The 70,026-nt window shown below is 46.8% G+C and overlaps 2 protein-coding genes, 1 long non-coding RNA gene and 1 other non-coding gene across 5 annotated transcripts; 1 reads left to right on the forward strand and 3 right to left on the reverse strand.

The window, feature by feature from the left end:
• Nucleotides 1-2,944: 2,944 nt before the first annotated feature.
• Nucleotides 2,945-13,346, reverse strand: LOC118159973. Its single transcript, XR_004747295.1, has 2 exons — nt 13,116-13,346; nt 2,945-3,904 (listed from the first exon to the last, which is right to left on the reverse strand). It is a non-coding gene; the product is annotated as an uncharacterized LOC118159973 (long non-coding RNA).
• Nucleotides 13,347-13,463: 117 nt separating this feature from the next.
• On the forward strand, nt 13,464-30,041 carry MVP (major vault protein). Its single transcript, XM_035314501.1, has 17 exons — nt 13,464-13,672; nt 13,908-14,083; nt 14,637-14,832; nt 15,898-16,021; nt 16,100-16,231; nt 17,190-17,284; nt 18,315-18,551; nt 19,267-19,392; nt 19,866-20,024; nt 20,947-21,197; nt 26,304-26,501; nt 27,047-27,185; nt 27,649-27,860; nt 28,326-28,442; nt 28,739-28,865; nt 29,164-29,352; nt 29,782-30,041. The coding sequence occupies exons 2-17, from the start codon at nt 13,965-13,967 to the stop codon at nt 29,923-29,925; spliced, it is 2,565 nt and encodes an 854-aa protein (XP_035170392.1). The 5' UTR covers nt 13,464-13,672; nt 13,908-13,964; the 3' UTR covers nt 29,926-30,041.
• A 15,192-nt stretch (nt 30,042-45,233) lies between these two features.
• On the reverse strand, nt 45,234-45,318 carry LOC118159984. Its single transcript, XR_004747299.1, has one exon. It is a non-coding gene; the product is annotated as a small nucleolar RNA SNORD45 (small nucleolar RNA).
• Nucleotides 45,319-47,019: 1,701 nt separating this feature from the next.
• ACADM (acyl-CoA dehydrogenase medium chain) lies at nt 47,020-62,442 on the reverse strand. Of its 2 annotated transcripts, none has more exons than XM_035314508.1 (12): nt 62,385-62,442; nt 58,929-59,028; nt 58,582-58,679; nt 58,404-58,473; nt 56,824-56,924; nt 56,659-56,739; nt 54,613-54,743; nt 53,318-53,426; nt 52,342-52,482; nt 52,169-52,264; nt 51,216-51,464; nt 47,020-48,360 (listed from the first exon to the last, which is right to left on the reverse strand). In XM_035314508.1, the coding sequence occupies exons 1-12, from the start codon at nt 62,406-62,408 to the stop codon at nt 48,289-48,291; spliced, it is 1,272 nt and encodes a 423-aa protein (XP_035170399.1). In that variant the 5' UTR covers nt 62,409-62,442; the 3' UTR covers nt 47,020-48,288. The 2 variants fall into 2 exon arrangements, with proteins under 2 accessions (XP_035170399.1, XP_035170398.1); XM_035314507.1 differs by lacking the exon at nt 47,020-48,360 and adding an exon at nt 48,395-49,114.
• Nucleotides 62,443-70,026: the final 7,584 nt, after the last annotated feature.

Consider the following 70,026-nt stretch of genomic DNA (forward strand, 5'->3'; position numbering starts at 1 on the left):
TCTGATGCTCATGATGAGCTTGTGCTTCTGTGCGTGGTCCACTTAGAATCAAGGAACTGTAGCATATCCCAGGTTGAAAGGGCTCCACAAGGATCACCAAATGCAACTCTTGACTCCACACAGGACCACCCAAAAATCAAACCATATGTGCGTATTGTCCAAATCCTTCTTGAACTCCGGCAGGCTTGGTGCCATGACCGCTTCCCCTGGGGAGCCTGTTCCAGTGCCTGACCACCCTCTCCATGAAGAATCTTTTCCTAATACCCAACCTGAACCTGCCCTGACAGCTCCATGCCTTGTCACTGTCACCAGAGAGAAGAGATGAGTGCCTGCCCCCCACTACGCCCTGTGAGGAAGCTGTAGACAAAACCAAATGAGCTCAGCCACTCCTCCTATGTCTTCCCATCTAGACCCTTCACCATCTTTGTTGCTTTCCTTTGGACACATTGTGAGAGGTGTTGCAATGACATCAGCCAGCTGTACCAGAGTACCCTGGGATGAATCCCATCAGGCCCCATAGACTTTTGTGCATCCAGCTGGAGCAACAAATCCCACACAAGTTGAGGGCTGGGTGGGAGTTTCTTGCTCCCAATATCACGGTCCTTCAATACAGGGCTCCAGGTGTCCCAAGGCCCGTATTCGGTGTTGAAAACAGAGGCAAATAAGCCATTAAATGTCTGCTTTGTCTGTGACCCTATTTGTGAGGTGACTCATCTCATCAAGTAATAGACCAATGTTACCTCTAGTCCTCCTTTTGGTGATGACATACTTTAAAAAGCCCTTTCTGTTGCCCCCCACAATACTCACCAGCTTCAACTCTGAGTTTTGACCGCACAACTTTTCTCCTTCCAATGGCACACAGCATTTCTGTAGTCCTCCCTTGTCACCTAAACTTGCTTCCACTGTCCATATACTTCCCTTTTCCACCTAAGCTATAGAAGAAGATCCCTGCTCAGCCAAGCCAGCATTCTGCCCTGCTTAACATCCCACACTTTGGAATCACCTGCTCCTGTGCTCTTAAGAGATGGCTCTTAAAAAGTGACCATCACTGATGGACCCCAACACCTTCAGAATCAGATTCCCAGGGGACTTTATGAGGTGGTTAATAGCCTGAAGTCTGTTCTCCTCATATCCAAGGATGAAGTTTTGAGGGGAGTTTTTCTGCTATCACCAAAGATTTTAAACTCAACTACTTCATGGTCACTTTGGCCAAGACAGCCACCAATTGCTACTTTACACAAGAGATCCTCTCTGTTTACAAACAATAAATCGAGGAGGCAACTTTCCCCTTAGTACCTGTAGCAAGAAGTTATCCTCAGTGCGCATTAGGAATTCCCTGGACCTGTTTGGATTGACAGTTGGTATTCCCAGTTAATGTCTGTGAAGTTGAAGTCACCCATAAGGACCAGGTTAGCTGATCTAGAGACATCCCTTGATAATCTGTGTGGCCTTCAGGTTTCCAGTCTTCATACCTATTGTGTAAGGGCACGTGGGAAGGCGAGGTAGGGAGGGAGGGGATTTGCTTGCTGCCCTGACCAGAAAATTTCTTCCATTCCCCCTTATTCCTAAGTCAACCCCTTATGCCCATTAGTGAGAGGGTAGGGAATCTTTAGAATCATGTGTCATGACTGGCCGATGCCTTTGTCCCAAGGATGGTAGAGTACAATTCCACCAGTCAATCTCCTCCTCAGACTCCCTGATACTCCTCAACCAACCTAGTTGCTAGCATATGCCACTGTTCATTGTGGGGGCCCTTGGGTGCCTCCCTAATAACCCTGAATGTGGTTCTGCACCCCAACCTGCCGGCTACCCTCAGCAGTTGTGGGTCCCATCAGAGCTCATCATGGACTTAAGTATGTCCTGTTTGCTCAAGCAGTCTCTCACCTGATGATCCTCAACCAAGGTTAAATCTTTTTATTACGTAAGTCTTTTATTTTATTGCATAAGTGTTTGGGGGAAATTTGTGTGCTGTCTTTGGAAAGGAAAAAGATTTTCAGAGTCGGGATGGGATGCTGTTACAGGGACACAAATGCCTTCTTGTCACAAACACTGTGCCAGCACAGGCACCTCCACCTGCAGCTCCCTCCCTGCTCCACGCTGTCCGTGGTGCCCAAGCGGGCTGAAGCCAGCCTTGCCCCACTCCTCCTCTTTGTGTCTCCTTGCTGCTCTGCACAACTTCAGGGTTGCTATCCTGGCAGGTCTGGAGGTGCTGGCCTGTGTGGAGACTGGGAGGTCCCAGAGCTGCAAGGAGGCTCTCCTGTGGCTGGAGATCATCCTGCTTGCGCTGGGTGGCCCAGGGGAACAGCAGCTCTTTGCTGTGGGTGGGAGACAAGTGCTAGGGCTGGTCTGGGGCTGCCCAGTGAGCTGGCAGTAGCACAGAAGGGATGGCTTTTGTGAAGGTCTCTGGCTGCTGGAGCAGCAGAGATGGAGCAGAAGGCTGCACTAGACCCAGGCCCAGGTCTGCAGGCTGCTTCCAGCCCTGTTGGTAACAAGCAAAATGCGTGTGCAGGGAGTGGAGGCAGGGACTGGCTATGCTGGAAGAAGTACAGATTTGACACCTGAGTGCTCTCCCACCTGCTGCTCCATCAGCGCCATCAGCGGGCTTAACCCTGGAAGCAGTGAAGCCTCAGCAAGATGGGGCAGTGGGGAGAAAACATAAGATTGAAGAAAACCTGTGTGTTTGAGATAGGAGCAGTTTAATGGTGACCATGAAGATGGAGGTGAGACCTGCTGTGTGAGGTCTCGTAAGGGAGCTACAGAGCTATGTAGCCACCCACTGCCTCTACAAAGCCTTTTGTATAAAGACAAAGTACTGTTTGTCTGCAGGAGATGCAGAGATATTTTATACCTCTCTCTAGTAGAGAGAGGCATAAATTCTATTGCAGAAGATATTTTTGAAAGCCTTTTCATTTGTACTTCCTGAAAATACAGACCTATTCTTGTCATTACCCCCTTCCATGTAGTCCTTGATCTGAAAACTTGGAAGGGTTGATTTGGATTTGGAGAGAATCCTCACCTTCGGACCTAGTGCTTAGGGACATGGTTTAGTGGGTGATGTTAGTAGTAGGGTAATGGTTGGACCAGATGATATTGAAGGTCTCTTCCAACCTTAATGATTCTATGATTCTACAATAAAGAAGCAAGCATAGGGTTCTGCATTTGCTGCATGTCTGCGGGTCTTGGGCCTTTGTGAATTAATCTTGATTTACATAGGGGTTAAGCTGCAATGCTACTTTTGCACAGGGCGTATGTGTGAGATGGCCATGGTCTGTTGCTTCTCCCTTGACCAGTTTGACTATCTGCACTGTGCAGGCTGGCAGGGAGAGATGCCATGCAGGTGAGCAGCAGTAGCAAGAGAGCCCTGTACAGACGTGAGCTCATCCTGCTCACTTGCTCATCCTGCGCACATGCACATGGTATTTTTTCAGGCAGACAACTCTGGTGCCAAGGTAGGTGGGATCTGTTCATTTCTTCACAATATGATCATATGAGTGCCCAGGGTGAGCTGGAGGAGATCCACACACAGGCGCAGCATATGACTGGAGCCCTAAGACAGGGCAAAAGATGGCTCATGCTGCAGAAGGCTTTTCAGGATTCAGGTATTGGAAAAACCATAATCTTTGTAAAAACACAGTTCTGTTTCTGTATCCCCTCTTCCCTGTGGGGTACAATTTTTTCATTGTAATGAGCCTTTCTTGTGTTACTGGATGACTGTCATAGAACAGTTTTCTTCCCTTGGAAAGCCAAGACTTACCTATGGATGGAGAGCTGTCAGCCCAGGAAGAGTGGTCCACATACAGCTATAGGAATATATGGAAACCATCTTAGAAAATCACACGTGTGCTCAGCATTGTCCAGAAATGTATCATGAGTTAGAGCTGAAAAGAAGCAGGCAGTGTCCTTCCTAGTGGAGAAAAAAGCAGCAGGGTTGTTTAATTTTACCATTAGTATGCTATTCAAAGTAATACTTTTGTTTGTTTGTTTGTTTGCTTTGATTTGATTTGATTTGATTTGCAGCCCTGATGAGAAGGACCTGGGGGTGCTGGTTGACAAGAAGCTCAACATGAGCCAGCAATGTGTGCTTGCAGCCCCAAAAGCCAACCGTACCCTGGGCTGCATCAAAAGAAGTCTCACCAGTAGAGCGAAGGAGGTGATTCCCCCCCTCTGCTCTGCCCTCATGAGACCCCACCTGGAGCCCTGTGTTCAGCTTTGGGGCCCCCTGCAGAAGAAAGACATGGACCTATTAGAACAAGTCCAGAGGGGGGCCATGAAGATGTTCAAGGCGCTAGAGCACCTCTTCCTGAGAAGATAGGCTGAGGGAGTTGGTGAGGTTGGCCAGAGAAGTCATAGATGCCCTCTCCCTGGGAGCATTCGAGGCCAGGTTAGATGGAGCTTTGAGCAACCTGATATACTGGGAGGTGTCCCTGCCCATGGCAAGGGGTTGGAATTAGATGATCTTTAAGGTCTCTTTCAACCCAAGCCATTTTATGATTCTATTTGCTTTTCTGTGTTTTGGTTTGTGTTTGTTTGGTTTAGTTTCCTTTAAAGGATACTTAGCATTCTGAACATTTCTTGCAGTGTCCAATTACAGAGAATATCTCCCACCTTCTGTACAGCCCAATGTACCCAGTGTCAATGGAACATGTGGCAATGGCACTCGTGGAAGAACTGCTAAGGTTGCAGGTCCCCTCAGCTGCTGTGCTGGGACATGAAAGAGATACAGCTGGAACTGGGATAGCTGTGTGAAGCTAATGCAGGAGGATATGGATGCTGAAACAGAGTCAGATGGTCTGGACAATTAGAATGGTCTTGTCTGCTACCCCCTCCAAGCAAATATGATCTCACAAGTGCCAAATACGGGAGTAGATTCATGCCTCTTGACTTTCCAGCCATGTTCTTGCCAATGCAGCCCAGGGTGCGGCTGCTGTTCCTTGCTGCCACAAACACATTGCATGCTCCTACTCAATTTGAGATCTCCCAGGTCCCCACCTGCAAAGTTACTCTTTAGTCAGTTGGCCCCCAGCTTGTTCTGTTGCAAGGAATTACTCCATGTCTTATGGTCATATTGTCATTCCATGAGGCATTTTCAGTGGACAAAGGGTCTTTGTCTTGCACCTGCCATCAGTGTTCCCTCAAGCGCTTGGGAGTATCCAAGAGATTTAGTTCAGCAAGAACCTATATTTTCCCTTCTGTAGCTCTTTTCCTGCTAAAACCCAGCTCACCTCTCTCCTTACCTTCATGTTCTCCCTTCTGTTGAGTTTCACTTATACCTGCCCCTCGGCCCAGTCCTCTCCTGAGTGTCTTAGGGCACAGGGTGCAGGTCTCTCTTTTTCCTTCTGGGGCTCTGCTTTGCCTTGTACTTTCCTCCCTGCAATTGTAAACCTCATGTGTCCCATCCACCACCATTTATTTTGATTTTCATGCAGTTAACAAAATGTTCTACTTTCCTGTTGATTTGTGAAGGCTCCTTTCTTTTGATCTCACTGTTAAGCTGTATGGAGGGTTTTTTCCCGCTCCATAGATTGTCACTTTCTAAGGGGAGCTCTCCTTCTCTGTCAGGTGGGAGGTACAAAATCACTCTTTAAATACTCAGTTAGCTGTAGATTGTAGTGGCATGTACTACCATTCAGTAATCAGAGCAAAGCTTAAAGGAGGGTTTGTGCCGGGAAAGAACCTACCAAGGGGTGACTGACCCATATGTATAATCTGTGAGTATTAAAGGCCAGAAAACCTGTTCCTGAACAGCTGCAGGCAGCATTGCAGGGTCCTGAAGATGAAGGGAAAAGTTCAAATGGATGAAGGCTTGTGAGGTGGTCCATGGTCACAGGTAGCTGCTAGGCACCAGAATCCACATGGAGCCTGGCTGTTCCACCAGTGGAAATCCTCCTGCAAGAGCTGGAGGGGCTGATGGGCTGGGTGCTGCACCCAGCTCAAGGCAGGCTGAGCCAGTGGCCGTGCCATCGATAACTGGGGACATCTGGATGCCCTCTACCTGCATAGCGATGGGCCTTGCGCCAGGGCAGAACATTCCCATGGCCGCCCATTGTCTGGGCCTGGGCCTGGCCTTAGCATGTTCCATCTCCATGGCCCCAGCTGGTCCAGTGCTAGATGGACTGTGTGGTGTCCTGGCAGGCTGGGGTTAGTGCATGTCAAGGGCAATGTCAGGTGCATCTGTCCTGGTGGCTGTGCTGACTCCACAGTTCTTCTGCATGTGTCTCCCCCACAGGTCATTGGAGTGCAAGCTCACCAGCACATGCTGTGGGGAGCTGGCCACTGTGCTCCGCATCAACCAGTCTCTTGATTTTTTTCTGCCTCTGGCAGTCACATCAGGCCAGACTGCCACAAAGACTCCCTCAGAAGATTCCCCGGGGAATCTTCTGCACTCCCTCAGCAGATTCCCCAGGGAAGACTCTGGCCAAGAGCTCATCTCACAACTCCACCTCAGCCCACAGGTAGGCTTCACCACAGACCTCCAAGGAGCTGGAGCTGCTGTGGGCTCAGGGACTGCCCGGCAGCAGGACGTTTTAGCATCTGCACAGCATCAGTGGTGTCAGCTGGGACATGAGGGTGCGGAATGCAGAGCTCCCAGCTTGTTCCCAATCCGCTCATTCACAGCCACGTGGGCTGGAGCATAAGGTCAGATCCAAAGCTACAAGGGTTAAACAGGGAGGTTTGCTTGGCTGCACCTAAGGGTGAGTCTTGCCAGAGCAGTCAGCAATAAAGAATAAATGGGCTTGATCAGCAGTCAATCTCAGTCATTTGTGGCTCAGCTGGGCATTCTGCTGTGCTGGGACTGGAATTAGAATGATGGGTGTGGGATGGGAATGTGTAATTGTGTAATTCTCCTTCAAATGTGTTAATACAACTATCAACAGAGAGATAGGAAGAGCTATGTGTTCTTGATGCTGTTGCACCAGGTAGGATTTCAAAGGATATGGCTCTTTGGAACTTTTTTTTTTTTTTTTTTTTTTTCTTCTAGGAGAAGCCATACTTGCCCACAACTCAAGAACCCACTGTTAACAGCATTTTAAAAATTATTATTATTATTGATCTCTGGCAGTACTGCTCAAAATTGTCTGTTGGGAGCTGCTTTTTTGTTAACGTGTAAATCTAAAAAGGCTTTGTAAGAATCAGTGTAAGCTTTTATATAATTATGGGGTCTGCACTTAGGTGTTGAGAGTCAGAGAAGTAGAGGGAGAGGAGAAAGGAAGGGAAGCCAACAGACCAACAGTGGGGACCAGACTCCACTCGCCACAAAACTTAGGGCATAGTTCTCCCCACTTTAGTCATATTAGAAAGTTTGCTATCTCATTTTCCTTCTTTTTTCCTAACGCTCTCAGAGACTTCTGTCTTCAGTTAGTCATCTGTGCCATAAGTTCCTCTGTAACCGGACCATAACTGGAAAAATCTTCCAGGTGCTGGCCGACCCCAGAGGAATTCCTGAAGATATAGTCTGACGAATTTCTGAATATCATGATTTGTGTGTGTTTCATTGCACACTCGGGACTTTGTGCATTTTTTATCCTTGACATTATAGAACCCAAATTTGAAGGCACCATTTGACATTATAGGACCCAAATGTGTAGGCACCATTTGAACTAATTTCTCCAAATCAGTTTCATTTTTGCACTTTCTCTGTGCAGTGGTTCTTTGTCATGCATGACAGGCCTACGTGTAATAGTCTGATGGAGAATGCAGGCAAGATACAGGTGATACATTTGTATTTTTTTCTGTACATCTCTCACCTGCCTTCAGTGTAGGAGTGCTGGAGTCAAAATTCTCTCTTCTGTGAATTTTCCCATTACTGCTTGCTTGACACAATAGGTTGGTTTTTTGTTTGGGGGGGGGGGGTGAGCTTATCCAGGTTTGGCAAGATTGCTGAACACATCTAAATAAATATTTATGTGCCAGGAAAAGCGACAATTACTGTGCCTGTTTTGTGTTTTTGAGTATTTGCCTTAACCCTTCATCATCTAGTGAGACTCATCCCAAACTGCACTGGGTGGCATCTGGAAACAGATTATTCCAGGGCAGAGGTCTGAGTCATTCATAGCTCCTAGATTGATGGTGGTAAATCAGTAGTGTGGAATACTCCTGCCCCTACATAGTAAAGGAACTGCACTATAGGTAGAACATTGGACTGAAGGCAGTCCTTGCTGCTACACACAGACATTCCTCAATAAATGAAACTTTGTTGATTTAATATTTGGTTGGCTGACTTCAGGAATAGCTCCTGACACACGCTTGGTTGGACTTAAACAGTATTTTGTCTGGGAATATGCCCTAAGGAACAGCCATACCCTAAGTTTATCCTGTTGCCCCAAAACTGAGAGACAAAACCTGCAATAAAAGTGAATGAAGGGCTTGTAAAGATGGAAAATGAGATGACCAGAAGTGCACTTTGCTGTCTGGCTCTCTGGATGCTTAGAAGCAACTGAACTCTGAAGGAAAGCAAATCTGGAATTAGTTCTTACAAAAAGCACACTTAAAACTCCTTATAAGTTAGCCCACAACAAAACTCCTGCTAGAGTTTGTTTGTGCAAAGGCAGTATGGGAAGTGAGAAAGATAAAACAGACCTCACAGCTCACACTAAAGAAATATGTCACTGAGGAAAAGGATGTTACCAAATTCCACAAGTGGGTGATTTAACAGGGGAAAAAGACCTTGGAGGATCTGCCGTTTCAAAGTAGCAGATGCCACCCCTGCAAAAAGTGTGAAGCTTAGGTTAGGCATTGCAAATGGGCAAAATTCAAATCCAGTAAAAAAGAAGCCATGTGCCATGTGGACACTCTAATATACCTTACGTGACTCACACAGAATCTCCTAACCAAAAAAAAAAAAAAAAAAAAAAAAAAAAAAAAAAAAGAGAGAGATAAAGAAGTTACAAAAAGAAATCAATAAACTAGAGGAATAGGAAACTCCTAAATTAACAGGACAAGAGACCATTGTAATCAGAAGAGAGGAAGATCTTAGAAGCCCACAAAGCCGGTTTACAAGCTACACAACTAGAGATGGAAGTTGGAAAAGTACAAGATTTAGAAACAGAAGTAAAGACTTTAGAAAATGAGCTAGAGAAGCTAGAACAGCAGCTCAGAGCAATATGAAATAAGTCATGATCAATGGAATAAAGTCATTGTAGGTCCAAGAGAAAAACTTTATTTACATGAAAGGTTAATAGCTGATGTGAAGGCATCACAAAAAAACAGCATAAACAGCAAAAGAAGGCATTGAGTACTTTAGCCTTTTTCTTGTTGTTTGTCAATCATTCCCCAGTCCCATTCAGCCCCACACCAATGTTTTCCCTAGTCTTTCTTTTGCTGTTTATGTACTCGCAGAAGCCTTGCTTTTTGTCCTTCGCTGCTCAAAGCCCTATTTGCCTCAGTCTTTACTGAAGAGACCAGCTTACAGCAACTGTGACAGATTTCTGAAGATTGGAAGTGAGCAAATATCAGTCCTATCTTCAAGATAGGAAAGAAGTCACTGGAATAGGCTGCCCAGGGAAGTGGTTGAGTCACCATCCCTGGAGGTCTTTAAAAGACGTTTAGATGTAGAGCTTAGGGATATGGTTTAGTGGAAGATTTGTTAGCATTAGGTTGGAGGTTGGACTCGGTGATCTTGGAGGTCTCTTCCAACCTAGACTATTCTGTGATTCTGTGAAGAAAGATCCAGGGAAATAACAGGCCTGCCAGCCCCACCTCTATCCACAGAAAGGTGATGGAGAAAACTCTCCTGGAAACCATTTCCAAAGACATGAAGGAGAAGGTGGTTGGGAGTACTCAGCATGCATTCACCGAGGGGAAATCAGGCTTAACCAAACTGGTAGCCCAGTACAATGAGGAGACTAGCTTGGTGCTCAAGGGGAGAGTATTACATGTGTACCTCAATATGTAAGGCTTTTCATACTGTCTCCCATAACATCCTCATAGAGATGCTGACAATGCAGGTTACACAGAAGTGGGAGGAGTGGCGGATGCACCTGAGTGGAACCACAAAGATGATGAAGAGACTGTAGCATCTCTCCAAAGAGGAGATGTTGAGATAGCTGGGACTGTGATAGCCTAGGGGGGATCTTATCAGTGTATATAAATACTTGAGTGGCGGGTGCAAAGAAGATGGAGCAAGGCTCTTTTAAGTTGTTCCTCACTGCCTGGACAAGAGACAATAGGATCAAACTGAATCATAAGAGGTTCCCTCTGAGCCTTGGGAAACACTTTTTCACTATGAGGGTGACTGAGCACTGGCACAGGCTGCCCAGAGAGGTTGTGGAGTCTCCTGCCTTGGAGATATTCAAAAGCTATCTGGATATGGTCCTGGGCAACTGGTTTAGGTGACCCTGTTTGAGCAGGAGGCTTGGACCAGATGAACTTCAAAAGTGCCTTCCATCCTAAACCATTTACTGAATCTGTGTCTCATGTCCAATTTACCCTATTTTCTGTTTCTGAGGCACCCAGGTGACCAGGGTGCTAACATGCATGCCTCCACTTACGTCCAAGGAATCTAGGTGTCCAGGTTTGCCCTCTCCTCCAAGTCACCTCAGCTTCTGTCCAGGGAACCTAAGGCATCTGAGGGATCCAGGCATCCAGCTGCCTCCTGCCCTCTAAACAGACTTGACTTGGATCTGGGGACCTCAGAGTCCAGGGAATCCCTCTCCCCAAAGCTCCTCAGTTCATATCTGGAGGATCCAGGCATCCTAGAGATGCAGGCAGGGCATACCCCTTCCCCCATTACCCCTGGACCCAGGGTGTATGGATACCCTGTAGCCCCTGCACCCAGGGACACAGGAGCAGGCTGATACCACTGGAGACAGGCTGGAGGGACATGAGGGTGATAAGGGTGTCCCCCAGGTGCTGGGCAGGTTGGTATGCAGAGAGGAGAGTGGCAGCAGGTGGCATCTGTGTCACGCTCTTGTCATCTGCTGTCACCCCTTTCACCACTGTGATGCGTCACCCATGCCAGTGATATATCACCTATACTACCTGTGTACCACCCACTCACGTCTACCACTGCAGCCACCTGCATCACCATGAAGCTCAGCATCCTTGTCAGGTCCTCCACCTGCAGAGACAGTGGGTCACCAGAGCATTCAGGAGTGTCCTGGGGACACCTACATGTAGCACTGTGACCCTGGGGGACACTCTGGTAGTGAGAAAGGGGTTACAGGCACAGCAAGGAGGGGGACAGGGTCACAGGGATGACTCATGGCGGGGACATGAGTAAGGCAAGGAACCTTAGGGGCTTGCACTGGGTGACATGGGGAATCTGGAGGGACACCAGGTGATCCAGAGGGTTACAGGAAACCACTGGAGATGGTGTGGGGCACACCAGAGGACCCTAAGCAGGTCAGCATAGACTCACACGGGACAGGGACTCTGGGGATTGGCATGGGGTGAACCAAGGTTCCCCATGCAGTGCTACAGAATATCATGGAACACATCAGGGGATCCTGGGGTGACACAGGGGGGAACCATGGGGTGGCACGGGGTTACCCAGGAGCCCCTGCAGTGGCACGTGGTGTCCTAGGTCACACCAGGGGACTCAGACCTCAGGGCATAACAGAAGGTGATCCTGAGAGAGACAGAGTGTAAGCTTGGTGTCCCAAAGGGTGACACAGGGTAACATGAGTGATGTGAGAAGTAACCAAAGGGTGACAAAGGGCACACTGGAAGGTGGCACAGAAGTTTGGAAGGGGGATGGGACACCAAGTGAGAGGGAGTGAAAGAGGACCACAGGGATGATGTGGGGCAAGTCAGGGTAATACAGGCTTACAGGGGTGATATGGGATCCCAGAGGGTAACACAAAGTGAACTGGGGGACCCCGGGGAAACCAACAGGCCAGCTGTGGCACCCCAGGATGACCCTGGAGGTAGCAGGGTGACACAGCGCACCACAGTTGGTGACACAGGCTGAGCAGGGATGCCCTGCCCACACTCAACACTGCACCCAAGGGTTCCTGCTGCTAAGCGTTCGCAGCACTTGACCCTGGGTCCCTGCCAGCAGATTGGGGTGTAGGGCCACATCCCAGGGAGTGAGCCCTGGGGACACGGCAAGGGGCACTGGGGAGGCACCCAAAGGCCCACACTCCCCTCACCCCAACGCTCCACAGCACCCTATCTTCCTTCTCCTCAGCACCTCCGTGGTCTCTGAGGGTCCTTGCCTGCAGAGAGGCAGGTGAGGTGGGTGCCCAGATGCCATTGTGGGTGAGGGTGCCACCTCCCACCCTGTGCTCCAGGGTGTCCTTATGCCACTGAGAAAGGGACATGTGGTCCTTGGGGAAGGGAGCCAGAACCTGAAGCAGCTTCCTGTGGACACGGGTTGTGGGGTATCTGTGCCTTGGGCACACCCCAACCCTGGGGACACAGCAGGGGCCCCACCATTTATGGTCCCTGTCCCCAACCGCCCTCCTGGGTGCTCCCACACTGTGTCCCTACATTCTTCCCTGTCCCTGCACCTCCACCTGTGCCCCTCCATCCCCACATTCTTGGCTCGTGTCACCCTCCTCTGCCCCCCACTGAAGGCAGGGTTAGAAGAATGGGGGCTTATTTAATCACATTAATGATTTCTAAATAAAACAATTGTTATTATTAAAGCCAGGAATGGAAGAATGGGGGCTTGCTTAATCACATTAAAACAGATGTTGCTGAGTGTCTTTGCTTACTGCTGTGCAAATTAACCAACACAAGGAGTCTTGGGGGCCCTCACAGATGATGTTTCCTGACAAAAATGGGGAACTTGTCTCAAAAACCAGCTGAGACCGACCTTGTGGTTTGGGCAAGAGCCAAGGAGCAGCTGACTCTGTACAAAGGCAGGGGGTCAACTAGTGGTGATGAAGAGGAGTTATCAGCCTTCATCCCCACGACCCTCTGACAACTACCACCAGAAGGCACTGCGCAAGCGCAAACGGGAGGAGTTTATGGAAATTACTTATTGGAGCTAATTTTAATAGAAAGCAGGTACAGGTTATGCATATGTATAAGCATATTGGGAAACTTCATGCATATGTAACTTCACTGCATATAACCAAAGCAAGTTGCCGCGTTAGGGCGGGCATGCTTTCGGGAGCTACCCCGCACGCGCCCGGCACCGAAATAAACCACATGCCTACTTTATAACTCACTTGCTTGGAGCTGTAGAGTTCTTCCACGAATCACCTCACCCGCCCCCACGGCTCTCAGCGCGAGAGGAAGGGCGCAAAGGGAGCGGCGCCTGCGACCGGCAAAATGGCGGCGGCGGTCGCCTAGCGACGGGCTTGAGGCTGCCGGGGCGGCTCCCCGTCCGCGCCCGGTTGCCTCGGGCCGCGGCTGCGCCCGCTGCCGCAGCGAGTCCGGCCGTGCCCCCCCCCGCCCCCCCGCGGCCCCGGGGCGTGCCGCCTGTGTCCGGAGACATGGGGACCCGCCCGGGGCAGATCCGCCTCGGGGAGCGGGGGTTAGGGCGAGCCCTGCCCTGCCTACCCGGTGGGGGGAAAGTACGCCCTGCCTCGGGTCGGTCCTGCCGCGGGCGGGGACAGATCCGGGCCCGTGGGGCGGCCCCGGTGGGCTGGGCCCTGTCTGCCTGCAGGGCTGGGCCAGGGCAAAGGCAAAGAGCTCTTCCGGGTTCTCCCGCTCTGCCGCCCGGTGTTGTGCCCCAGGGGCGATCTCCTGACCCCCGGCGAGGTCATCTCCTGCGCCACCCCAGGTGAGGTCTCCTTCTGCCCCATGACTAGGTCCTCTGCCCATCAGAAAGCTCTCCTGCCCCACGGCGAGGTCTCCCAGCCATTTTGAGGCCTTCAGCTCCCCTGGCAATCTCATCCACCCTGTGGCAACTTCATCTGCCCTCCAGGGACTTCACCTGCCCCGTGGAGAGCTTTTCTAGCCCGTGACAAGGCCTACCACTCCCTCAGTGAGCCACAACAGGCTATTCTGTCCCACAGCAAGCTCACCTGTCCCTGTGGCAAAGGCTTGTGTTGCACACTGAAGTCTCCTACCCGATGGAAGACCCTGTGATCCGCATACCCCCCTACCACTATGTCCACGTGCTGGACCTCAACAGTAATGTCACTCGTGTGGAGGTTGGGCCCCACACCTACATCCGGCAGGACCACGAGAGGTGGGTGCTTTGGGGCAGGGAGACATGGAGACATGGGGCAGGGAGACGTTGGAGAGTCTCCTTCCTACATCTGGCAGGACTGAAAGACGTGGATGCTATGGCAGGGGAGGGCAGCTGTGGGATGGGAGTTCTACGCTGTGATTGGCAGGACTACAATACATTAGTGCTATGCGATGGGCGGATTTATGTAGCTACAGAGTGGGATTTACAGGGCTGTGAGTGATGTTTGAGGGAGCTCTGTGGGGGCTCTTTAGGACTATGGGAGGTGTTGGGGGTCTCTGTAGGACTATGTGGACTCCATGGGCCTTGGAGGAGGGGAGGAAGTTGTTGGAGTTGTACAGGGCTGCAGGAGCTCTGTGGGGCTGCTGTTTTTTTTTTTTTTTGAGGGTTCTGTAGGATTGTAGGACCTCTATAGGACCAAGTTGGTTGCATAAGGCTGTAGAGGGCCATAGGAGGGCTGTGGGGCTAGACTGGGCTGTGGAGGACTTGAGGGGTTCCATAGGGCCCTGGGGGCTCTGTGGAGCTGAGGGGAGCAGTGTGGGGGAACCCACAGGGTGGTGTTTGCGCCCAAACGCATGGTGATGGTGCCCCCCCGCCACTACTGCGTGGTGCTCAACCCTGTGGCCCGGAGCCCTATGGGGGCTGTGCTGGTCGATGGTGCGGGACAGGTCCGTCTACGACATGCTGACCTCGATGTCCGCCTGGCCCAGGAGCCCTTCCCCCTGTACCCTGGCGAGGAGCTCCAGCAGGTACCTGTAACAACCCCCTCCCTGCAGTGACTCCGCAGTCCCCTGTAACCTTCCTGGTAATTATAGACAACCACCCAGCTCTTGTAGCATATGACAGTCTTCTATAACTCAGCCCCACCGTGGCCTCTTATAGCTTCCATAGTTGCAGTTTGTGGTGGTCCCCTATAGCTTCTTCAGCTATTTTAGCTGTTCATGACCCCTGGAACACCTCTAGCTCATCAATGGCTCTCTTATAGTTCCTGTAGCCCACTGTGTTTTTCTGTAATCTTTCCAGCTACCTGCTTGTGTTTTCCTGCAGCTCTTTAGAGGCTCTACAGCACCCCTGTAGCTCCCACAGTTCTTTTGGCACCCCTATACTTCTTCTGCTCCCTCCCACTCTCCCACCCCCCAGTCTCCTGCAACTTCTATAGACTTCACAATCCCTCTCTGTAACACATCTCTGTAACCTTCCATGGCTACCCATAGCCCCTATAGCTCCTCTAATCCCCCTCTTGTTTCTCTCAGCTCCTATCACCCATATAGTTCCCCATACTTTTCCATACCTGCTCTAGCCATCTCATGGCCCAGAGTTTATCCTAGAGACCCCCCTCAGTGTGTCATCCTTGGCCTTGTGCTGAGCCTGTGTACCTCTCCCCAAGGTGTCCCTGCGGTGTTTCCAATCCCTTCAGTGCTTTCTGTCTCCATAGTGTCACTTGTGCCCCTGTAGTGTCCCCACCCCCAGCCTGTCACCCACATCCCCCATGGTGAAAACCTGTGTCCCAGTCCCCAGGATTCCACTCAGGTCCATCACAATGACCCCCATACCTACCATTTCTCTGCAAGGACCCTTGTAACCCCCTTACCCTCATAGCCCTCTCATGACCCCGTGTCCCCACCTAGTCCACAGTGACACCTCCCATCTACATCTCCTGCAGTGACCACTGTGTGTCCCCATGTCTTCTACTGTGTCCCCAGGACAACCCCTGAAACCATCCCTCTGACCCTCCACATCTGCCACGCCTCCACTATGATGCCCATGTTCCCAGGCTGTCTCACTCAACTCTCTTCCAACACCTGTGTCCCCAGGGTGTCACCCCACTGCAGGTGGTGCTGGCTGACACCGCCCTGCGCCTTCGGGCCCTGCTTGACTTTGAAGATGAGGATTCTAACAAGTTTGTAGCAGGCGACGAGTGGCTCTTCGAGGGTCCTGGTGAGCAAGGACACCCTCTTGGGGACCCCCTGAGGAGACCTCAGGGAGCTGGGGGCTGATGGTGCTGCCTACATGCAGGCACCTACATCCCCCGTAAGGAGGTGGAGGTGGTTGAGACGCTGCAGGCCACTGTCATTGGGCACAACCAGGCCATCCGCCTGCGAGCACGCAAGGAGTGTCTTGACCGTCAGGGCATCCGCCGTGTCACAGGTAGCACTTGTGGACACCCAGTTGCACCCGATGACACTCCAGGGCTCCCTGGTAGCTGCAGTGGCTTCCTGGGTTCTGTCCTAACTCTGTGGCCTCAGTGTTAGCTGGCTCAATGTCACCTTGTGCAACTGGTTACCCCCTTCCCCCCCCCAGCACCCACAGGACCTCACCGTTGCCTGAAGGCAGCCCTGGGACACCCTGGGACACCACGCCCCATAACCTGGGATCCTCTTCTTACCCTCCAGCCCCTCTGTGACCCCCATGTTACCCTTTAGCACACATGGGAGCTCATCTGACAGTGCCCCTGGAGCCTGCAGCACCCCAACTCATCTTCCAGGACTCCTGGGACCCCAAGCACCCCTGCAATCCTTGTGTCTCCTCCCAGCATGCACGCACCTTCTATGTTGTCTGACAGCCCTCCTGGGACTCCCAGCATCCTGAGCACCCATGGGACTCCTCCAGCACCACTGGGAGCCCTGTGTCACCCCCTAACACCCATGGGATTTCTTTGTTATTCAGAAGCACCCCTGGGCACCCCTCCCCACACTGCAGCATGTGAGGGACACTTGCCTCATCCCTCAGCTTCCCTGGGGTCTCCAGCATTCCCATTCCACTGTCCAGCACCCCCTCTCACCCCACAGCACCTCCAGCATCCCTGTCTGACCCCACAGTGCCCCTGTGATACCCAACCCCCCCCTCCTGGCCCCCCCCCCCCCCCCAATAACCTTCCTCCTCTCCCATAGCACCTGTGGGACCCTTTCTTATCCCCTAGCCTTTCAAGATCCCCAGCACCCATAGGGCTTCCATAACTACCAGTACTTCCAGCACCCTTAGGATTCTCCCATCTGCCCCCTATGACCCTTTGCTCAAAACCCATCCCATCCCAGTACCCCTGGGACTCCCAGTCCCCACGCTGCCCAGCACTGCAGCATCCTTAGCCCCATCCCTCTGCTCCCAGGGGAGGAGTGGCTGGTGAAGCGGGTGGGTGCCTACCTGCCCGGTGTCTACGAGGAGGTGGTCGACGTTGTGGATGCCTACGTCCTCACTGACAAGGTACCTGGCATCATGACCCTTGCCCACGGTTTCCCCTACATCTACAGATGACAGGGACTCTCCAGGACCTGAGCCCATAGTGTTGCTGTGCCTGTGGTGCCTATGGTGATGAAATCCCTCTGGACTGGGTTTGGGCGTCCATGTACCTATTCTCCTGCAAGCATGGGTGTGACAGGGACCCTCCAGGATGGGTGAAGGGTCTTATCACCCTGATCCATCATGGCACTGTCCCCATTGCACCCATGGGTGATGAGGACTGTGTGAGGGGTACTGTCCCCTTCAGCTATGATGTGTTTGTTCCCCCTGCCTCGGGGTGATGTGGACCCTCTGGGTATCCTGTCCCCACCAGCCCAGATGAGCCCATTCCTGCTGCACTCATAGGTAACAGAGACCTTCTGGTTTGGGGGTCCTGTTATGTGTTCCGGGCACAGACAGGTGATAAGGACCTTTCAGGATGGGTTTGGGGGTTCTGTGTCCCTATTCTGCACCCACGGTGACAAGTGACCTTCCGGGATGGGTGTGGGGTACCATCACCCCCCTGTGCCCCCTGCACCTGCACGTGATGAGGACCCTTCAGAGTCCTGTCTCCCCTCGACCCACCATGTCTGTCCCCACTGTGCTCATGGGTGACAAGGGCTCTCCAGAGAGTCATGTCCCCTCCACCTACCCCATCCCTGTCCCCCTGCATGCATAAGTAACGAGGCCACTCTGGGACAGGTCTTGATGTCTCTGCCCCTGCACTTGCAGGTGATGAGGCTCCTTGGGGATATGTTTGAGGGTCCCATTCCCCCCACCCCGAGCTCCCTGTGTCCCCTTTTTCCCTGCACCTGTGGGTGACAAGGACTCTCTAGAGGGTCCAGCCCTGCTGCAATCCACCGTGTCCATGTCTGCCCTTTGCCCGCACATAACAAGGACCCCCTGGGACAAGTTTGAAGTCCCATAACCCTGTCTCCTTGCCCACAGAGGTGACAAGGCCTGGTGGGGTCAGCTTTTGGTGTCCCATCACCCACTGTGTCCCTCCCTCATGTAGAAAGCCCTGCACCTGCGAGCCATACGGACCTTTGAGGATGCACAGGGACGGGTGCGCCGCACGGGTGAGGAGTGGCTGGTGACGCAGGAGCAGAGCGAGGCCTATGTCCCAGAGGTGTTTGAGGAAGTGGTGGCTGAGGTGCAGGTGACAACGCTGGGTCCCCGGCAGTACTGCGTGGTGCTCGACCCTGTGGGGCCCAACGGGCAGCCCCAGTTGGGCCAGCAGCGTGTTATCAAGGTGGGCACCCCAGGGAACCAAGGGTGGTCTCCAGGGACTTGCGGGTGACCTAATGTGGCCTGAGCTTCCCCACAAGTATCAAAGGTGGTACTGAGCAGCTCTAAGACATAATGTGCCTCTAATGTATCAGCGGGGGACAGTAAAGTGGCCCCAGGGTCCTAGGTGTGGACCCCAGGACCTGAGGGTGGCCCCAAGGGCCACACATGGCTCTGAGGGAATCTGGCATATGCATAGGTGTCCCCAGAGGTCTCAAAGGTGGCCCCAATGCATCTCTGAGACATCCCTTAGAGTCCCAAAGTTATCCCGGAGGGATCCTGACATTACCCCTGAGGTGTCCCCAGGGTGCCCTGAGTGCCCCCAAGGAGCCCACAGGTGGCATTGATGTACACATAGGCATCCCCAAATGTCTCAAAGGTGGTCCCAAGGGACCCTACAACACCTAAATTAGCCTTAACGTGTTGGTGAGGGATGCTAAGCTTCTACAGAAGCCCATGGTTGGACCCCAGGGACTTGAAGTTGGCCCTGACGTACCTGTAGACATCCCTGAAGGTCTTAAAAGTGGTCCACAGGGACCCAAAGGAATCCTTGAGGGGCCCTAATGCCCCCATCCACATATCCCTGTAGTGTGTCTCACCGTATCCCCATGCCCCTGCCCCATGTTCTCACCACATTGCCACATCCTTGCCCTGCTGGTGACACATTCCCATGTCCCCAGGGGGAGAAGTCCTTCTTTCTGCAACCAGGCGAGCGGCTCCAGGCTGGCATCCAGGATGTCTTTGTGCTCTCTGAGGATGAGGGGCTACTGCTTCAGGCACTCCAGACCATCAAGGACACCAATGAGGTGACCCAGGGGGCACCCAGGCTTGCAGGATCACCTGGAGGCACCTGGGAGAAACTGGGGATCCAGGGAGCCTGGGATGACCAGGGCAACCAGGAGTGACTGGGGGACGAAGGGGACAACTGGAGGACCCATTGGTAGTTAGATGTCGTGGGGGACAGTTGGGTACCTGGGGACAGTTGGGTATGTGTTGGATGTCTGGGGGGTTATGTGGGCCTCAGGGGACACTTGAAGGGACATCTGTCTTTATGATTGGGTCTCCAAGCTAAGTGGGTAACAGAGGACAATGGGAGGGGATGCTGTCCCCAAGCTGGCAGGCCATGGGGGTAGTCCCTGTCTCCATGCCTTCAGACTGGCTGGTAGCAGAGAGCCATGAGGTGTGTTTGTGTCCCCATGTCCCCAGCCAGGAGTTGGGTAGGGGTCCATGTATCCCTGCATCCGCAGGCTGGTTGCTGATTGTATCCCCACATCCCCAGGAGGGGACAGAAGTGACACGGCGTGCAGGTGACCGCTGGCTGGCCCGGGGCCCCCTCGAGTACGTGCCACCCGCCGAGGTGACTGTGCTGGAACGTCGCCGGGCTGTGGCCCTAGCTGACAACGAGGGCATTTATGTGCGCGACATCCGCACTGGCAAGGTGCCTGCCCTTCTGCTATAGCAACCTGTAGCTGAGTTTCCCGTGGCCTCCTATAGCCCATATTGTCTCCTTTAGCCGCCTTATAGCCTCCTTTAGCTCTCTGTGGCTCCCTATCACCCCATTACTGCCCCCTGTAGCTCCCTGTAGACTTCTAGAGCTCCTCTACAGCACTCTGTAGCTTTCCATAGACCCCTGCAGCTCCTTATAGCCCCCAGTAATCCTCTGTAGACCCACATAAACATTTCCCACTCACCCACAGCCCTCTATAGCCTCCTGTGGCCCCCACAGATGCCTGTAGGTCCCCCCATTGCCCTCAGTAGCTTCCCATAATGCACATAGCTCCCTGTAGTTCCCCAAAACATCTAGGGCTCCCTATAGCCCAAGTAATCTGGCAAGCTCACTATAGCCCCTCCACTCCCACACCCAGTGCCCCCAGTTCTCCTGCCAGTATTCCACGTTCCTCCAGTGCCCCCATATCCCATTCCAGTATCCCCATACCCTCTCCCAGTGCTCCCAAAATCCATCTTAGTGCCTCCAGCTCCCTTCCCAGTGCTCCCAGTACCCCTATAACCTATCCCAGTGTTCCACACAACACTTCCCAGTGCTCCCAGTATCCCATGTGGCCCCCAGACGTGCTCCCAGTGCTCCCTGGCCCCCTTCTCAGTACCTCCCATCACCTCCCACAGTCCATCCCAGGGCTCCCAGTATCCCATGTATCTGCTTCCAGTGCCCTTCCACACCATCCTAGTGCTCCCAGTGTCCCTTATACCCATTCCAGTGCCCTCAAACTCCCAATGCTCCCAGTACCCCCCTAATGCCTTCATACACCCTCCAAATGCTCCCAGTGCCCCCCCAAATCCCTTCCCAATGCCCCCAGCAGCCATCCCAGCCCAGCAGCACCATGAAGTGGGTGTGAATGCAGGTGCGGGTGGTGACGGGCCAGACCTACATGTTGACGGAGGCCGAGGAGCTGTGGGAGAAGGAGCTGCCCCCCGGGGTGGAGGCACTGCTGGCCGAAGCTCGTGGAGACCGCACTGGCCTGGATGCTGGGGTCCCCTCCTCCTCAAGCCTGGATGCTGAGGTCCAACACCGTGACCGCACCCGTGCCGTCACCTACCAGGTGCCCCACAATGCTGCTGTGCAGGTCTACGACTACCGGGAGCGGCGGGCACGGTGAGCACCTGTGGTTCTGGGCATGGCGGGAAAGGGACGTGGTAGATATGGTGGGGGGGGATGCAGGAGGAGGATTTGGGCACAGAGGTGATGCAGAGGATGGTGCTGGGTTTACATGATGTTACTGGGACCTGCACATCTTTGGTGTGTCCTGGACATGTAACTGATGTCCTTGGCACGTCTGTGGTACGTGGCCCCAGCAACACTGGGCCCTGACTGATGCAGGGCCCAGTGTTGGTGGTGCCAAGCCCCAGGGAGCAGGTGATGGTGTGGGGACTCGTGTGTCCTTGGCATGTCCTTGGCATGTCCTTGTGTTGTGGGTTTAACCCTCGTAGGCTGCTTGGCACTTGGCACCACGCAGCTGCTTGCTCACTCCCCCCAGTGGGATGGGGGAGAGAATTGGAAAGGTAAAGGTGAGAAAAGTCTCAGGTTGAGATAAAGTTTAGTTGGTAAAGTAAAAGCTCTATGTGCAAGCAAGAAAAATCTAACAACGAGTTATTCACTACTTGCCATCAGCAGGTGATGTTCAGCCATTCCCAGGGCTCGTGATGAGTAGGGCTCATCAGGTGTACTGGTTACTTGGGAAGACAGATGCCATCATTCCAAATGTCCCTCTTCTTCCTCCTTTCTCCCATCTTTTTAAAAATACAAACTTTTATGATGTCATATGGTTTGGAATAGCCTTTTGGCCAGTTGGGATCTGCTGTTTTGGCTGTGTCTCCTCCCAGCTTCTTGCTCACCCCGAGCCTCCTTGCTTGCAGGGCAGCCAGAGAAGCAGAGAAGGCCTTGGTACTGTGCAGTTCGGCAGCAGCTGAAACCTTGGTGTGTTATAAACACTGTTTTGGTCACAAACCCAAACCACAGCGCCATATGAGCTGCTATGAAGAAAATTAACTCCATCCCAGCCAGACCCAATATGCTTTGGCATGTGACGTTTTGCATGTCCTTGACAGGCTGTGAAGTCATGCTGTGTTTTGAGTTGGCCATGCAGGGCCCTGGGGACCAGGTGACAGTGTATGGATTCATAACGTGTCCTCTGCATGTCTCTGTCATGTAACTCATGTCCTTGGTGTATGATCCCATAGGCTGGTGCTGGGCCTTGAGCTGGTGGTGATGAGCCCTAAGGAGCAGCTGATATTGCAGGGACCTGCATGTCATTGCATCTTCTTGGCATGTCCTTGGCATGTAACTCATGTCCTTGGTGTGTCATCAGCATGTACTGGCCCAGGATAGTGTTAGGCCCCATTCTGGTGGTGCTGAGCCCCAGGGAGCAGGTGGTGGTGCAGGAACCTACCTGTCATTTCATGTCCTTGGCATGTGGCCAGTGTCCATAGCCTAAAGTTGGTGAATGTAGGTAGATACAAGGTGGTACTAGGCTCCAAACTGGTGGTACTGGGGCCTAGGGAGCAGGTGATAATGCTGGGACACATGGCATGGCATGTCCTTCATGTGTCTAGACGACTCACCTATGTCTCTGGCAGGTCGCTGGGTGGTTCTAGGCTCCAAAATGGTGGTCTGGGCCCTGAGGACTGGGTGACAGTGTGGGGACCCATGTATCCTAGCATGTGTTTGGTGTGTCTGCAGCATGTGCTTGGGTATGATCCATACCTTGGCATATCTGTGGCATGTGACCCTGCAGGCTGGTGCTGAGCTCTGAGTTGGTGGTGCTGGGGCCTGGGGAGCAGGAGCAGGGACCTCCATGTCATGGCATGTCCTTGGCATGTGAGCTAGACAGAGCCTGTTCCTAGCAGAGTGGTATGTGCAAACTGGGGATCGTGCTTGACAGCAAGTTGAATATGAGCCAGCAGTGTGCCCTGGCAGCCAGGAGGGCCAACCGTATCCTGGGGTGCATCAAGCGTGGCATTGCTAGTTGGTTGAGGGAAGTGATCATCCCGCTCTACTCTGCACTGCTTCGGCCTCACCTTGAGTACTGTGTGCAGGTCGGGGCACCACAGTACAAAAAGGACATTTAGCTGTTGGAGAGTGTCCAGAGGAGGGCGACGAAGATGGTGAAGGGCCTGGAGGGGATGATGTATGAAGAGCGGCTGAGGTCACTGGGCCTGTTCAGCCTGGAGAAGAGGAGCCTGAGGGGAGACCTCATTGCGGTCTACAGCTTCCTTGCAAGGGGGAGTGGAGAGGCAGGAGACCTTTTCTCCATAAACACCAGTGATAGGACCCGTGGGAATGGGGTTAAGCTGAGGCAGGGGAAGTTTAGACTAGACATCAGGAGGAGGTTCTTCACCGAGAGGGTGGTTGCACACTGGAACAGTTTCCCAGTGAAGTGGTCACTGCACCAAGCCTGTCTGAATTTAAGAAGAGATTGGACTGTGCACTAAGTCACATGGTCTAAACTTTTGGGTAGACCTGTGCGGTGCAAGGAGTTGGACTTGATGATCCTTATGGGTCCCTTCCAACTCGGGATATTCTATGATTCTATGAACTCTGAGGAAGGCAAAGGCTGGAAGCTGGAGATTTCTGATGCCAAGAGGAGTGGTCCTGCTCCCCCTGAAGACTTGCAGCTGCGTAATAAGTTTGCTGCCCTCAAAGCTGAGGAGTCAGGAGCTGGGTGTGTTTTCAAATGAAAACTGGGCAGACTGACCCTGGGCCATGTAGGAGCAATGGGAGGAATTGGTGAGTGATACTGGTGGATGTCTGTCTGTTTCAGGGGATGGAGGCACCCGTTGGTCACCCTGGCCTCTTGTGCTGCCTGCTGGGGGCCTGGATCCAGGATGTTGTGGAAGGACTGCCAAAGCTAGTCCAACCCTCTGGCTATTACTCCCCTGCTGAGCTTTTATGCGGGCACCAATGATACTGCAAGGAGCAACCTGGAGAGTATCAGATGTGACTAGAGAACTCTGTGGGTGATAATCGGGGGTGTGAGGCCCAGGTGGCAGCGGTCTCCTTGATCCTTCTGATGGGGAGGGGGTGTGAAGCAGAATCACCATGAGTGTTTGTCTGTAAGCATGTATGTGCCTATAAGATGTGATTATGGAGAAAGAAAACATACATTTTCTGGGAAATGAGCACATTGGGGAGCCTCTTCTGAAGGGTCTGTATCCTAGTGCATGCAGCATGGGGTATCAACAAAAGGAATCAGAGATCTGTGGTCAGTTGCAGGATATGTGGATATGAACATCAAAGGCAGCCATGGTTGCAGTAACCATGAGATGGTGGAGTTCAGGCTCCTGAGGGGAGGAAGCAAGGCAAAAAGCAAGATCACAAGCCTGGACTTTAGGAGACTATAGCTTCTCCGAGACCTGCTTGGAAGAGTCCTATGGGATTCTGAAAGCTTACCTCCTCCAAGCTCAGGAGCAGTCCATCCCAAGAGCAGGAATGTCGGGAGATCTGCATGGTAAACAAGTGCTGAAGTAGCTGGCTGATGTCATTGCAACGCCATGCTTGTTGATCTTTGAACAATCATGACAACTGGGAGAGCTGCCCAAGGAATGGAGGAAAGCAAGTGCTACTCTTTTCTTCAAGGGCAAAAAGGAAGAGCCAGGGAACTACAGGCCCATCAGCCTCACCTCAATCCCTTGGAAGGTGATGGAGCAGCTAATCCTGGCAACCATCTCCAGGCACAGGAAGGACAAGAAAATAATCGGGAGCAGGAGTCAGCGTGGATTTACCAAGGGGAAGTCATGCTGGATGAACATGGTTGATAGCATTCTGTGATGAAATGACTGGCCAGGTAGATAAGGGGAGACTGGTGGATATAGTCTACCTGGGCTTCAAGAAGGCCTTTGACACAGTCCCCCATAAGATCCTCACTGGCAAGCTGCTGCAGCCTAGGCTGGATGAGCACAGAACAGGGTGGACTGAAGAGTGGCTCAGCAGCTGAGCCCAGAGGGTGGTGACCAGTGGCATGGGGTCTGGTTGGAGGCTGGTAACTGGTGGTGTACCCCAAGGATCAGTACTCACTCCAGTCATATTTGACATCTCCAGTAATGATGTCTCCTGGACAGTGGGGGCAGAGTGGATCCTCAGCCAGACTGTGATTGATACAAAGCTGGGGGCAGTGGCTGAGATGCCAGAGGGTCCCGCTGCTGTAACACAGGAGGGCCTGGACCTGGATAGGCTGGAGAACTGGACAGGCAGAAACCTCATGGAGTTCAACACAGCCAAGTACAAAGTCCTGAACCTGGGGAGGGACAGCCCCACACAACATTTATGCTGGGGCTGCCCAGCTGCAGAGCAACTTTGCTGAAAATGTTCTGCAAAATTTGGTCCTGGTGGACACTAAGTCCAATATAAGCCAGAAATGTGCCCTTGCCACAGTGACAGCTAGTGGTTGCATTAGGCAAAGTGTTGCCAGCAGGTTGAGGTGATGCACCTCTCTGCTCAGCACTGGTGAAGCCACACCTGGAGCACTGCATCTGGGCTCCCCATTACAATAGAGACCTGCCCATCCTGCAGAGAGAGTCCAATGAAGGGCTACAGAAATGATAAAGGGCCTGGAGCACGTCGCCTGGAGGAAAGGCTGGGGGAGCTGGACTTCTGAACTTTGAGAAGAGAAGGCTCAGTGGAGGATCTTATTAATGTAGATAAATACCTGAGTGCAGGGGTGGTCAAAGAAGATGGAGCCAGGCTATTTTCACTGGTCCCCGGTGCCAGGACAAGAGACAATGGGATCAAACTGAATCATAAGAGGTTCCCTCTGAGCCTCAGAAAATGCTTTTTCACTATGAGGGTGACTGAGCACTGGCACAGGCTGCCTAGAGAGGTTGTGAAGTCTCCCGCCTTGGAGATATTTGAAAGCTATCTGGATATGGTCCTGGGCAACTGGCTCTAGGTGGCCCTGTTTGAGCAGGAGGCTTGCACCAGATGACCTCCAGAGTTGCCTTCCAACATCAACCAGTCTGGGATTCTGTGGTTCTATGATAAGTCCTTGGTGTGTCCCCGTCTTGCACCTTAGCACGTGACCCATATCCTTTCCATGTCCTTGTTATAACACAAGGTAGTGTTGGGCTCCAGTGTGACTGTGCTTTCATCCATGTGTCACAGCATGTCCTTGATGTGGCAGGGTGGTATTGGTCTCTGTGGTGCATGTGACAGTGCTGGGACTTGTGTGTCATGGCTTATCTTTGGCGTGTTCTTGCTGTGTTACAGGGTGGTGCTGGGCCCTGAGCTGGTGGTGCTGGGTCCTGGGGAGCAGCTGACGGTCCTGTCCCTCTCAGCAGGCCGCCCCAAGCGGCCCCATGCCCGCCGCAGCCTCTGCCTCCGCCTTGGCCCCGACTTCTGTGCCGACATTGTGACCATTGAGACTGCTGACCATGCCCGCCTCCAGCTCCAGCTGGCCTACAACTGGTGGGTGAGGCTTATGTCGGTGAGCCATGGGGACGGGTGATGAGGGTGGGGGCCTGGAACCATCTCAGGTAAATGGTAAAGGCGTGAGCCTTGGGGACGTGGCTAGGGCTGGGGGCGGGGTTAGATTTGGGATAGTCTTGGACGCTAGGGATAGGGCCTTGAGCCCTGTGGGGTCAGGACTTGGGCTGTGGGGCCATGGTTAGGCTGTGGGTGGGGTCAGGGTTAGCGGGCAGTGATGCTGCTTGGGCAAGACTGGTCTAGGAGGACAAGGAGGAGGTGGGGCGGGATGTGGTGGAGGCACTGACAACAATATGGGGACAGAACAGATCCTGGGTCATCACTGGGGACAGAGACTTTAATTAGGGAGCACGTGCTAGAGCCAGGAGGTGCAGCTTGGCAGCTGAGTGGAGCCTGATGCTTTGGCCTTTGGTTGGTGGTTCTGGGACAGAGGTGGGTTATGGCAGTGGGAGTGGGATCAGGCCAGGGTCAGGACCAGGGTGGGAGCACTCTGGGGTGGGAGAGACCTGAGGACACTTTCCTTGCAGGCACTTCGAGGTACCAGAAGAACCAAAAGATCTGGGGCGCCTCTTCAGTGTCCCTGATTTTGTGGGTGATGCCTGCAAGGCCCTGGCCTCCCGTGTGCGTGGCGCTGTTGCTGCCGTCACTTTTGATGACTTCCACAAGGTCTTGTTGGTCATGTGTGTTTCCCCTTGGTCGAGCCCAAGTATCCCCACTTTCACCTACATCACCAGTGCCTTCGCCCCCTTCTCCTATCATGTTACTCTGGGTCATTGGTGCACCATCCTGTGTTACCTGTGCCCACACGTCTTCCTATGTTGCATGTGTGACCGTGGTCCACTCAGATTCAACATCCTCCCCCCCAACTTTGCATGTGCCCCTTCTGTGTCACTCAGCATAACCTTGTGGCTCCTGCATATTACCCTGGGTCTCCAATGTCCCCCTGAGCCTCTGATGTGCCCAAAAGTCTTTGGGGACATCAGGAATTTCCCAATGCCCCAAGAACTCAAACAGGCTGTTCTGCTTGGCTCTGTTTGGCATTGATGAAGCCCTGTATGTTCCCCAGTGTCCCCACTGCCCCAACAGCCTCAACATCCCTAAGTGACGCTGATGTCTCCAATGTCCCCAGAACTCAAATCGTCTCATCTGCTCAGCTGTGTTTGGCTTCGATGAGAGTGGGCGTTTGCGGGAGCAGCTCCGCTTTGCCCCCAATGGGCTGGTGGTGACAAGTGTCGACATCCAGAGTGTGGAGCCTGTGGATCAGCGCACCCGCGATGCCCTGCAGCGCAGTGTCCAGCTGGCTATCGAGATTGCTACCAACTCCCAGGAGGCTGCTGCTAGGTCCCCCATGTTTCCCCATGTCACCTCATATCCCACCAAGTCCTCCTTATGTCCCCTGTGTTTCTCCAGTGCACCTCCCAGTTTGCTGTTAGGATTACCACTAACTCCCAGGAGGCCAATGACAGGTCTCCCTTGATTCTCCAGAAGTCCCTCCATGTCTGCAAATGTTTACTTTTGGCTCTCCATATGCCCTGTGTTGCCATATCCCTGACTGTCTCTCCCACATCCCTCATGTCCTCAAATGTCCTCCATATCCCCCATGTCCCAAAACTTCCTTCCATGTCTTTCCACACCCCCTACATGCCACATACCCTCAGCATGCCCTGTTTCCCCGTGTTCCCAACATCCCCCATATCCTCATTGCCTCCCCACACCCCCAGTTTCCCCCATATCTCCAGCGTAGCCTGCGTCCCACCCTGTCCCCAGTGTCCCATGCATCTCGCATCCCTTGGTCTCTGTCAATAGGCACGAGGCAGAGCGCCTAGCGCAGGAGGCCCGAGGACGCCTGGAACGACAGCGCCTCCTTGACCAGGCTGAGGCTGAACGGGCACGCAGAGAACTGCTGGAGCTTGAGGCTCTCAGGTCAACCATCTCCTCATTATGCACTGCCCTAGGGGCTCTGAGGGCTTCTGCTTGCCCACAGGCACTGGGGTCTTACCTCTTCCCAGCATGCATTGAGGTCATCCTCAGTGGGTTTGGGTGTACTGGGGCCTTCCATCTCCCCAAGGTGCGCTGAGGCTCTGCGGCTTTCCCAGTATGAACTGTGGTCCTCCATCTTCCCTGAGGGCACTGGGGCGGAGGTGTGGGGCTGGGGATGGAAGGCGTGGTGGGAGGGGGTGTGGCCCATGGTGGGCATGGTGTGTGACACAGCCCCACAGCGCAGCGGTGGAGAGCGCAGGGGTGGCACGGGCGGAGGCTCAGGCCCGGGCAGAGGCTGCCCGCATCGAGGGCGAAGCTGCCATCCTGCAGGCCAAGCTCAAGGCTGAGGCTGTCGCCATAGAGACGGTGAGTTGGGGGTGGGGCCTGGTGGGAGGGGCGGGGCCTGATGGGGCGATGCCTGATGGAGGGGTGGGGCCTGGTGGGAGGGATGGGGCTAATGGTGCCTCATGTGGCCTGGGGTTGGGGAGGAGCTGGGATGAGAGGATGGGGCTGTCCTAGGGGGCGTGTCCCATTCTAGCCCCGCCCCTATGAGGGGGCATATAACTTATGAGCAGCATACCTGTGGGCTGTGTGGGAGGGGCCTGTAGTGGGTGGGTGTGTCTGCCAGCTAAAGGGGTGGGCCCGATGCATTCTCCACCCCCAGGAGGCGGAGCTGAAGCGGCTGGAGCGGGTGCAAGCGCAGGAGGTGCAGGCGCAGCGGGCCCGGGCAGAGGTAGAGGCGGCACGGGCCCAGGCACTGGCGGATGTGGAGGCCTCACGGGTGCGGGAGGTGGCCAGGGCCCTGGGCCCCGACACCATTCGGGACATCGCCCGAGCTGGGCCTGAGCTGCAGGTGGGTGGAGTGTGGCCTAAGAGGGGGGCATGGCTTAAGATGGGGTGTGGCTTAAAATGGGGCTTAAGAGGGGGTGGGGTCTGCTGTGGTGGCCATTTTGTGGGAGGCGTGGCATCAGGCGTGGCCTCTTGGAAGGGTGGAGGCCACAGAGGCTGGTCTCTGGCTTGGGGGGGGTTGGATCTCAGGGGAGCAAGTGGGGCTTTGTGGGTGTTAAGCCTATGGGGGCAGGCTGTTGGTAGGGGGTGGGGTCTCCATGGGGTGGGGGTCTCCATGGGGCGGGGTCTCCATGGGGCAGGTCTGAGTGGGGAAGCAACTCAAGGAGGACAGCGCTTCTAGGAGGCAGTGCCTGCTTGGACTTGCTGGAGAGGGTATGGTCTGCCAGGGTTATTTTGTGCTGGGAGGGATGACCAGCGCTGTGCCCACCTCCAGGTGAAGCTGCTGCAGGGCCTGGGACTCCAGTCAACCCTCATCACCGATGGTGCTGCACCCCTCAACCTCTTTGCCACCGCCCGAGGACTGCTGGGCCTGGCAGCTCCTCCAGAAAACTCCACTTCCCCAGCCTCTGCTCTCTGAGGACCCAGGTATCTGGGCCTTCCCAGAGACCTGCGTGTCCTGACCAGCTGAAACCTCCCCTCCCTCTTCACGTGTTTCCTTTTACCAGAATAAAGCAAACAGATTGCAGCTGTAAAGTCAAAGTGATGGTGGGGCTGGGGGTAGCGACATCAGAGTGTGTTTTGCAGGGGACGACCACCTGTCATCATGCTTCTGTGTTCCTTTGTGACTGGGCAGATGAGCTTTTATCCCATAACCTGACATTCTCCTGCTTAAAGAACCAGAAAGAATTGCATCACCTTCTCTTTTTGCACAACACTTCTCAGCCATTTGTTTCATCTCCTGGGAGAGATGCACTCATGGAGCAGAAGACTTAGTACTGCTGCTAAGTACCTTTTAAGGGTATTATAGGTGTATATTTGCCTGGTCTTACAGTCCCACTTCTCTGGAAGGGAGTGCATGATCAGCGTTGCTGCAGTTGCCAGGATAACCCTGTGTAGTCTTGGCTGGACTTGCAAGGATTACCCTTCTGTTGCCTTGCTTTGGTATCTCTGGTGCTATCTCTGGTGCTAATCTCTGGTTCTGCAGGCTGGGGTAGAGCCCTCTGTTGCTCTAGTCTGTGGTAGCTGAGTTTCCATCACAGTTACTAATGGCCAGGATAGCCAGCCCAAACTGCACCTTAAACTTTTGGAGAGTGTCCAGAGAAGGACTACAAGGATGGTGAAGGACCTAGAGGGGAAGATGTATGAGGAGCGGCTGAGGTCACTTGGCCTGTTCAGCCTGGAAAAGAGGTGGCTGGGGGGAGACCTCATCACAGTCTACAGCTTCCTCACGGGCAGTGGAGGGGCAGGCGCCCATCTATTCTCTTTAGTGACCAGTGATAGGACCTGCGGGAATGGTGTCAAGCTGCGACGGGAGGTTCAGGTTGGACATCAGGAAGAGGTTCTTCACTGAGAGGGTTGTTGTGCACTGGAACAGGCTCCCCAGGGACGTGGTCACAGTACCAAGCTGGAGTTTAAGAAGTGTTTGGACTGTGCTCTTAGTCATATGGTCTGAATTTTTGGGTAGACCTGTGTGGAGCCAGGAGTTGGACTCAATGATTCTTATGGGTCCCTTCCAACTCAGGATATTCTATGATTCTATTAAGGTACTAAATGTGAGTAAGAAGTGGACCACTGTTCCTGCTCTTGCTGAATTATCATTATCTCATAAGACCCCACCTAGAGTACTGCGTTCAGCTCTGGGGCCCCAGTACAAGAAGGACATGGGGCTATTAGAATGAGTCCAGAAGAGGGCCACAAAGATGATCAAGGGGATGGATGGAGCACCTCTCCTATGAAGACAGGCTGAAGGAGTTGGGGTTGTCCAGAGTGGAGAAGAGAAGGCTCTGGGGAGACCTTATAGCGCCTTCCTAGTACCTAAGGGGGCCTACGGGAAAGCTAGGGAGGGACACTTTGTCAGGGAGTCTAGTGATAGGATAAGGGGGAATGGTTTTAAACTAAAAAATGTTAGGTTTAAATTAGACATTAGGATGAAGTTCTTTACACTGAGGCTGGTGAGGCACTGGAACTGGCTACCCAGAGAAGCTGTGGATGCCCCATCTCTGGAAGTCTTCAGGGCCAGGTTGGATGGGGCTTTGGGCAACCTGGTCTAGTGGGAGGTGTCCCTGCCCATTGGCAGGGGGGTTGGAAATAGGTGATCTTCCAATCCAAACCGTTCTATGTTTCTATGATTTTATGATGATATTTAGTAACAAAATGCGTTTATAAGACAGTCCCCATATTATGAACATTACTGTCACAATGAACTTAGTGTCCCCATTTAAGGCGCTTTAAAACACAGTGGCCTGTCCTGTCATCCTGTCACTGGGCACCACTGAAAACAATCTGGCCCCATCCTCTTGATACTCTCCCTTCAGATATTTGTACACATTGATAAGATTCCTCTCAACCTTCTCTTCTCCAGGCTAAACAGGCCCAGCTCTCTGAGCCTCTCCTTGTATGAGAGATGCTTCAGTCTCCTCGTCATCTTTGCAGTCCTCTGCTAGACTTGCTCCAGTAGTTCCATGTCCCTCTTGTACTGGGGAGCCCAGAACTGGACACAATACTCCAGGTGAGGCCTCATCAGGGCTAAGTAGAGTGGGAGGATCACCTCCCTTGATCTGCTGGCAACACTTCTGAATGCAGCCCAGGATACCATCAGCCCTCTTGGCCACAAGGGTACATTACCCACAAGGGTCAGCCTGCTGTTCACCAGAACTGCCAGATCCTTTTCCACAGGGCTGCTTTCCAGCAGGTCAACCCCTGGCCTGTACTGGTGCATGGGGTTACTCCATTCTAGGTGCAGGACCCTGCATTTGTCTTTCTTGAAACTCATGAGGTATGTCACCGCACAACCCTCCAGCCTGTCGAGGTCCCTCTGAAAGGCAGCACAGCCCTCTGGGGTATTAGCCACTCCTCCCAGCTTCGTGTCATCAGCAAACTTGCCAGGGGTGCCCTCTGTTCCATTGTCCAGGTTGCTGATGAGTAAATTGAACAGGACTGGACCCAGGTCTGACCTCTGGGGGAAACTGCCAGCTACAGGTCTCCAACAAGGCTGCACTGCTGATCACAGCCCTCTGAGCTCTGCCATCCATCCAGTTCTCAATCTACCTCACTGTTCACTCATCCATCCCACACTTCCTGAGCTTGTGTATGAGGATGTTATGGGAGACTGTCAAAAGCCTTGCTGAAGTCAAGGTAGAAAATATCCACTGCTCTCCCCTCATCCACTCAGCTAGTCATTCATTCTGAAATGCTTTAATTCTTCTAATTCATCATCTAATTCTAATTCTTTTAGAATTCATTTAGAATTAAAATTCTTTACACCACAGACAGTGCTGTGTCTCTTGCACCCAGGATTCCTGAAGGCCAGTCTTGATGGTAAGGACTGAGGCAAAAAGGCATTCAGTACCTAGGCCTTTTCCCTTTCCTCTGTAATCAGGACCCAGTCTTATTCAGCAATGGGCCCACGTTTTTTCCTGGATGCTCAGACAGTGTCTCTGTATTCCTCTTCTGCATGCTTCCTTTTTCTGTTTCAGTTTGGACAGGAGCTCCTTGTTCATCCATGAAGGCCTCCCAGCATTTTTCCTGACTTCTCTGTTGCGATGGACAGGTCTTGAGCTCAGAGGAGGTGATCTTTAAATATTAACCAGCTTTCTTGGACCCCCTCTTCCCTAATTTAAAAACATGACTAATCCATTAAAGGATTTTTGCCTCTGTTCTGTGGTTCATGCAACCATGTTGCATAATAAGTTTTCCAAGTTATTTCAAAGCATCATGTGGGACATGTGCGTTACTACCGTGCTAGGCAGCTGACCACCACAACCGCTCTCTCACTCCCCCTCCTCAGATGAGGAGGGGAAGAAGTAAAGGAAAGAACAATTCATGGGTTGAGATAAGGATAAGGATAATTTAATTAAAGAGAAAAAAAAATATTAAGGAAATATTATTATTAATTAAACAATTCAACTAAAGGGAAAAAAGGGAAAGGGGAAAAGGGAGGGGGAAAGGCAATAACAAAACAAAACAAGTAAAGGCTGTGTGGAAGTGATGCAGAGGAAAGAAATTACTCTCTACTTTCCACAAATGAGTGATGCTTGACCACATCCTTGAAGCAGGGCCTCAATGGACGTAGCCGGTGTTCGGGAGGAGGACAGATGTTTTCGCAACAAGAGCCCACCCCTCCCCTCTTCTTCCTTTTTCCACCTTTTATTGCTGAGTGTGACATCATATGGTATGGAATATCCCTTTGGTTGGTTTAGGTCAGCTGCCCTGGTGATGTTTCTTTCTCACTTTTTTGCCGACCCCTTAGGAGGATTAGAGAGAGCCCTGATGCTGTGCCGGCACTGCTCAGCAGCAGACACAACACCAGTGTGATACCACTGCTGTTCTAGCTAGAAGTGCAGAACGCAGCACTGTATGGGCTGCTGCAGGGAAAGTTAACATCCCAGCCAGACCCAGTACAACACGCAGTCCCTTAACTAGCAAGGTTGGTGCAATGTCTAGAGGAAAAAAAATGCCAACATTCTGTGGATCCTACATCTATAATGTAACCCTATGGATTATCTTGCTAAAAGTCATATTTACCACCAGACTTTTGTAATAGATTGTATTCTAATTGGCAAATGGTGTTTTGCTTGCTGAGCACTGCTCCAAGACAATGGGCATTTAAAAATGTATTTGCTTTTTTTCAACAACTGTTTCTGAACCTAAGCAAGAAGAAGCAGCAGCCTCTGAGGGAGAAGGACATTAAGGTCAAGAGAGAGATGGTGTCCTGTTATCTGCACATATTTAATGCTGTATTTCTGACCCTCAGCCCTGCCTTCTGTTCTGGGGTCATCAGGACCTATACTGGGGAGATGTATGTATGAGAGTGCCTTCTCCTTTAAGGGCACCTACCTGGTCAAGAACCTTTTACAAGGCAACAAGTGATAAAAAGAAAGGGAGGCAGTGACTGGAACCAAGTCTGGTCAGTACACTAATTGGTAAGGGCATATGAGAATGTGGGAGGTTTATTCCAGCAGGGTTATCTTGATCAAGGACTTCTAAGTTAGGATAAACAAATAGACCAGAAACAAACCTGGACAGCTGGAATAAATAAGAGACAGGATGTGGGAATATTGATTCAAGCAATGTTTTCTGAGTGAGGATTTCTGGATCGGGCTGATAAGAAAAGGAAGGGGAACAATATGCAAAATGCTAAGGCACAGACCTGACAAAACAAACATGGAGACAATGACAAGAAAAAACCTCCCAGTCACACTAGTTGATGAGCTATCAAAATACTTCTAGGAGGATCAACATGGACTTTGCAACAGATAAGAATTTAAACCAGGGGGACCCTGGACTCTGAGGGATACAGGAAACTGCAGAGCTCTGCAAACCCATGTGGGAAGTGCAAGGTGAAAACAGAGGAGGAACAAATAGGGGGTAGGCAGAAAAAGTGTAAAATGGTGGTTCACAGGTAAAATGGGATGTACACTTGTCTGGTTTGCATCTGATCACTGCTGTCTGTCCTATCTACTTCTTTCATTATTATTATTATTTTAAACTCATGTATGTTTGTGTATGTGTTTGTGTGAATGGACTGGGTGCCAGTGAGACTGGAGGAGTGGGCACCTGGCCTGTGGTGCCACCTACTGGGTCCAGTGGGGTCCTGGCATCAGCTACTGGAGTGAGTGGGGGGGTCTTCGATGCTCAGCCATGGGGTGTGAGCGTTCTGTGCTCCCAAAGAGCTGCTGGGGGCAACTGGTGTGAGTGAGGTGAGTGCAGGCTCTGCACCAGCAGCTGGATCAGGGCCATAGGTCACAGCCTGATGCTGGCTACTGGGAGTCTGAGTGTCTGCATCTTCACCAAGCTGGCCTGCATGGGGTGTACATGTGCATTCACCTGCAAACTTTAAGTTGGACAAGCCAGTGAGTAATGGGGGCCTCAAGTCTGGGTTGGGGTGTCAGGCCAGGGTATCAAGTGGGTCCATGCTGCTATGCCCAGGGACACTTGTGACTGTGGTATGCATGAGGGATGAGTGTGTAAGTGTGTGCATTTGCAGTGAGCGTCAAGCTGGATCAGCTAGTCAATGGGTGACCCTTGAAGTAGGTAAGGGGCCTGGAGTCTAGGGAGGGGTTCCAGGTGGACAGAGGAGCCATGCCAGGTACTTGAGGCAACACAGAATGCCTTGGGTTCGAAGGAAGCTTAAAGATCATCTAGTTCCAACCCACCTGCTATGGGCAGGGATGCCACCCATTAGATCACATTGCTCAGGGCCTTGTCCAACCTGGTCCTGAATACCTCCAGGGATGGGGCATCCACTTCGCTGTGCAACCTGTCCCAGTACATCACCACCCTCTGAATGAAGATTTTCCTCCTAATATCTAATCTAAATCTTCCCCCTAATCTAAACCATCCCCCCGTGTACTATCATTATCTGTCCATGTACAAAGTTGCTCTCCATTAATTCATAAGTCCCCTTTCAGTATTGAAAGGCTGCAGTGAGGTCTCCCTAGAGCCTTCTCTTCTCCAGGCTGAACAACCCCTGCTCTCTCAGCCTGTCTTCATAGGAGAAGAAGCCCCATACTCCAGCCCCTTGATCATCTTCGTGGCCCTCTTCTGGACCCGCTCTAATAGATCAATATCCTTCTTGTGCTGGTGTTGCCAGATATGGATGCAGTACTTCAAGTTTGTATTTTTCCAACCTTAATGATTCTATGTGGCCTCCCAAGGTCAGAGCAGAGGGGGACAATCCCCTCCCTCCACCTGCTGCCCATTCTTCTGTTGATGCAGCCCAGGATGCAGTTGACCTTCTGGGCTGCAAGCACAAACTGCTGGCTCATGTCAAGCTTTTCATCCACCAGAACCCCCAAGTCCTTCTCTGCAGGGCTGCTCTCAATGAGTTCTTCTCCCAGTCTGTCCTCATGTCTGGGATTGCCCTGGTGCAGCACCTTGCATTTAGACTTGTTGAACCTCATTATGTTTATGAGGGGCCACTTCTCAAGCTTTTTCCCAGGTCCCTTTGGATGGTTTCCCTTGCTTCTGTTGTATCAGCTGTGAGGTGCGGAAACCAAACTTTACAACCCGAGGAGAGTTATAAAGCAGGTATGTTTATTGCAGCACTGGGTGCAAGGGGGATTGCTCCTCCTAGCTTGCTCACCAAGGGTTACTGCTAGAGTACTTATATTAATGGGATATATACATATTAATCTCACTTCCCCCTCTGGGACAGTGTCTCTGGGATACATGCTCAGATTTGCTACTGGCTGAATCTGCAAAGGGGAAAGCAGCAGCAGCGTCCCCCAGTCTGGGCAGACCCCAGGACCCCAGGCACTGGGTAGGCCCCCAGCAGCCTGGTGTGGGCTGTGGTGGCTGCAGGAGGGGGCCGCACTCTGCACCTTGCTTAACACCCTGCAGGCTCTGCAGTGGCTGCGACACAAAAACTCCAGACTGGCTTCTAAATGAAAATTTCAGAATTGAAATGTGTCCTAAAAATGGAGTCCCTGTTGTGGGAAAACAAAACAAAAAACAACAACAACAAAAAAACACCAATATGTCAAGGTCTGATGAAGAAGTTTACCTAGCAAAAAGAACATTGCTTTCAACCAAAACCTAGCAGTTTGATTATTTCTGTTTTCTGAGCTAATAATACTGGGTGTGACACTCCTACATGTCTAACCAGGGTGTCAATTGTGGCAGTTAACAAGATGCTTATCGAGTCCATCCCTTCCAGGAATGGGTACTTCCTTCTCATTAACATCTAAGTGATATTCTGGATTCCATCCTTCCCAAGAAAGCACACTTGACTTTGTTAATGTTATAATGTTTTTTCCTTACCTCTTTCCTTTCTTTGAAACTGTGTGTAAATCGGGTCTCTGCAATAACTGGGTAGAGAACACGAGGACAGAGGGAGAGACGCTGCCATTCTTTCTCTCTGATTACAGTTAGTGAAGCTTTTTATTAAATTAATAAAGCTGTCTGAAATCATATGTTCGTTATTATGTGCTTGGAGTCCTGATATTCTCCATGTTTAAAAATGACTCTTTGCAGGAATGAAAACCAGTGAAGAATCAGTACATTATGCCTAAGGAGGTGAGAAAATCTGAAAAATAAAATACTATTTTGCAGGATGATGGCCAAATTTTGGGCTGGGGAGCACTGCTTTGCTAAAAGGTTCTTTCCAAAATGGAAACATTGCTTTCTGTTCTGTTGGCTATTTCTTTCTACTGCATGAAATAACTCCTTTCTTGACCCTCTCCACTTCCTTGACTGTTTTCAACTCATCCCCTCCCTTATTACGTCATCTGTCCTCTATGACACTGTCTTTACAGGTTCCAACTCTGCCCTTTCTTCTGCACTTGAGTTTGACAGACAGTCCAGCCTGCTTGTGCGTCCTCTCCTCTTGCTGCTGCTGCCACCACATCACTTGGGGCGTTTGCTTTTTAATGACAGGTGGTAACATTCACATTCTCTCCTGTAGTTCTTGAGGTTGACTTACTGTCTCAGGATCCTATCATTTCTCAAGACTTGGGATCAAATCATTACCAGAAGATTTCTGGAAAGTATTACGATTCCCAATTTCAACATGGTATTCTGTTCATGAAGAAAATGCATGTTTTTTCTCTTCCCAGACCTGTCTTTTTTTTGGAGTAAGTACCCTCAGCTACTTAAAACCTCATCATCCAACTTCTGGATCCCCAGTTTCTTAAAAGGTAATTGAAGTTCCAGCATATGAATTCTGACTCTTCGTTTTGGGATACATGCAGAAAGGCATATCCCACAAAGTTTTGTGCATTTTTTTCCTTTCCCCTTCCTTCACCTATGAAAGTACTCCTAATCTTCCTTAGTGGCAGAAGGCAACTTGAGCAAAATTAGTAGCTGTTTCTTATAATGCAGATTATATACAACTAGAGCTTTGGCAGCTATGAGGCTTGCTGCCAAGGGTAAGAGCTCTTTCCAATATCACTGGAGCAAAGTATTCTAAGCAGCAGAAAAGAGTATTTTGGAAGTATGATGGTCTCTTATTATGAAGGAAACAGCAAGAGAGCTGGTCTGAGAACACCAGACTGAAGCCTATGACTTGCAGAATAGTGACCATCTCTTGTGTATTTTTTTCTGTGAAAACCTGTTTCTTAGCTTTCCAAATTTGAAAATGACTGCACAAAGCTTTTGTGAGTGTCGATGTCATACTGCCTCCTTCCTGAGTCATCTTGCTGGCTGTACTGGGCTAAACTTGAGCAAACACACTTATTAGTTAACTCTCTGGAATGAGGAAGAGCTCATGAGCAAACAGAGGTGTGGATGGTAAAACTGTTTCTGGACGTCTTGTTTGTGGGACTATGAATACCCTGGGGGCTGTTTCTGTTGTCTGATAAAAAGTTTGGATTCATTACCCAATGTGCAATCAGCCAATCCACACACTAGGTTGAGATATTGTTTATTTCAGAATTGCACAAGTCTGAGAACCACGTGGTTTTCCACAGGGCTGGCAAACCTAAGGATTTTCTGTGCCACTCTTTATACAATCTCTTATCAATACATTTATGTTTTTATAATCCCCTAGCCTCTGACTGCTTACATAATTATAAAGCTAACATGACAGAATCATTCTGCACATCTTCAGAGTGGAAGGGTTCCTGGTCGGGCTGGGGTCTCACAGCCTAGGGACAGCTGACCCAAACTGACTAAAGTGTTATTCCATATTTTACAGAGTTCTGCTCAGGAATAAAAAAATAAAAAATAAAAATAATAAAAAGTTGTATTCAGCAATAAAAGCTGAGGTAAAGAATGGGACAAGACATGGGACAGGACGGACACATGACCGACATGACACACGTTCAGAGTGATGGCATTTGTTTTCCCAATTAACTGTTACTTGTGATGAAACCTGGCTTTCCCAAAAGTGGGTGAACATCCACCTGTTGATGCGAAGTAGTGAGGGAATTTCTTGTTTTCCTTTGCTTGCCTGTGCAGCTTTTGCTTTACCTATAAACTATCTTTATCTCAATCTATAAGTTCCTGCACTGTTACCATTCTTATTCTATTCCCTCGTCTTATTGTGAGGTGATTCAGTAAGCTGAGTGGTGCTGAGCTGCTACTGGGCTTAACCCCCAACACTCAAGGAAGCAGTCACTACCCTCAGCCTGTCGGGGCACCTGAAGCATTTGAACAGTACTCTGTGATATATGTTTAAACCCTAGGTTGCCCTGGGTGGAGTCAAGAGCTGGAATTGATGACCCTCATTGGTTCCTTCCAACTCAGGATATTCTGTGATTCTATGATTTTGTACACACTTGTACTTTGCTTCCAATAAGGATGCACTAGTTTGAAAGTGTTGTGTTGTACAGCACGACACCAGTACAGCCACACTGAAGGCAAAAGAGAGCATCCTATAAAATGATATAGATGTGGATTTGCTCAATTTTTGAGGTACTTGTGGTACAAAACCACAGACAGTTCCTGTAAAGAGACTCTTCCAAGCAATGCCTGTCTCACAAACCTCAGAACGACTACTGGTTGAAACAGATGCAAGGTTGTTGCATATATAATGTTCATTAACATTCCTTCTTGAAACTCTGTTATGTGCATTGTTGCTGCTCTTAAGACGACTAAGGGAGCTTGCTTCCTTTCTTGTGCAGGGTACCAGCAAGAAGTGCTTAAAGATAGCTGTGATATATACATCCAGGAACTGAAATCAAACATCAAGGATGTACAGCTGCTCAGCAGCTTGAAGTCATTGTGGGTGTGATTGAACAGATAACAGATGTGGGGTAGTGTGAAAATGCTGTGTTTCTTTTTTTTTTTTTTTCTCTCAGGTGTGCATGCACGCTCATTATTTTGTGTGTTCCTGACATCTGGGTGTAAAAATTCAGTCCTGAATGCCTTATTACTCTTGCTTAAAAATACTTCATAATAGTTCCTGTGTGTATGTGCTGCAAGGACCACGTGCCAGCTACTGGTAAAACCTGTGTGTGCATGAGTGGACTGTGTGCCAGCTCCCGGTGTCGAGCTTGGGGCCCCTGACCTGTGGTGTCAGCTCCTGGAGCCAGTGGGGTCCTGGCATCAGCCAGCAGGGGTCTTCTACTCCCAGCCATGGGGCAGGGGAAGTGTGTGCTCCTAGAGAGCTGCTGGGGGGAACTGGTGCGAGTGTGGTTAAGTGCTCTTGTAAATCCATACAAGAGGTTCCTGAGAATCCTGAGCAAAAGATAGGTGGGGAGAAACTGCTGTTGCTTAAAGACTTTTTTTGTCATATCGATTTCAAGCTATGGTTCACTTGATACCATTGCACTAATCATACTACAGCTATGCAGGATGCAGGAAGCACCCTGCAGGGAACCTGGTCAGAACAGTTTACTCCTCTCCCTACAAACTGCAGGCAGAATGGCATTCAGAGTACAGCAAAAAGGACAGCAGCTATACCTGCCCACCCTAATTTTCACCAGGTAAGACATGGATCCTCATACTGAGGGCCATTTAATATCTAAGGATTAAAAAAAGAGTAGTCAGAAATATTGTAACGAGTGGTCTTGCTAGGTTGCTTCGATTTTTTTTATTTTTTTTTTTAACTAGGTAATTCTTTGATGAACAAGAACCTGATAACTATATTGAATGGTAAATTGTCATTAGCTTACTTTCTACTTTTTTTTCCAAGCATATAACCTGCTCCCTAGGAGGGGGTTCAACCATTGTATGACTCCTACCTGCCACTAGAGGGCGGATGGTGTGCATACGAGGGTAGGGAATACCTTGGGACATCAGAGGTACACACTCATACTGGATTTAATCTGCCAATTTCAACTAGGAATGTTGTGTGTGTGTGTTGGTGTGTGTTGCATTACTGTATGGATCCTACATGCTGGAGGGTGGGGGGAAAGAAGACAGGTTCAGGTAAATATCAGGTAACAGGGAGGTACATTTTCATCTTCAGTTCCAGTTTCTGATCTTACAATTCTTTTACGTGATGAGAAGGGATATTTGGGTTAGTTAGGAAACCTAATGCATGATCAAACAAAAGCCACCAAATACCTTCTCCTGTTGTCTCCTGAGACCTCCAACAGGAAACTGACCTTCAGAAAGCCATCAACCCAGCAAGTAAACCTTTATTTGATGCAACTCATCTGTTACAGCCAGTAATCCTGTGTAACACCAGATCCAAAATCACAGACATCAGTTTTGAAATATCCAAAACTTAAGTATACTTTAGCAGACTAAATACAGGAAGATCTCAAAGCAGAAATCCAGTCCTGGAAATATGATAGAAAATAAGCACACATATCACCTTTAAGTTTCAAATGAGTTTTACCTTTTCATTAGAAGAGTATATTAACGGTACAGTTGCTTTTATATAGAAATTCCAGTTAGACAATGCAATTAAAGAACAGTGATATCCTACTAATGTATTACACTAGTGCAAAGTCTGGAGAAAGATCATAGAAGCATAGAATATCCTGAGTTGGAAAGGACCCACAAAGATCATTGAGTCCAGCTCCTGTCTCCACACAAGACCACCTTCATGTCAGTTGTCATGTCAGCTCAGGAGCAGTAAATGTCTTTATTCACAGAGAAAAATGGAACCAACACACTCTCATTTGAGGGCTCTTTCCTCTTCATTGTTTCCTTTTAAGGACACACAGCCAAATCAAGCCAGAGTGCTCAGATTGCTTTCAGAAGGCTGAAGATTGCCTTTATGACAATTTTGCATCCTGCAGAGGTTTGTATACTCCTCTACCCTAAGGTTTATGGAAGGCAAACTAAACACCACATTAATTCTCTGGCAGAAACAGATTAACCTCAATCATTGTTTCTGGCAATCCCACATACATCTACTGTCACGTCAGGCTTACTTTCAACATCATGTAATATACCTTCACTGATTAATCCCTGTCTATTTTTCCTGGGAAATAATGTTTGCAATGCTACAGCACACACTGGTCATGTTTCAGGCAGTCACTAAGAAAGCAGCCAGGCACAAAGGGCAAGAAACCACAATAACAACTCAAGGCTGTTCATAAACTTCACTTTGTAATAAACATCCCCCATCAAATCCTCCCCCCAGAACAGCAAAAACAAAAGCATGCATCAAATTGGAGAGAGATGGATTTGATGGGTGGAACATTCAGTGGATAAGGACTTGGATTAAAGGTCGTACCTCCAGCATGATGGTCAATGGCTCTATGTCCAGGTGGAGGCCAGTGATGAGCGGTGTCCCTCAGGGGTCTGTCCTGGGACCAGTACCATTTAATATCTGTATGAATGACATAAACAATGGGATCAAGTGCTCCCTCAGCAAGTTTGCAGATGACACCAAACTGAGTGGTACAGATGATACAACAGAAGGAAGGGAAACCATCCAAAGGGACCTGGACAAGCTTGAGACGTAGGCCCATGTGAACCTAATGAGGTTCAAGAAGTCCAAGTGAAAGGTGCTGCATTTGCATCAAGGCAATCCCAGACAGGAGGACAGACTGGGTGAAGAACTCATTGAGAGAAGCCCTGCAGAGAAGGACTTGGGGGTTCTGGTGGACAAAAAGCTTGACACGAGTCAGCAGTGCGGGCTTGCAGCCCAGAAGGTCAACTGCAGCCTGGGCTGCATCAAAAGAGCAGTGGCCAGCGGGTAGAAGGAGTTGATTGCGCACCTCTGCTCTGACCTTGGGAGGCCTCACTTGGAGTCCCGCATCCAGGTCTGGGGACCCCAGCACAAGAAGGTGCTAGAATGGGTCCAGAGAAGGGCCAGAAAGTTGATCAGAGGGCCGGAGCACCTCTCCTATGAAGACAGGCTGAGAGCTGTTCCTCTTCAGCCTGAAGAAAAGGCTCAGGGGTGACCTTATTTCCAACTTTTCAGTACTGAAAAGAGGCATATAAAAAAGATGGAGAGCAACGGGGAATGGTTTTAAACTAACAGAGGGGAGATTTAAATTAGAGGTTAGGTGGAAATTCTTCACTCAGAGGGTGGTGAGACACTGGAACAGGTTGCCAAGAGTTTTCCCTGGAAATGCCCAAGGCCAGGTTGGATGGGGCTTTGGGCAACTTGGCCTAGTGGGAGGTGTCCCTGCTCATGGCAGGGGTGTTGAAACTAGATGATCTTTAAAGTCCCTTGCAACCCAATCCATTCCATTATTTTATGATCAACAGCTATGTTTCACATCCAGGAATACTGTAAAGTACCTATGGTATACCAAGAAAACTTCTGAACTGCTGTACAGGCACAGTAGTTGCCCCTCGCAGCATTTAAAGCAATATGTGAACATGCACAACAGATTGAACCCTCCCAGGAAATGGATCACTCCCCGGACTGAAAACAGCCCTGAGGAGAAGGACCTGGGGGTGTTGGTGGATGACAAGCTAAACATGAGCCTGCAATGTGCACCTGCAGCTCAGAAAGCCAACTGAAAGTATGGCCATGGCAGGGGAGTTGGAATTAGATGATCTTTAAGGTCCCTTTCAACCCAAGCCATTCTATGATTAAATGGTATTTCTTGTAGAAGTTGGAAAGAAATATTTAGAGGTAGTATGCAATAACCGCTAATTTAAAGCATCTCCATATAAGGAAAAACTCACCTGTCTTGCACACAGTTCAGAGTTCTGTATGAAGGATTTTATTGTAGGCAGGAAGAAATTAATTATATGTCCTTCCCCACATCAATAGCATTTAGTTTTTCCTGCAAGTGAGAAATGTAACTAAGGTACATCAGGTTCCTTTGTATTCTACTATCCTCATTAAATACACAAGCTTCAGCAATATGAATGAGAAGACTGTGCTTGTGCAAGCGATTTAGGGCTTGCTAGAAGTACAGCACATGAGGAGAATCTTGTATGTATTTCTCCTAGAATGTAAATGGCAGGAAATGAAATAAAGATTAGTTTTATCAGTATCAAAAAAAAAAACTTTAAATCTCTATTGAAAATAACAAAATGCTAAAATACTAGGTTTTATACAATGATAAAAATTAACCAAAAAGATGCCTCTATACTGTTTTCTTTTCCAGCTAATGGATTATCTTCTCATTCACTAAGTGCACACTACATCTCAAGTGATCTGTATCTTAACTACACATAACAGTGAACAAATCATTTTCAGCTTATGTATAGCCATATATATGCAAATCAGTTCAACGAGTGGTAATTTGCTAATAGCTATACAATTTTAACATTTATCTGTAGTGCCCCACTTGATAATTGCAGGGCAGTAGATTCTCAAAATACTGGAACTCTTGATCAGCCTTAGATGTTTGGGTTCCCTCTGGTATCTGGGCAGAAGCAGAAACATTTGTTGTTTTTAAAGCAAGAGTGACTACAGCTGCAAATTTTCTTTGGCACACTTAAATCTGGAAGCTAATCCATAAAAGCTACACCCAGCCCCAAACCCTGAGCTAATGCAATTTTTAGTCAAACTGATGCAAGAACATGATATTGATTGCTGGATTTTGCAATTCTGCCATTATTCTGGTACACTTACCTGGAAGATGTGACAGGGCCCTTTATACAAACAGGAAACTAAATGGTGTTTGTGGACTAAGAACACGCACAAGATAGGTTGCTTAAATTTACCACAAGACTTTATGAGCATTAGCATTTGCTAACACTTTTCAACTTTGTGTCTCTGAAGCTGTATTCAGTTATCATAAAAGTATTTCCTAGTACCATCAATCATTAATCCAAGAAGTACACATCTCTAATACATCAATGTAAACAACCTTACAGTGTAACCCTGCCTCCTAGTGCTGGATTAGAATTTGGGAAAGGAATTCAACTGGACAGCTCTGAGAAGCTCAAAGGTTGAAACCTAAAGAAACTTTAGCTTCCAGGGTCTCGGAGTAATTCTAGAGCTTAATTGGTGATAAACAAGTACTTTAGATAAGGTAATACATGTCAACACTCACCACTGATCCAAGAAAGTAACATTCTTCTGCCCTAAGGGTTTCAAATCCAACACCTTAATTCCTATATACTTTCTTCCAAAACCAGGACACTACCTTATTTTTTGTAACACCATTTCTTCCATGAGATGGGACTGGAGATGCAAGTAATCAAGCGATTTTTTAGAAGCATTTGAGCCTTTTGAGTATTGTATCCCACCGTGGTTTGCATGAGAAGGAACAGGAAAAAAAGGCATAATAGATGGTGATAAGTTAAATTTATAATGCTAGTCACTATGGTAAAAAAATAAGACAGAGAATAAATCCTTTTTATCAGGAGGAAGAGTACAAGCCAGATAAATAAAATGCTCAACAGACTGGTATCATTTTTATATTACAAAGGAAAAAAGAAAAAGCAGATTTGAGAACAAGAACTGGCTCCTACCATATTTCCTTTGTATAGTACTAAAGTGTACACGTACTACACTTGAATCATGCATATTTCATAAATGCAAAGGTTATATAGATACCAAGATATATAAATATATAAAGTATATAAATACCAATAAATACTTGTATAAATACAAGTAATTAAATATTATAAAATACAGTAATTATACAGTAATATGTGCATCTATATAGACACACACATATATATGCATAGATATATAAAAACTAAAACAGTACTCATATCCTGGTCTTTCACCTCAATGTGCACAGAGAATTTTAAAATTCCAAAGGAAATCATTTAAAGTTCCAGAAGAACCTGTAGCTAGAGTATTACAAAATTTATCAGTCACCATTGTGAACTTTAAAAGCATATCATTCTGTAATTTGATTTATTTATTTTCGGAAGTGATAGAGCTAAATCCTGAAGGTCTGTCCATTAGTGTTTAAGTAACATACTGAAATATGTTTTTCTAATTGCTATCCAAGAGTATTTGGTTTCTAAGTTTGCAATCACCAAAACCATTGATTAGAAATTGCTTTTCTGCAACTTACCTGGACAACGCTGACAGTATATATAAAACAAGGGTCTGACCTGTGTTGGCATTTATCCCACCACTCTCACCGTGACGTGATGTGACGGATACCAGAACTGTCATCTGTTCATTTAGTGCAGCTGTCCCATCTGTCTGTCATCTTTGTGGTCCTTTGACTGTCTCCTGACATGGCACTCCAGATGTGGCTGAGTAATTTTTCCAAGAAGTCCAGGGAACGTGCATTCTGCCAGCACTGCCCAGCAGAGCCTAGCCAAATTTCAAACAAAACAAAACACAAAAATCTCAAGAATTCCTCTTCCTCGGCTATTCGTGCTGCAAACAGTTAAGTGTATACACTGATGGAAAGGAATATACCCTTAAATACATTGAATTTGAAATAAAAATGATCACATAAGTCATTCTTAAAGAAATGTTGCACTTTGACTTGAAGTGAATCATCCTGACTGAACATTTACTTACTTAATAAAGTGCAGTAGTGAGAGAGGCTGCATTCCTTCAAGCTGAGATTGTCACTGCTGGGTTGGATCTCAGTCCTCAGAACAGGCTTCATGCAGGCAAAGCAGTGCAGGCCTTCACACTGCTGAACTGCAATGGCCACGCAGCTGTTGTGGGCAGTAGCACAGGAGGAACTGAGGTGCAGCTATTTGCCTGTTTCAGACGCTGGATAATTTATGCAAAATACAATTTAAACGATGTGGCTAGCAAAGTGAATAAAAAACACCACACCTCTCTGTTTAAAATTAGTTTTTATTCAAATGCAGCAATGGCTGTCAGAAATAACATTTTGATCATCTAACTTTACAGTTAAAAAACATTGTGTTTTGAGGTTCTAGTTTCTTGCCCTTTTTGTACTTACATTTTTGGAGTAATATGCGAATTTAGAATAGGTATTTTACAAATGAAAATATGGCAATGTTTCCTAGATGTTATTTTATGTGGCATTGGTTAAAATGAAAAAGTTTAAAGTTGAACAATCATACAATCACACATGCTACAACAAAACCACATAATTATTTTTACTGAAAGCTGTCCATAACATCCAACCATAAAGCAGACATCTTGCACAGGAAAAGGCACAAGTATTTTCTTCGTAAACACAACAGGTTTCTTTGAAGAACAGAGATAAACGCTTTGAATGACAATTTTTTTCAGTGCTGGATTCAGGTGAATAATGTGGTTAAGAAATTCAAAAGAAGCCCTATTATGCCGTGTCTTTTGAAAACAAGAAGTAGTTTTTGTTCATGCTGCTTCAGGGACACACATAAAACATAGACAAACTAGAAATAGTAATCCTGTCCCTGTTTGAGAAAAATAATAGTGCTGTGTGTTCTAATTTATGATAATATATGCTTTTGAACGGTCCAGAAATTAAGATTCATTCATCTTTTTTTTTTAAATACGAGTTTCTAAAGGCCAACAAAACCAACATGTTAGCGTATTTATTTCCAGCTAGCTCTAGGTGACCTAGAGACAATCTGCTGCAACATGGTATTCCTGAGGAATTAGAATACGATTTGTAAGTAACTATTTTCCTGAGATTTTTTAATTTGATATCCATCCAAATGCCAATGATAAAAGAGACTGAACAAATCTGTATCATTATAAACAATACAGAAACTCCCCAAATTTAATTCCTCATGCTGAATTTCCATAAGCCTTCACTGACGAAAAAGAAAAAATCTAAAAAATTCTGAATTTTGGTATCTTTTTTAATCAAATAAATTCATAAATTTTATAGGGAAAGTTTTTTCTCTTCCCCCACCAAAGGCTAAATATTTGAGTCAAAATGATTAAGTGGGGAAAGACAATAGACAATCACTTTGGAATTCAGAGGGAGTGGATGGGAAGAAGTAGTGCTTAATAATGTGTTCAATAAAAAGACTTAAGGAAAAGGGCATTTTTCCACAAATTTTCCATTGTATTGAGAAACGCACTAAAATCCTCTTCTATGAGAACACAGAATACTACCATAGTGCCACACACACTTTATACATTTCTTTAAGCCTTAAATTTGCCAACATGTTCACGAGCTATGATCATCCTTTGAATCTGAGCAGTTCCCTCATAAATCTGAAAAGAAGAATTGCAACAATGTTAGATGGTCATTTTTAAAAAGGTTTTACATTGATCTTTCTACACTTTTAAACCTCCTTAGCATACTAGATTACAGTGTGGATTGGAATGTTAAATCCAAGAAAAATAAAACTGACAAATTCCAATGTGACTAAGTAACTACATTGGGCTAAATAGAATAAATCATACACAAGATACTGAGAGACAGTCTCACATCTTCTCATCTAAACTCAGTAATTTTCTCAGGCAAACAGACATAGGGGGGCAAGAAAGATCAGGAAAATGTGTTATCTGAGGAAGAAAATACATACTTTAGGTTTTACAAACTAGATTTTAAAACAATGGGTGAAGAGAAGATGACTTGTGCTGAGTGTTGTATTTTTGTTGACTAGCCTTTCAAGGTCACACCAAGCATTCCCTTTGATTCATTTACTTCCATTTCTTCTTGCTAACTACTCCACTCTCCAATACAGTATCCCTTTTTTCCCTCTCTTTAACCTTATATTCTTGTATCGCCTTCTAGAAACGTTCTGCAGCATCCCCGTTTTACATCGACTGATGGCAGGAAAGACAGAGATGCACAACACTGTATATGTGAAGGTCTAATGCAGTAAGAAGGCTCTAAGCTCCACAGGTATACTGCAACAGGACTTGAGCGTGGAAGCAACATAACTTAGAGGTTCAAGTGTTTCAGTTCCCAGTTCTGCCAAAACTTGGTTTGACGTTGCTCAAATTCAGGTAAATTGAATTTCTGTAGTCATAAAATAGGGACAATATTCCCAAGAACCTTACAAAGCTTTTTGAAAATAGAGGCACTATAACCCGCAGTCACATTATTTTTTTCTTCAGAGGAAATTTTTCATTCTCAAAGTGAATCATCTGACTGCTGCTGCTTACCCTGCAATGATCCAGGTTATAGAGCAGATTTAGTTTGGTGAAAGTAGGTGCCTTTTGGAGCAAACTTAACTGGAAACTCTACTCTCTCTATACGCTAAAAACCATCCAAATCCTAATGAAGCCCAAATTGTCCAGGCCTATAACAATTTACAGTTTTTACAACTTACAAGCCTTTACAATCACACGCATAGTGGGGACATTCAGTCCAAGGAGACAAACAGGTCTGCTGTGAACTTAGCCTCTCCAAACTGGATATAGTCTAGTTGGAGGGCATTCAGCAGCTATTCCTGCAATCTGCTAATCTCCTCCTATTGCACTAAATTACTTGCTGATGAGGACAGCCACGGAACTTAAGTGTAAAGACATCAAAACTCACAGTCTACTTATATAAATGCAAAAGAGGTTTTGGTTTATAAGCCATGGAAGCAGTTTCAAGCCACCACCTTCAACTGAAGGGAAGTAGTAGAACCGTGTAATACTGAGAAATATCAAATATATGGAAGAAAAGAACAAGTGGAAAATAAAGTTTTTATACATGAAACAAATGGCCAAAAGCATGTACCATGTGGAATTGGGCCGTAATATAGTCAAGCATAAACAAGAGACATGGGCAAAATTATTGTAAAGAAAAAATCCTTCCTTTTATTCTTTTAAGGAATGAAGGAAAGCAGAAAAACAACAAAAATTAATACTAAATCGGATTAGACTGAACAATTAGAAAAAAGTCTACCTTGCCATGTACCTGTGATGGATCAGTATAACAGAAAATCGAAATAATTGGAATCCTGTAAAATTAATCTTAACTTTTAAATAAACTTCCAACTCTCACAACATCTTTCTCTGGAAAAACACAGAACCTGACAGAAAAAATGCCCAAAGTAAAATTATATTACTCGTTCATCTTCTCGCTTGCAGAACTGCTATTAGTACTAAAGACCTTTAGATTCCAAAGTAGTAGCTGTCTTTCCTTAAACAGAGAAAAACTAAATCTTGGCTAGGGAGAATCATAGTTTTCATTTTAAAGTGAGCTATAAGAGAAATGTTAACTACATAGAATCTTAAGAATGACAGTTGTTATAACTAACTAACCTTTCAGATTATGGTCCACATGCATTTCTTGATACCTTTTCTGATAAGTTTTACCTAGCCAATATTACTATCAGAAAGAGGTGAAAAGACTACTGGTTTTGCTGAGCATAATTAATACATTCTTGCTGAATAAAGAACTGTAGCATAACCTATTCCAAGACAAGAATTATGACATAACATGGAATAATTTCTCAGCAATAATAATGCAGAAAAAGATCTGGGGATTATGGGTGACTACAGGCTAAACATGAGTAAGTATAAGCTTGGTTTGTTGTTAAAAAGAAAACAGGCCAAGCGTTCCAGGTTGTGTCATATTTCTGTTAATACAACATATGCAAGACCATGATATATTCGATGACACTCAATGCTGGTGATATATCAGCTGAAGTATTCTGCCTGGGTCATGCTACCAAAGTTTCAAACATAAGGTTTAGAGCGTAGCCAGAAGTGATGAAGAGACTGGGAACAGAAAAAAAAAAAAAAAAAAAAAAAATCATTCAGCATGACTCATGAGGAAAAAGGTGAAGAAGACGCTTTGGTGTTCTCTTCTAGACTAAAATAAGAGGAATGTGAGAAGATCCCAAAATGTCATTACCAGTCAGTTGTTCTGCATACTGTCTTTGGGTCTGAGGAGTAAAAGGAGATAATTTGCAACATCTGTTATTTGAACTAGGTATTGGGCTGAAGGAAAAGTTAAACTATAGGCAGGCACCAAGCTATGATACGTTTTTTAAACTGAAGGATACTTACTGTCATTCTAAAAACTCATGTCATATGTGTACATCAAGATTTGAAATAAGTAGCCATTAGGTAGTTCTATATAAAATTTAGACGTTATTGTGGAGATCACATTCTCTTTTACTTACCTGGTAGATTTTAGCATCTCTCATTAATTTTTCTACAGGATATTCAGTATTAAATCCATTTCCTCCAAAAATCTGCACTGCATCTGTAGCTACTTGGTTTGCAATGTCACCAGCAAATGCCTTTGCAATGGAAGCATAGTATGTATTTCTGCGGCCAGCATCAACTTCCCATGCAGCTCTTTGGTAAGCCATCCTAGCAAGTTCCACTTTCATGGCCATTTCAGCAAGCATGAATGACACTGCCTGGTGCTATGAATGATGAAATACACTAGATTAACATTGCCTGCTTAAGATTCTATGACATCCAAAAAGAATATAATCTTTTTTATACACTAATATCTTCAACAAAGTAAATTGTACAACATGAGTTCTACAGAATATGGATCAAGCTGTCATAATTCTGTGTTGAATTAGACTTTTAAGGTTTTCATTCTAAAATTCATTTAGGCACAGGGATTAAGTCCTGAAATTTGAAGTCATGTTTCAGTATTTATAACATCTTGTTTAGTTTGCTGTTTATTTAAATTTCTTTAAAACTGGTAAACAGTGTGATTGACAATATATTCTATTTTTATTAATGCTGTGTATTGTTTCACATAGCTCAGAGAAGCTTATACCTTGCCTGAAAATCCCTATTTATTAGTATTGAAGAACTTAAGTATGTCTTAAGAGTACATGAGTTTCAGGTTTGGGGCAGAGTTTTCTTTATGATTTTACTATTATCATCGGTAAGTTCAGAAGAATTCCTGGAGTAACTGCATGGTTAGATTTACTTAGATGGCACTGACCTATAATACTTGTGAACCCAAGCAATGGCAGAGATACAGTAACTCATGTCCTAAAAAATCAAGGAACAATCCTGAAAATTCACTAGTAGTACCTCTACTATACTGATGTGAAAACATAGCTTATATAAGTGAATATATATGAATAAATATATATATTTAACTTACTTCAACAATCGCTTTCCCAAAGGTTTTTCTCTCCAAAGCGTATTTAGTAGCTTCATCGAGTGCTCTTTTTGCTAACCCAACAGCACCAGCTGCTACCTGAATTAAATACAGCACAGAATAGAAACAAAAAAATTTCTATTACATTTTATAAATAAATTATTTTTGATACTTACAGGTGGTCTGGTCTTATCAAAAGCTCCCATTGCGATTTTAAAGCCAGCTCCCTCAGCTATTAATACATTTTCTTTCGGGACTCTCACATCTTCAAAGACAATACCTCTTGTATCTGAGCAGCGTTGACCCATATTCATTTCCTGAAAAGAGAAGTTTACAGAGGTGCAACTAAGTTGGATTTTTTCAAGGTATAACACACCATCTTTCTTTAGTTTACTCAAAGCATAAGGTAAGCTTCTCCCCCTCAGCTCCTCCCAGGCATTTCAATTTCATCTAAAAATTACCATATAGGTGACAAATAGTAGTTCTGTATTTACAGACCAGCATGCCCCTTATTTGTCTAAGCTGGGTAGTTTATCTTATGCCTATGTAAAATTGATTCTGTAGCTGCAATCACTCACATGGTCTTTCTCAAGTTTAACTGTATCATTTGAGGTGGGAGAGGAAAAAGTAAAGAAACTAGTATGCAGGCAGTAGGAAAGAATAAATGTAACAGAAACACATGCACAAAAATATAAAATGGAGTTTTCAAGTTTTCAGATTCCTTCCCTGATACACAATGTCCATTTTTTCCACTATTTATTTATTTAAGAATTTGCACCAAAAACTGCAAAGCTTTCCTTGAGCAGTAGCTAAAATTAAAGCTCACTGTGCAATTATGGTTAAAACTGTCCACCTTGTTTTTTATCCTTTGAAGCCATATTTCTCATCTATTGGCATTGATCAGTAAAATGGTTCTCAAATCATTTTTGCAGCTATTCAAAGTCATCTTTCTTTGATACACTCTGAATAATTCCTTATCAGAATGAATAAAATTATGTCTTATGAATAGCATATGTTGTGAAAGTGAAAAGATGACAATGTGAAAACGTTCAGTTGTGTAACATGTTTTCTTTAATTGCAATTTGTTGTGATTTGATTTAGAAGCAAATAATAACAACCCCTGGTTTGTTAAGTAAGAGATACTCTCTTCACCTTTCTTCCAATTTGGATTCCAGGGCTATCTGCCTCCACAATGAATCCAGTAAAAGCTTTGCTTGCAGGAACTTTTGGATCTGGATTGGTACGAGCAAGCAAGAAATACCTAGTGTAAAACAAAGAAGTAGAAACTCAGTTTATCCTCACAATTAGCAATGCGTATGTACATATATATATATATAGTGTTTCTAGCATGTAATAAATCTATCAGAAAGTTAACAATCCATTCTTCTTGCCCCTTACAAAAATAAACTGACAGTGTGCAATGAAGAGAAGTGTCACTGCGTCTCTTACTGCAACATTCAAGATTTAATAAAATTACTTAATATGAACATGCAAAGATTCTCCACCTTTTCCACGTACTTTAAGTCTTTATGGTATTATCAGTTTCACAAACAGTAAAAAAGAAATCTGTCAGAGCACATATTTAAAAATGAATTCTTAGGAGATACACTGTTGCACAGAAAATGTTATCACCTGATTTCAAAGATCTTAATGTTATTCAAAGTTGTATATAAGTATTTCTATTAGAAATTAAACAGTTGTAAATCACATTCATGGTGTTTGATAATGTCAAAAGATAGCTGGTACATTTTCTTTGATAGTTCTGCCTTGAACAAGGAAATAATTAGAAAATTCAGCTTTATGGGTAAATGCATACAGCTTTTTCACTTAAATTAAAACGATTCACGTGTTGGGGATGAGTGTGATATTATGCGACACACAATGAAAGAGGTCTATATTGTAAGTCACGCTCCACAGACACACCACCACAGCAATATCTGGATTCTTTGACTGTTAGAAAATGTCTTCCCTTAAGAAAATAAAACGTAACACCACAATCCAAGAGTTTTTCTAGCTTCACTAAAAGTGAGACATGTTTTGAATAGAATCAGTAGCAAGTGATCTCGATCACTACAGCTTCGAAGTAAAGTAGCTGGTAATATGGGCCTTCTGAGTATTTTGCAAGTTAAATCAAACTCCTGCTGTCCTCCACTGAAGAAAAACTAGAATTATTTTGTTTGATAGCATCAAGGTTTAAGAGGCATTCTTGAATGAAGAGTTGCCATGTCATCATTTAATTTCCTTTTTAAGCTTTGCACAGCTCTGAGAGTCTTATACCTTGTGCTGATACACTGATCACAGATTAAAGTGTATTGGGGTGAAACATAATGAAGACTTGGATTTACAACAGAACTTTAAAGAAACACTAGTATCTAACTATGGGGAAAAAAAAAGCCAGTATAGAACAGAATAACAGAAAATGTAGGATGAGTCAACTGTTAACACACCAGTTTGCTTTCCCACCATTTGTGATCCACATTTTTTGACCATTAATAACATATTCATCTCCTTTCTTCTCAGCCTTTGTTTTTATACCAGCCACATCGGAGCCTGCTCCAGGCTCTGTTACGCAGTAAGCCTAGAAGAAAATAAAATACAAAATCTTGAGGAAAAAAGTTCCTTCTTTAGGAACCATATTATTGCAGACTATGTGCACCAAAACTGCATAGTAAACCCCAAAATATTATATAAAAAAAACCCTACCATCACCAAAAAGCAACAACTTTCAAAGCACATATGGGTTAATTTTCCTAATAAATCCCTAATGCATATTTTAAATAACTTTTAATGATCATAGAATGGCTCGGGTTGGAAGGGACCTTAAGGACCATCTAACTCCAACCCCCCTGCCACAGGCAGGAAAGCCACATGCTAGACCAAATTGGCCAAGGCCCCATCTAACCTGGCCTTGAACACCTCCAGGGATGGGACACAATCATAGAATGGCCTGGTTTGGAAGGGACATCATCTAGTTCCAACCCCCCTGCCACAGGCAATGATACCACCCACTAGGTCAGGTTACTCAGGACCTCGTCCAACCTGGTCTTGAACATCTCCAGGGACGGGGCATCCACAGCTTCTCTGGGCAACCTGTTCCAGTGCCTCACCACCTTCTGAGTGAAGAATTTCCTCCTAACTTCTAATAATCTAAATAGTTTAAAACCCTTGTCCATTCATTATCTGACTGAGCAAACAGTTGCTCCCCATCTTTTTTTATAAGCCCCCTTAAATGCTGAAAGGGTGCAATGAGGCCTCTCAAGAGCCTTCTCTTCTGTAGGCTGAACAGCCCTCTCAGCCTCTCTCAGCCTTTCTTCATAGGAGAGGTGTTCCAGCCCTCTGATCATCTTTGTGGCCCTCCTCTGGACTCTTTCTAACAGGTCCACATCTTTCTTGTTCTGGGAGCCCCAAACCTTGACACAGTACTCTAGGTGGGACCTGACAAGGGCAGTGTAGAGGGGGACAATCACCTCGCTTGACCTGATGGGCAGTCCTTTTTTGATGCAGCCCAGGATGCAGTTGGCCTTCTGGGCTGCAAGCGCACATTGTTGGCTCATGTCAAGCCTTTTGTCCAACAAATAAACATGATAAACAGAACCATTCTCTAACTCTTATGTCATCACTTCCTCATACTACAAACTGATGTAAAAGCTGAGGATCTTTAAAAATTGCGGATAAGAGTACAGCATAACATGTTATATCTACTGTGTTCTTCATCTTATGGGGCTTAGTTGTCCAGATTCTAATGCATTGCACATGACTCTTTATTTCTTTCTCTGTAAGAAGTACTGCTCCTGTCATATGAGTATGTGCTTATATAAACCTCTTACATTTCTTAAACTCCCACACCTCTTCTTAGAATCACAGAATCTTGGAATTGTTCAGGTAGGAAAAGACCTCTAAGGTCATCTGGTCCAACCTTTAACCTAGCACTAAAGACCACCACTAAACTATGCTAGGTTCTACATCTACACGTTTCTTGAAGACCTCCTGGGATGGTGACTCAACCACTTCCCTGGGCAGCCTATTCCTATGCCACACAACCTTTTCAATAAAGAATTTTTTCCTAATATCCAACCTAAACCTCCCCTGGTGCAACTTGAAGTCATTTTCCCTGTCTTATCACTTGGTGCTTGGGAGAAGAGCCCAATCCCTAACTCACTAAACCTCCTTTAAGGTAATTGTAAAGTACAATAAGGTCTCCCCTGAGCCTTCTCCAAGCTAAACAACCCCAGCTAAACCTCCTGAAAGGGAAATAAAAAAAAATATATATATATTTTTGGTAAGTGATTAGGATGGTTTTCCAGGTAATATCTTCAATTTCCTCACTGTTTGTATCATATTTACTATTCCTTAACTTTGAATAAATGGCACAGTTTATTTACAAACAAAAATGGGCTAAGTTTTAAGTAGATACCACTGCTTTCTTCCCAAAAAATGACTAATACTGATGAATGTGGGTTAGGAACATTCTACAGTGTACAAGTTATACTTACACACATCATTGGTTCTTCTGTCATTCTTCCCAAATATTTTTTCTGTTGCTGCTCATTTCCTGCGATGATTACTGGCATTTGCTGAAAGAAAATATTTATACTATTAATCTGCATTTTTAAAATGCAGACTCCAGTCTAAAATAGGTAAGAAATGACAGAACTTACCCCTAGCGAATTTGCTTCAATGGCAGTTTGAACCCCTGTGCATCCATAAGCTAACTCTTCCGTAATAAGGCATGCTTCAAAACTGCCAAGGCCAAGACCACCTACAGTTGAAATATTTAATTTACTAAAATGAGTTTAAAGTGGGACATACTAGCAATTTACAGAGATCCACTGTCAAAAACATACTGCCCCATATACACTTGATTGTGCACTGCGTTTGATCAGACATCCCACACAAACGTTTTAAATAAAGTTTTGTCAGAATCGTAAGAGATGATTGGAAAACTACATTTGACTGCTCCAAGGTTGCACGATTGATACGGGGCACGTTACACAGAATGGCAACAACTTTTTGACTACTATAACTTTTTGACTACTTTACATTTGAGAATGCCCTTCAGAGTTCTTATGAAGCAGAGAAATGACCACAAAGGCTCCTGAGCTACCATAGCTCCTATAAATACTGAGTTATTCAGGTTAGTCAGCCAACCAACATAGCAACCTGCTTCTGACAGAAACTGACTTTGGGAAGTGCTTCAAAATACAGTAACAATACAGTAACATTTGCTCAAAATACATTCTCCATCCTCTAGGTGTCTCCCTCAGCCTGAAGTACTCTTGGTATCCTCCATACGCTAGCCCTTGACAGACTTCCCCTTCAGTGAATTTGCACTCATCTCTTTTTAACATAGGTAAACATTTTAGCATCAATATCACGCAGCAGCAATGAGTTTCACAAATTAACTACACACTGCATAAAATGAAGGGGAAATAGAGATTGTAACTGCTCAGCAGATGTGACCAACAAATGACCTGTCTGGAAAAAAAGATGACCTGGCTGCAGAACAGGGTAGGCTGGCTGGGAGCAGGAATGACAGGGACAGAGCAACTCTGCTACAAGTTTCCCTTGGCGACGTGATGAGAAATGCCACAGCTTTGTCTTGTAAAAATGCTCAGGGGCCACCTTAGCGCTGTGGACCTGGTCTGGGGGATGAATATAATGCAGGGCTAGGGTGTCCCATGCTGATGTTCACAGGATCAGTGCTGGTGCAGGGGCCTGTAACAAATGGGCTCATGATGCATCTTGGCAGACTCACTGTAGCGGTAGGACTTTGTCCAATGCATTATTCATTAAATATTTTTATATTTAAGGAAAAGCATGTGTTTAATTTGCATGAAGTGGTCCAATAACCATTCCCCAATAAGATCTATCTCCGTTAATTTACTCTGAACCTGCCATCTGCTGACTTCACTGATGCCTTCTAGTTTTATTGAAAGGGGGATGAGCTATCAATCCCTTTTCACACTCTTCACGACACTGACGTTTTAGTCATTTCTCATACAGAAGCCGTTCTGTATCTTTCATCATCTTTATCCTTTTTAGGAACCCCTTCCACTTCCACGATAGCCTTTGAAGATGGAAGGATCAGACTGCATAATGAATTAAACAGGAAATTAAAAGGTTTATCTTAATTATTCAAGTATGCAACTGTTTATTTTGTACAGAATTAATAATTACACATATAAATCTCCAAGGTCTTTTCTTAGTTTTATTTTATGGATTAAAAATATTTACTTACCGCAGCTTTCTGGTATGTGTGAATTTATAAGACCAAGTTCCCAAGCCCGTTTTATGAGTGGAAGAGGATACTGAAATAAATGAGGAAAATCACGTTCTCATTAATCACAGCCAGCATTTTAAATTTCATGCAGATTAAGATAAAAATCTAATTTTCCCCTACTGTATGATAGATTTACCTCTCCAGTTTTATCATATTGTGCAGCAACAGGAATAATTTCCTCCAGAGCAAATTTACGAGCAGTAGCTTGAAACTCTTTCTGTTCATCAGTAAGTTCTATTACAAAAAAGAAAAAAAAAGTCACAAATTCTACACCAGCTTTAATTTTGCCAGTTGTCAGAGTACGGGAAGAGGAGTGTCACTCCTCCCAAGACAATCTAAACCACCACTTCCTGGGACTCCCGAGTAACCAAAAAAGTTCATTTTCCTCTTCATACTGGCCTGCAATACAGTGCTTTTTATTTTAAAATAACTCTGCAATTTGTCCTTAGTTGCTGCACTCCTTTCAAGCAATGTGATACCTACCGAAGCTAAAGCCAGCTCCAGGTCTGCCTGTATGCACGTTTTGAGCAGGTTTACTAGAATGTGATCTCCATCCAAGCCCTGCAATGGTTTGGAGCATCCGCTGAAGAGAAACAGAACAGGAGATATAAGACATTGGTAGCTCATGTCTCCTAAAGCTACTAGCCTGATGGCAGCACAACTTTAAATATAGATTCCCCCTTTAGAAAACAATATCGCATCAGGTACAATACAGTGACTAACATAATCTGGAAGAATTCCTGGCTACCTTAAACTTTGTTTCTGTGGCAAGCTGATGCAAAGTGACGGCTTACACCAACATAGAATCCAAGACAGCACTGAGCTTGTGTGAACTGGTGTATCCATTTCTAAGATTGCAATTTTTTTTTTTTTTGCAATTTATGCTTATTTAAAAATAACTAAGCATAATTATAGCACACCTTCTTTAAAGTATATATATCCACATGTGAACATGCTCACAGAGACATAGTAATATATATATTTTGAAATCAAACCAGAAGCTATTGCCCACAACTGAGCACTCCACCTGTCTAGTGTTTACCTATGGTCAGGATTAGCATGATTCTGAAAAACAACAATCTACGTATTAAACAATAGGTATCAGAATATTTTGACCTAATAATGCCCAAGATTCCCTTCTAGCAAGTTGCAGTAATGTATATATACTTAGTGATTACTGTTGTAGTGGTGTCATCGTGGCCTGCATCAGAACTAGCGTGGCCAACAGAACCAGGGAAATGATTGTCCCCTTGTACGTAACACTGATGAGCCTGCACCTTGACAACTGTGTTCAGTGGTGGGACCCTCACTCCAAGAAGGACATCGGGGTACTGGGGCACGTTCAGAGAAGAGCGAGGAAGCTATAAAACATCTTATGAGGAGTGGCTGTGGGAACTGGGGTTGCTTAGTGTGGAGAAGAGGAGGCTGAGGGGAGACTTCATCGCTCCCTACAACTACCTGAAAGGCCTCAGGTTGTGCCAAGGGAAGATATTAGGAAGAATTTCTATGCAGACATGGTTTAGTGGTGGACTTGGTGGTGTTAGGTGGATGGCTGGACTTGATGATCTTAAAGGTCTTTTTCAACCTAAATGATTCTATGATATTCCAAACAAGATAGACCCAAGCACAATATCTGTATTTTTCTTCCTAACATTTATCACAAGTTTATTCTGTTTTTCATTGTACATACTTTATTTGCCTTTTTAGTGCCTACTAACATCGTTACAACTATTTGCGTGATGCCTTAATCCTGTGCATAAACTAAAATTATATTTCTGCTCTAAAATTCATGCCCAACTGCATTATTTGGGAAGAAAAGTGAAAAAATATTTCTTTGGATATATTTATAGAATGACCCAAATCAATATTGACTGAAAACAATTTAGTCAAAAGGCTAAGAAAAGGCTTGATTTTGATTTGATTTTAATGTAAAAATTTAGGTTAAAAAAAAGTTTGATGAGACCAGTCACTTATTTTGTAACATTAGAAAACTGAATTAATGGTACAAAAATGTCAGAATTTGTATTGGAAACTTGAGTGACAGGAGCAGTATATAGCTGGGTAGGCTACACGTAGTTAAAAAACAAAGTAGTGGTAGATGACTGTGCTCTTAAAAATAAGAATGGTATGCAGAGATGGTTAAAAAAGCAAACACAGGTATCAACAGAGTGAAAAAGGATATTTTCAAACTATACTGAAAATATCTATAAAGTTGAAAGGTAAAAAAATGCTGGAAGACCACTAGTAGGCATAGGACAGGGGGAAGCTATCATGTAATTGAATACTTAACTGTTAAGTTTATTAATAGTTCTGGATTGTATTTTCTATTAGGCAATATATTACTCATTTGGAGTTTTCACAAGCCATAGCTATTGCAGAATAATATCATGATATTTTACCTAAGTTTTATGCAACTGCTACTGCTGTTGTAATATAGGTAAGGAAACAAAATCAAAAAGCATCTAGACGAACCTCAACTATTCAAAATTTTTTATACCTTCCTTTATCTAGAAGAAGCCAAGATGATGATGAGGTTAAGCAAAAGCCAGATATTTGAAATCACTTTTTTTTTTTTTTTTTTTAAAGATCAGCCCTTCAGAGTCATACACAGCTTTTTCACCAAAATGTTTTGTCTCAACTAGAAAAAGTACTGAATTCAAAATAATGCTAAGGGTGACATCCTACATAAAGGAAACATTGAAATTCATCCCAGAAAACTTTTGTCTGTTGGGGTTTTCATACAGAGCAGTATGCCAGGTCAGTGCAGAAGGTTTTGCAGAAACACCACAGACAGACACATGGAAAGGACAGGTGTGATCCATACCCGGATGTGGCGCGAGCAAGCAAGTGACAAAGGACCACAGTTTGTAACCTCTAAGAATTTGGGTCACCATCTATTTCACCCGCTTCCCAGTTTGACTCAGTGGGACAGCTGGATTCAGTGCCAAGGTGCTAGCAACACTCACGCAACTCCTATGGCTCTCCACGGCCAAAACCACAACTGTGAAGGTGACGTGTCCAGAGGCTGAACTCGGAACACTGATGCACGAGGTGCATGTTCACTGTCCGTCGCCTTCCCATGACTGGAAGCTGTCCGCCTGGTGCCCTGAACACCCGCTGGCTTGGCATGCTGCCCTCCCTGGCCGCAGGCCCAGGCCGGCAGCGGTCACGCCGCGTCACGCCTCAGCGCTGACCTAGGGCCCTTCAACCTTTACCTACTTCTGGAAGCGGGGAAGCCAGGAAAAGGCCCCTGCGAAGGCTTAGCGAGGTGATACCTGAGCTCTGAACCACCTCCACCTCCTCCTTGGAAATGAGGAGGTACTGGTGGATCAGTAACTTTTGATGTATGCAGAATTCTAGGTTTATAAAACCTCAGCACTTCAGAGAAACCTTTATGCACTGTTCAATAACTTCTTTTCATGTAAGCAGTATTTTAAGTTTATAGAACCGCAGCACTTCAGAAAACCAGTATTTATGTACTGCACATATAAAAAACCAACATAAGCAAAAAAAAACAAAACAAACAACAAACAACAGTGTAGGCAGCACAGCTAGGTATGCTTCAGGAAGGGCGCCGTATGAAATACTCTGAACCGTAAGCCCTGACGTTTAGAAGTGGGAACCAAAACCTTTTTTTTTTTTTTTTTCCTAACGGCCCTGCAAGCGCAGCACAACAGCAGAGAGACACGAGCAGCGCTCCAGGAGATGACCCGGAGATGAACACTGCCAACTCATGGACTCATGGCCGAGACAAAGGGGGGAGAAAAAAAAAAAAAAAAAAAGCAGGGCGCGGACTTCAGCCCCGCACGGCTTTGTCCTCCGGGGCTCCCGAGCAGACCCGCGGCCTTCAGACCGCCACGACCCCGAGGTCTCCGCAGCCCCCGGCCCTCCCCCGCCGCCCCTCCGGCCCTCACGCCTCCCCACCCCCCCGCCGCTCACCCGGGTGGCTCCGAAGGCAGACATCTTGGCTGCTCGGGCGGGAAGGGGGCAGCGGGGCCGCGGGTTCGGGGCCGGGCTGAGGCGGGGTGACGGGGAGAGGGGCGGGGAGGGAAAGGCCGGCCCGGAATGGGGCTGGCCGCGGCTGACCGGGCCTCTCCTCCCTCCCCTCCGTTAAGGGGGAGTTTATTTGCCTCGCTGGTTGTTTCACGTAGCGTGGGAGGCACGTTTCAGCTACTAAATGGGTCTCTGGATGCAGAGTCTCCTGGGCTGGTTCCAACCGCCTACGTCTTCTTCCTGCTAGCAGAGCAGTCCCGAGGCCTGTTTTACCGTGGTTTTGTCCCTCAGGGAGCGATGAAATTACTTTGCGAAGGTGTGCCAGCAGCTGGGACGGCCCCGGCTTTGCCTGCCGCGGCTCTGGACCTGGGCCTGGTCTCGTCTCCTTCCAGCATCTCACAGCCGCGCTGCTGCAAGAGGCTGAACTATGCTCTTTGAGCTTGGTTTTAGTACAAATGTGGGCTTTGGTGTGACTCCTAATTTCAGGTACCATAGCGATGCATACTGCGTGGATAGTTATGTAAAAGTGCAGTCACAAATGCTCTCAATCCTGGCTGCACGTTAAAGCAGAAGCATGGATCTTGTAAATTATATGCAGTGGAGTTCTTGCAATCATCTGCAGTAAGTTAACTGCAGAGTGCAAAATACATACTTTTGAATATTATTGCTTCAGCGTGGTAAAGCTGAATAAATGCTGAAGAAACACTTTCAAGAGAAATAGCTACTTGGACTTCACTATTAACATTTTTTTTCCTATTTGAAATTTTAACAGAATTACCAAAATATAAGGCAGTTTTTTGAAAGCTGGATTTTTGCTAACATTTTATTTCGCATAGCAGTTCAAAATAAAATGTTGAAAATATTTTTAGCATTGTTACTTCCTTGGTTTGCTCAATTCTTAATTGCTTGTTTTGTGACTGACAGGTATGGCTACTAGTTTTGTATGTAATACAGCAGAAGCACTTCAGTAGGAAACTGGTTGATAAGTTATTTTTGTCATATATATGAACTGTTTAAAAAGAAGCTGATTGTAATCTTGCATAGGCTTCATATTCCATGACTCCAGGCCTTTACTGAATGAAGGCATGTAAGTAGTGTTGACTTAGTGCACAAATTTTTCACTCCAGTATCACTGGATTTTTTCTGCTGTACTTCAAGGGTAGTTGAGTAAAAGGTATAGGCAAAACTTAGAGCTGTATGTTATTTAAATATTGAAGATTTTTATATCTTTTTCCTGGTTTATATCTTGTTTCAAGTACTTTACACCTCCAAATTGTATGTCAGTGGGACTTTTAAATATAAGCACCCAAGTTTGTGTTGTGTGTTTATGTAGGGTTCTGTGCCATAGCTCACGTTTCCCAAGTATGGTGTGGAAAATTAATTACTGAGCAGTCCACTTACTAGAATTTTGATGGCAAAGCGACAGTAGGGGTGATGCAGGCTGGGTTTTAAGAGACATTTGTATCTATCCTATCCTGAGTTGTAAGACCATAACATTGCATTTAGTAACATCTACTATATGTAACGTTCAAGAACTTAACCATCTAAACAGGTGGTGATGTAAGATGCAATGTTAACAGTAATTTTACAGCCAAATCTCTATAATTATCTTTGGCAACTGCCAGCAAAACATGAAAGAAATCCTACCTTAAGGCACAGGAGTTCAGTTTCCAGAACAGCTGACGGAACTTGTGCCCACACACTGAAGACAGGAATCAACAATGATTGCAGCTATCCTGTCTTCATAGGAGGGGTGCTCCAGCCCTCTAATCATTTTTGTGACCCTCCTCTGAACTCCAATATTTTCATGCCCTTGTGCTGGGGGCCCCAGAGATTGTGGTGGTTTTACCTTGCTAGGCAGCTAACTACACCAAAACCACTCTCTCACTCCCACACCTCAGAAGAGGAAGGGAAGAAGAAAAGAAAAAAACAACTCACGGGTTAAGATAAGGATAATTTAATTAAAGGGAAAATAATTATTAAGGTAAAATTATTTTTAAGGGAAAATTAATATAACTAAAGGGAAAAGGAAGAGGGGACAAAAGAAAAAAAGGCTGTGCAGAAGCACAGAGAGAGAGGAAAGAAATTACTTTCTACTTCCCATCCACGATCGATGCTTGATCATGTACCTGAAGCAGGGCCTCAATATATGTAGCTGTTGTTCTGAGAACATACATTTTCATAACAAGAGCCTGTTCCTCCCCTCTCCTTCCCCTTTCCCACCTTCTATTGCTCACAGTATGGAATATCCCTTTGGTAGGTTTAGGTGTCCTGGTGATGTCCCCTCCCCACCTCTTGCCCACCCCTGGCCTGCTGGCTTTTGGGTGGGTTTGAGGGAGTCCTGGTGCTGTGCCAGCACTGCTCAGCAGCAGACACAACACTGGTGCGATACCACTGCTGTTGTAGCTACAGGTGCAGAGCACAGCACTGTATGGGCTCCTGCAGGGAATGTTAACTCCATCCCAGCCAGACCCAGCACAGAGCTGAACACAGGGCACCAGGTGGGGTCTCACGAGAGCAGAGAAAAGGGGGAGAATCACCTCCCTCGACCTGCTGGCCATGCTGATTTTGATGCAGCCCAAGGTACCATTTGCTTTCTGGGCTGCAGGTGCACATTGCCAGCTCATGTTGAGCTTCTCATCCACCAACACCCCCAGGTCCTTCTCCTCAGATCTGCTTTCAGTCCTTTTTCTGCCCAGCCTGTATTTGTGCTTGGGATTGCACTGGCCCAGGGTTCAAGAACAGACCATACAATGATTGTTTTTTTTCATTTTTTTTTCCTCCACCCTCCAAATTTATTCCAGTTTAGAAATTTGCATGTGTATTTGCTAGCCAACCTTAAGCTGGACCAGCCAGCGAGTAGCAGGGCCCTTGCGTCTAAGCTGGAGTATCAGGCAGGTGGTGGGGTCTGTGCTGCTCCTCCCAGGGGGACCCCTGAAGGTGGTGTGCATTGGGGGTGAGTGTGAATGCTACACGTGTGCAGCAAGCACCATGCTGGACCAGCCAGTGAGCTGGGGACCCGTGGGGCAGGTCAGGGGCTGGAAACTGTGCAGGAGTTCTGGATGGACAGATGGGCCATGCCGATGCTTGGCGACCTGGAGATGTATGCATGCTTTCAAACCCTGAGTGTGTTTGTGTGCCTGCACTAACGACTGTCTGTCCCTGCCAGCCAAAGAGAGGGCGACTTGGCTGGCTGTGTGTCTGTTTTACGTGAGTCCTGCCTGTAGGTGCTGTTGAAGGCAGCCCTTATGTGACCGGCTGTGTCACTGTCCTGTGTGTCTCTGGGACTCATGCTCAGCATTGCTGCTAGGTGAACCCCACAAGGGGGAAAGCGGCAGCTGCATCCCTTACCTTGGGCAGAGACTCCAATTTTTCAACAGCTGGGATGAAAAAAAATAGGTGTTTACAGAACATTGGAAGGACAAGAAGCGGTGCAAATGACTCAAACCACAGGCCTAGTGATGAGATTTGTAACTGGGGGGTGGGTGGGGGGAGAGGGAATGAAAAGAGCCACTCACCGCAGTAGGTTGCAACACCTGTAAGGAACAGACCCTTCACAGCTATCAAATCAATAAATTACATTGGCAGGAGGAAACCTGAGAGAACCAGGCTAAGGCTGAGCTCTCTAGGATTTGTGAAGAATCAGGTAGAAAAGGGAAATGCTCCATTGCAAAGGAGTAGCCTCACATTACTTAACTCTGACGGGGGCTGAGCAGTAGGGCTGAGTGGTGCAGAGGAAATTGCTGAGTGCTGGGGAACAAACATCACTTAACTCTGCAAATAAGGTGCTCACTGGAACTGTACCTCCCTCTTCACACAAATGCACATCATCCCTCTTGCAAATGGACAGGACAGCCCAGGGTCAGTGTGATTGCCAGTGGCACAAGAGGTCCTTGTCTCCAAGGATGATAAAAGAAACAGGAATGCAGGCAAGTCCCTGCACACTCCTGACATCTCCACTCACTGAGTCTGCCAAACATTTTGTAATGTTCAATCTGCTCATTGACCTGAGGACAAAGGAAAATGTACAGCACCAGCCTATACCCCACAGTGGTCTTAGAAGTAACTGCAAATCCCCTATAACCACGGGCAAAGAGACGTCCCCACCGACACATGCCCTGTGACACTGACCTCAAAATCCAGTTTGTGATGCACAGGCCAGTTATTCTGGTTCATGGGGTCTTGTCTTGGAGAAGCCAGAGGAGGAGCCAGCAGGACAGGTGGTGTGATAGCCACCTTGGACGGAGTATTTGGGGGCATCACCAGTTTGGGGTGATTTGGAGGGAATATTCAGCTGGAGGTGTGTCCTGGTTTTATTTGGGGGGAAATAGCCAGCTTGCATGGTACAGTTAGGAGTGATAGCTTGCAGGGGGGCGGGGGGTCAGACAATAAGGGAAGGCCAGGACAATTGTAATGATGTGATTGGATGTGTTTTGTTGCAAGTTGTGTATAAGCTGCTGCAAATTGTAATGGGGGGGCTTTCATTTCTCTGGTGGAAGACGGGGGTCTTATGATCTTGAGAAAGCTTTTGTAAAATGGTGTAAATCTGTCCATGGGTCCTGTTTCCTTCTTGGTCGTGGAACATCTCATGTCACTTTTGTGACAGAATTTGGCTCCCCAGGTGGGACTGCACTGACTGGTTGACTCCAGAGCCTCCCGGGATGATCTGGGCTGTGAACTGGGTAAAATCACCTGTTCTATGTCTCTCACAGATGTGGTGGAGAGGTAAAACTGTAAATTCACAGAAATCTTGCAGAGTGGTTGTGTCTTAAAATTGTAATTCCACATAAACCCTGCAACTTAGAAATTGGACAAGATATAGTGAGAGATTGATGCTCCACTAGCAGAAGTTTTGGAAAATTGGAATAAAATTGGTGGTATCTATAGGTTATCTAAGAAATAGGCAGTGGAATTTTGTCAGACACCTTGGCCTGCTACGACTGCATTAGGGTCTGCAGGCTAAGGGTGGCCTGCAGACTAAGGGTGGCCAGGAGTTGGCGGTTTTAACATAGATTGCCTAAGGTTGTTGTGATTATTATTGCAGGACCAAGTCCCTGCCCTGGTATGTTTGGGCAATTTGGAGAACTGAATTGCCCAAAGTGGTCAATTTAAATAAAATGAGTCAAAGGGTGATAGAAAAAAGGCGTCAGTTTAGACTCTTTTGTCTATGGAAGTTCAAGCAATTGCTGCTAGTGCTGATGGTGTTTCTGCTGTGCTGCTGTTGCCTCTGGAATCCTCCTCTCGCTCTCGTGTTTTGCACCCCTGGCTGTTCATCCTGCCCTGCCAGCTCTGCTAAAGAAGTTGTTCTCCCTTTGCCTGCCATCCTCCTTTCATGCTACCTGGAGGCTGCGGTGACAGTGTCTTTGGTGCAGGTGCCTTTTAGTGCTGCACTGGGCTAGTAACTGCAACAGAGGCAGAAGGAGAAAGAATAGTAAATTGGACAAAGGTAAGAGATGGTCAGCAAGGACCAGAGTACACCCCTCTGCTTTCCAAATGAGGTTGGAGAAACAGCTGTGAATATTTGGGAAAACAGATCCTGAAACAGGCCCTTGGTTGTCTCATTGTTTGTAGATCAAGCAGCCCCAGTTACCAAGAAATATTTTACTAAATATACCCCAGGATGGCAAGGTAAAACAATAGAAGTAATGAGCATAATGACATTTGTGTATAATGGAAGAGAAGAGGACACAAAAAAGCTAGACAAAAGAGGAAGTAGCAGGAGCAAATGGCAAGCCTTCTGGCAGCAACCTTAATTGGGAGGCATTTTAAGGGGAGGCAAATAAATAGTAGAAGTCAGAGTAGAGGTTGAGCAATACTAGAGGATTGCTGCAGTTATTCCAAGCAGCCACAGCACTGGAGAAGAGAATGCCCAGGAATCTCAGGAAAGGGGACCTAGAACGCAGGTTAGAGAAGCCTGATAGAGCAGGGGACAAGGGGAGGAAGATAAGCAAAGGTATTTTCAGATCACAAAGCTTAGCACTGGGAAATGAAACAGAAAGATACCTCCCAGGTGGATCCCAGGAAACAATAATAGATACAAAAATTTGAAATAAGGTTATTCATATTTAGTTGATACCAGGACAACTTATTCCACACTAACTGATGTCCCAGTGGGCTCAGACGTATCAGGAAATGTAAATGTCATAGGTGTAGAAGGAAAGCAGGGAACTGTTTCAAATATAGAAGATGTGATGGGCCTGCTGTTTGTAGACCAATTCTTTTTGGTATTAGAATCAGCATTTATTAGGGTGGTACTTATTCTGTAAATTGTGAGCAGAATTGGCATGTGATCACTCAAGGAGTAACCATAAAACTTCCAATAGAAAATGTTCCAACACTAGTGTTTATATGCTGGCAAAAAATAAACAAAACCCCTGAGGAGCTGAAAGACATACCACAAGGGCACGGAGTTCAATGGATATGGGGTTACTAGAGTCAGCAGCCCCAGTTACACTGAAAACTAAAGGAGGGAATTTCCCTCCTTAAAGCGATACCTATTCCCACAAGAGGTTAAAGATGGAATAATACTGACGTGTGAAGAGAGTTGCTGAAGAAGGGAATTTTAACCCCTTGTAAATTTCCTTGTAAAACAGCATTATTACCAATAAAGAAAGCCCAAGTGTGGCCCAGAAGTAAAGCTGTTTTTTACATATGTACAATGATTTTGCAGACCACGGATAAGAGCGTGTGAGAAAATAGCTGATCCATTTGTGGCCTGCACAAAAGCAGATGCTGAAGAACCACTGAAATATACTTCAGATTTGGAGAAAGCTTTCATAATCCTGTAGAAAGTTTTGATATCAGCACCCACACTCAAGATGCCAAATTACAGTAAGCCGTTCCATTTACTTGTCCACAAAAGGAAAAGAGTGGCCTCTGGGTCTTGGCTCACGCTTTGGGAAGGCGGACCCAGTGGCTTACTGTCAGCCCAGTTGGACCCAGTTCTTAAAGGCATGGCAGGAAGCATTAGAACAATAGCCTCAGCAGCACTGATAGTAGAAAAATGTCAGAAGATCGTGTTAGGACTCTAAGCACCCTGTGTGGTGTTGAATTGATGTTAACTAAATGTGCTTCTTTATCTATATGAGTTTCAGAGACTCCACAAGTACAAACTGCTGTTGACAGCCGATAACATCCTCTTGACAAGATGCAAATCCTTGAACCTGGCAACCTTGTTACCATTGGTGGCTGAAGGGGAACCACATCATGGCTGCATAGAGGTAACCCAGAATCAAGAAAAGATGACCTTTTCTTGATCTGTAAGACCAAGGTGAGTTCTTTCTTAATCTTGACAGACCTTACAGATTCTTACAGACCTTACAGATTCTTACAGACCTTACAGATTCTTACAGACCTTACAGATCCTTACAGACCATACCCTGCCAGCTCCAGACTGGACTCTATCTGTAGATGGATCATCTTATTACCTGGAAAGAAGGTGAGGAACGGGGTATGGCACCATGACCCAGAACAGATTACTAACAGCAGAGCCTATTTCTCCTAAACATAATGCCCAGGCAGCTAATTTAATAACCCTGACAGAAATCTGCAGGGAAGCAGAATGGTAAAAAGTGACCATCCATATGTC

This window comes from Oxyura jamaicensis, unplaced genomic scaffold (assembly GCF_011077185.1).
Source record: "Oxyura jamaicensis isolate SHBP4307 breed ruddy duck unplaced genomic scaffold, BPBGC_Ojam_1.0 oxyUn_random_OJ72840, whole genome shotgun sequence".
Lineage (NCBI taxonomy): Eukaryota > Metazoa > Chordata > Aves > Anseriformes > Anatidae > Oxyura > Oxyura jamaicensis.

What these genes read in the sequence shown, in the direction of transcription:
- MVP (XM_035314501.1), top strand. Translation starts at nt 13,965, where the DNA reads ATGGAAGACCCTGTGATCCGCATACCCCCCTACCACTATGTCCACGTG. An exon ending in TACCGGGAGCGGCGGGCACG is followed by an intron (nt 21,198 to 26,303) that starts GTGAGCACCTGT and finishes GCTGTGTTACAG; the next exon opens with GGTGGTGCTGGGCCCTGAGC. An exon ending in CTCCAGCTGGCCTACAACTG is followed by an intron (nt 26,502 to 27,046) that starts GTGGGTGAGGCT and finishes CTTTCCTTGCAG; the next exon opens with GCACTTCGAGGTACCAGAAG.
- ACADM (XM_035314507.1), bottom strand. Translation starts at nt 62,408, where the DNA reads ATGTCTGCCTTCGGAGCCACCCGG. An exon ending in CTGCCTTCGGAGCCACCCGG is followed by an intron (nt 59,029 to 62,384) that starts GTGAGCGGCGGG and finishes GTTTCTCTTCAG; the next exon opens with CGGATGCTCCAAACCATTGC. An exon ending in TTGGGAAAGCGATTGTTGAA is followed by an intron (nt 51,465 to 52,168) that starts GTAAGTTAAATA and finishes CATCATTCATAG; the next exon opens with CACCAGGCAGTGTCATTCAT.